The 72,089-nt window shown below is 36.4% G+C and overlaps 5 protein-coding genes across 5 annotated transcripts; 3 read left to right on the top strand and 2 right to left on the bottom strand.

Annotated features, from left to right (window-relative positions):
* Nucleotides 1-37,205: 37,205 nt before the first annotated feature.
* LOC142615893 (cytochrome c oxidase subunit 6b-2) lies at nt 37,206-40,252 on the bottom strand. Its single transcript, XM_075788815.1, has 4 exons — nt 40,114-40,252; nt 38,974-39,068; nt 38,805-38,886; nt 37,206-37,548 (listed from the first exon to the last, which is right to left on the bottom strand). The coding sequence occupies exons 1-4, from the start codon at nt 40,120-40,122 to the stop codon at nt 37,495-37,497; spliced, it is 240 nt and encodes a 79-aa protein (XP_075644930.1). The 5' UTR covers nt 40,123-40,252; the 3' UTR covers nt 37,206-37,494.
* Nucleotides 40,253-46,047: 5,795 nt separating this feature from the next.
* Nucleotides 46,048-47,069, top strand: LOC142635642 (tetraspanin-15). The gene is made up of 3 exons (XM_075809776.1): nt 46,048-46,533; nt 46,592-46,604; nt 46,681-47,069. Exons 1-3 carry the CDS (start codon nt 46,048-46,050, stop codon nt 47,067-47,069), a joined length of 888 nt encoding a protein of 295 aa, XP_075665891.1.
* A 3,127-nt stretch (nt 47,070-50,196) lies between these two features.
* On the bottom strand, nt 50,197-57,403 carry LOC142621756 (protein FLX-like 4). Its single transcript, XM_075795108.1, has 4 exons — nt 57,215-57,403; nt 51,745-52,373; nt 50,803-50,942; nt 50,197-50,711 (listed from the first exon to the last, which is right to left on the bottom strand). The coding sequence occupies exons 2-4, from the start codon at nt 52,296-52,298 to the stop codon at nt 50,455-50,457; spliced, it is 951 nt and encodes a 316-aa protein (XP_075651223.1). The 5' UTR covers nt 52,299-52,373; nt 57,215-57,403; the 3' UTR covers nt 50,197-50,454.
* Nucleotides 57,404-61,991: 4,588 nt separating this feature from the next.
* Nucleotides 61,992-62,754, top strand: LOC142622525 (uncharacterized). Its single transcript, XM_075796012.1, has one exon. The coding sequence runs from the start codon at nt 62,107-62,109 to the stop codon at nt 62,578-62,580; it is 474 nt and encodes a 157-aa protein (XP_075652127.1). The 5' UTR covers nt 61,992-62,106; the 3' UTR covers nt 62,581-62,754.
* A 4,406-nt stretch (nt 62,755-67,160) lies between these two features.
* Nucleotides 67,161-67,974, top strand: LOC142619759 (uncharacterized). The gene has a single exon (XM_075793030.1). The coding sequence runs from the start codon at nt 67,296-67,298 to the stop codon at nt 67,770-67,772; it is 477 nt and encodes a 158-aa protein (XP_075649145.1). The 5' UTR covers nt 67,161-67,295; the 3' UTR covers nt 67,773-67,974.
* Nucleotides 67,975-72,089: the final 4,115 nt, after the last annotated feature.

Below are 72,089 nucleotides of genomic sequence, written 5' to 3'. Positions count from 1 at the left end.
ATCCTCCCCGCTTCTTTTCCTGCACTATTTATCTAAAAAAATTAAAAACTTGAGTAAAAAATAAAGATTAATAATCATTCATTCAACTAGATTTTTTTTTATTGTCTTTTTTTTTTTTTTGGATCAGTTTCATTGCCACTTTATCATATCCCCATTTTAAGTTTGTTTTATGCATGATATTTTTAATGAATAAAAAATAACATTATGCAACTGGCATTAGACTCATATCGCATAAAGACACCATACTATATCAATATAATATTTAAAAGTTGAAATGTAGTATTTTTTGTTGTTACACTTCTGTTGTGCCACGTTAGAGTAGCATTTTGATCGATTCAGTCTGTTTAGTCTTGTTTGATTCAGTTTGGTCCATTTTAGTGCACTTACATAATAACGAAAAAAGACAAATTTGGGATGAGGGTACCTATTCTAAACCTGAATTTATTATATATATATATATATATATATATATATATATATATATATATATATATCAATTTCTTTCGAAATTCTATTAAATTTTAGAAATCTAATTGTGGGGAGTAAAAAGACCCTGATGGGAATATGGGCCGTTGGGCCATGCTAAGGAAGGCCGACCTGCTCTTGGGTTTAGGGCTTGTTAGTACTATGGGTCGGCCCATACTCCGAGGATCCGAGGATCCAGCCGAGGGTGATTTTATCTTCGGACAGACACCAGAGAACCCGGGACTTCATGATAAAGGTTAGGGAATGACACGGTCAAGACCGATGGTTAAAGGGGGGAAGCCCTTGAATGTCCCAGAAGCACCGATGTTAGAGAGATACCAAAGATAAAGGCTGTCACCTCCACATTAAAGACCCTGCACCTACCACCCTGGCCGCATTAATGGGGAAGTGACACCTGAACAGTGGAAGGGAAACTTCTGGTTACTATTCAAAGGCACTGAGAAAAGAAATATCTAGGTTAAGGGGGAGTTTGGGGCAACACGTGTACAAAGCATCAAAAAGAAGAGTATTTAAGGAGCAATCTAGAACAGAAATAGAGGATCATTTTTTGTAACCTAAAAGAAAGAAAACAAAGAGAAATAGAATATATAAGAACAGCCCTCGGCTTACGTCCGGAAAAGGGTTGATTTATAATATTCCTTGTTGTTTTCATATGTTTGCAATCTTTGGCTTGTCATTTAATCCTTGAACACTTCTAACCTGGGTTTCAAGCCCACACTCTACAAATCATATTGTTTAAGGCTCATTGGGCCTGAGCCCGTAACTATTCTTGGGGCTAGGTGCAATTGTGCACTTACAATTGGCGCCGTCTGTGGGAAATCTAGTCTAGAAGAGGCTGGGATACTATGGCAGGCTTAGGTGCTCACCATGCAGAGTCACAGGGATCACAGCCGGAAGATCATTTCGAACGTCTTGAACATCTAAGGGATCGTGAGGGGAGTGCCCATACAGAATACCCAGGTGCTAGCCATATTCATGAGGGGGTAGCACCACCCACGATGAAGGTTTTAAATCCATGCAGAAGGAAATCAACCGTTTAAAGAGAAAGCTACGCCGCGCCAAGCGTAGGCTTTCACCGTCCACATCTAATTCTTCCTCAGAGGAGGATAAGGGAGCTGGCTACAGCTCAAGGTCGCGCTCTCCCACCAGTGCAACATCCTCCGGTGAGGAGGACGACCAGCCAACTCGTAAACGTAAGAAGCCTCATTCTAGGGGCTTAGGCAACGATGCTATGAGTAGGGCGTTGCACCAGCTCTCCAAATCTCCATTTGCACGGAGGATTGAGAAAGGAAGGCTTCCCAGAAGGTTTACCCAGCCCACTTTCACCATCTATAATGGCCGGACTGATCCGGTGGAGCATGTGAGTCACTTTAACCAGAGGATGGCGGTGCACTTTCACAACGAGACCCTGATGTGCAAAGTTTTCCCCTCTAGCCTAGGACCTGTTGCTATGAGGTGGTTCAACGGCCTTAAGTCGGGGTCTATAAGTTCGTTTGGGGAGCTCACTAGGGCATTCGCTTCACGATTCATCACGTGTAGCAGAGTACCTCGGCCATTGGACTCGCTATTATCCATGACCATGAGGGAAGGGGAGACGTTGAAAGCATACTCCGATCGTTACTGGGAGATGTTTAATGAAATAGATAGCGACTTCGATGAGGTGGCGCTTAATACCTTTAAGGTAGGCCTCCCTACTGATCACGACCTGAGAAAGTCTTTGACTAAGAAGCCTGTTCGCAGCGTACGTCGCCTCATGGACCGTATTGACGAGTATAAGAGAGTGGAGGAAGACCAACAGCAAGGAAAGGGAAAGGAGAAGGTTATCCCGAAAGTGAGAAGGGATTTCAGGTCGGACTTATACCACAATAACGGCCGAGGAGAGATTACGTTGGACAGTCCGCCTCGGCACACTCGTGCCGTGAACACTTGTATTCCGGGAACCAAGATACATCGCCGGAGAAAGTTCGCAAGGAACCCTTCTTTAAATGGCCTCGATAAGATGGCGGGAGACCCTGCGAAGAGGAATCACAACCTCTTTTGCCGCACCACCGGGATGTGGGCCACACTACCGAGAACCGGCGGACCCACTGTGGAACCATCTCGGAGCAGCTCGTCGAGTGAGGGAAAGTTAAAGCGGACTGTGTCGGCCCAGCTGCAATGATCCAAGTTGGCTCGAACAACCAGAGGAACAATACATCTCGGCCGCATTGGGAACAATTAATGTCATCTTCGGCGCACGCGGGCAGACCGGTTCGGTCCCACTAGGGTGATGGCGGTTTCCCATCCACGTACCGAGGATGTGTGTCACAGGCCGAAGAGGTTGAAGGGCATTTTGCCCGTCTTAGATTTCTCCGAGGAGGATAAGGTAGGGACTATCTAGCCCCATGACGATGCTCTTGTGGTCACCCTCAGAATAGGGAACTATGATGTGAGAAGGGTGATGATAGATCGAGACGGCAATGTAGATATCATGTACCCCCGATCTATTTAAGGGGTTAAGATTGAAGTTGGAAGACCTTACTCCTTACGATTCGCCGCTTATAAGCTTTGAGGAGAGCCGTTGTGCCGAAGGGACAGATCCGTTTGCCCGTTCAATCCGGCTCAGAAACGGTTGAGGTGGACTTCATCGTGGTTGATGCGTACTCTCCATACACGGCCATCCTTGCCAGGCCTTGGCTGCATGCGCTTGGAGCCATCTCCTCTACCTTACATGTTAAAGTTAAATTCCCCTCGGGGGAATGTGTTGAGGAAATCCTCAGCAGCCAATCGGTAGCCAGCGGTGCATCTGGGCTGCAGACGCATCGGGGCAAGCGAGTCTTCGGCTTTGATCACCAAAGACTTATAGCAGTTAACGGCTCCTGGTTCATCTGGAATGGTGACAGGAGATGAGACACATTGCGAGGGGTTAGAGAAGTTTCCAGTAGCCGATGACCCAGAGAGGTTCTTCCAAGTCGGTGTACTTTTGCCACACCAAGAGAAGATGGAATTGTTAGAATTCTTGAAGGACAATGTTGATGTTTTTGCGTGGGATCCTTATGAAGCTCCAGGCGTGGATCCGGGCTTCATTTGTCATCACCTAAATGTCAACCCAGCTATTATTCCGAGAAGGCAGCCACCTCGGCGCTTTTCCAGAGAACATTCCGAGGCTGTGAAGGAAGAGGTGCTTAAACTCAAGAAGGCTGGGGCTATCAAAGAAGTTTTCTACCCCGAGTGGTTGGCCCATACAGTTGTCGTTAAAAAGAAAAATGGAACGTGGAGGGTATGTGTGGACTTTACTGATCTGAACAAGGCCTGTCCTAAAGATTCGTTCCCAATGCCACGTATTGATCAACTGGTGGATGCCACTGTCGGACATCCTCGGATGAGTTTCTTGGACGCCTTCCAGGGTTATCACCAGATTCCTTTGGCATTAGAGGATCAGGAGAAGACTGCCTTCATTACGCCGACGGGGAATTATCATTATAAGGTCATGTCATTCGGCTTGAAGAATGCTGGGGCTACCTATCAAAGGATGATGACCAGAATGTTCGAACAGCAAATGGGGAAAACCATTGAAATATATGTTGACGATATGGTGGTAAAAAGCAAAACAATACCCTCACACGTGAAAGATTTGGCCGACACTTTTCAGATATTGAGAAAGTACAAGTTGCGCCTCAACGCCTCAAAATGTTCTTTCGGCGTGGGGTCTGGAAAGTTCTTGGGATACATGATTACTCATAGAGGCATAGAGGTAAACCCGGTGCAGGTCAAGGCTATTCAGGACTTGCAGCCTCCTCGGAACCCAAAAGAAATTCAAAAGTTGACGGGAATGATTGCCGCTTTGAACAGGTTCATATCTCGGTCAGCTGACCGGTGTCGTCCTTTCTTCCAACTGTTGAATAAGTGGAAAGGGTTTCAATGGACCGAGGACTGCGAGTTAGCTTTTCAACAGCTCAAGCAATATCTATCTCGGCCACCCATTCTGTCTCGTCTAGAGGCACATGAGATTTTGTTTGCTTATCCGCAGTGGCCGTCCACGCGGTCAGCCTGGTCCTGATAAGAGATGATAGCGGGGTGCAAAGACCGGTATATTATGTTAGTAAGTCTTTGGGTGATGCCGAGGTGCGTTATCAACCCTTAGAGAAAGCGCTCCTGGCCGTGGTTCATGCCATGCGAAAGCTTCCCCATTATTTTCAGTCCCACACAGTGGTTGTTCTGACCCAATTGCCCCTCAAGGCAGTGCTGCGTAGCGCCGACTACTCAGGAAGGATAGCAAAGTAGGGGACCATCCTGGGGGCTTTTGATGTTAAGTATAAGCCTCGCACCTCGGTGAGGGGCCAGGTCCTCGCTGACTTGGTGGCTGAATTTGCCGAGCCATTACTGGAAGAAACTCTAAAAGAAGCACACATGGATGAAAAATCAGTTGGTGTGATTACAGCTGCCATGCCTCCGATTTGGAAAGTGTATGTGGATGGGGCGGCTAATCAGAGAGGATCTGGTGTTGGACTTGTTCTAACGTCCCCAGAGGGAATTGTCTTCGAAAAGTCTTTGAGATTGGCGTTCTCGGCTACTAACAATGAGGCCGAGTACGAAGCGGTCTTGGTAGGCATGAAAATGGTGCATAGAATGGGTGGAAAGGAAATCCATATCTTCTCGGATTCTCAACTGGTGGTCGGCCAGGTCACGGGAACCATGGAGGCTAGAGATCCAAGGATGCAGGAATATTTGGCCCAGATTAAGCGCCAACAAACTGAATTTGACTCCTTCACCTTAACTCATATCTCTCGGAGCGGAAACACCCACGCAGACTCCTTAGCCACGCTGGCAACGTCCTCGACTCAAGTTTTACCTAGGGTTATCCTCGTTGAGGATTTACTAGAACCCTCTCTTGTCATTACCAACGTGCCTCGTATCCATCTAATAAGGCCTGGACCTAGTTGGATCGACCCGGTCGTATCTTTTCTTAGGGATGATGTCCTTCCTGAGGACAAATCTGAGGCAGATAAGATACGTCGAAAGGCGCCACGTTTCTGGTTGTCCGAGGACCAAAAACTGTACAAACGATCTTTTTCAGGACCGTACTTGTTGTGTGTACACCCTGATTCAACGGAAGGGCTTCTAGAAGAATTGCATGAAGGGATTTGTGGCAGCCATACTGGGGGAAGATCCTTAGCCCACAGAGCCCTGACTCAGGGTTATTGGTGGCCTAATATGCAAAGAGAGGTCCAAGACTATGCCAGGAAGTGTGATCAGTGTCAGAGGTTTGCTCCTAATATTCACCAACCTGGAGGAGTTCTTAACCCTCTTTCCAGTCCTTGGCCCTTCGCACAGTGGGGACTAGACATAGTTGGGCCATTTTCGAGGGCAACAGGTAATAAAAGATGGCTTCTCGTGGGAACAGACTATTTCACTAAATGGGTTGAGGCTGAGCCCTTAGCAAATATAAGAGATGTTGACTCCAAGAAGTTTGTCTGGAAAAACATCGTTACTAGATTCGGTATACCACACACACTCATCTCGGACAATGGTGTTCAGTTCGACAGTAAGGCTTTTAGGAAGTATTGTGGTGACATGGGTATCATAAATAGATATTCCACCCCAGCTTATCCTCAAGGAAATGGGCAAGCCGAGGCCGTTAACAAAGTCATTGTCAGTGGGCTGAAGAAAAGGTTGGATGATGCGAAAGGCAGATGGGTAGAAGAGCTCCCTCATGTTCTGTGGACGTATCGGACCACACCGCGTAGATCCACTGGAGAAACGCCATTCTCTATGACTTATGGAGCCGAGGCGGTGATACCTCTGGAATCTGGTTTTCCCACCCTAAAGACGAGCTTGTTTAATCCCGAGAATAACACGGGACTCCTGGAGAAAGGCCTAGATTTGCTTGAGGAACGGCGTGAGGCAGCTATGGTCCAGATGGCTTATTATCAACAGAAGCTAAAACGGGGATATGATGCCCATGTGAGGCTAAGGCCACTTGCACCTGGTGATCTCGTACTAAGAAAAGTTGTGGGCACCTCTAAGAACCCAGCTTGGGGTAAATTAGGGCCCAACTGGGAAGGCCCCTGCCGCATTGTTTCAGTAGCAGGCATAGGGTCATATCGGCTAGCTGACCTAGATGAAAGAATTGTACCACGCCCATGGAATGTAAATAATCTTAGAAGATATTATTATTAATAAAATGTGCTTTTATCAGTGAACATTTCAAAGTTATGATTACCTCTGACGCATGCAGTTACTATCTTTAAGAATCAAACAGAAACTTGGTTAAGTGTAGTCCTCGGACCACAAACCTTGTGGAAATTGATGTCTTGTCATTTGTTAAACAGAACCTTAGTTATGCCGGGTCCTCGGACCTCCTACTTTGGGGAAATTAACATTTGAAGTTACTATCTTTAAGAATCAAACAGAAACTTGGTTAAGTGTAGTCCTCGGACCACAAACCTTGTGGAAATTGATGTCTTGTCATTTGTTAAACAGAACCTTAGTTATGCCGGGTCCTCGGACCTCCTACTTTGGGGAAATTAACATTTGAAGTTACTATCTTTAAGAATTAAACAGAAACTTGGTTAAGTGTAGTCCTCGGACCACAAACCTTGTGGAAATTGATGTCTTGTCATTTGTTAAACAGAACCTTAGTTATGCCGGGTCCTCGGACCTCCTACTTTGGGGAAATTAACATTTGAAGTTACTATCTTTAAGAATCAAACAGAAACTTGGTTAAGTGTAGTCCTCGGACCACAAACCTTGTGGAAATTGATGTCTTGTCATTTTTTAAACGAAGACCTTAGTTATGCCGGGTCCTCGGACCTCCTACTTTGGGAAAATTAACATTTGAAGTTACCATCTTTAAGAATCAAACAGAAACTTGGTTAAGTGTAGTCCTCGGACCACAAACCTTGTGGAAATTGATGTCTTGTCATTTGTTAAACAGAACCTCAGTTATGCCGGGTCCTCGGACCTCCTACTTTGGGAAAATTAACATTTGAAGTTACTATCTTTAAGAATCAAACAGAAACTTGGTTAAATGTAGTCCTCGGACCACAAACCTTGTGGAAATTGATGTCTTGTCATTTGTTAAACAGAACCTTAGTTATGCCGGATCCTCGGACCTCCTACTTTGGGGAAATTAACATTTGAAGTTACTGATCTTAAGAATCAAACAGAAACTTGGTTAAGTGCAGTCCTCGGACCACAAACCTTGTGGAAATTGATATCTTATCAATTGTTAAACAGAACCTCAGTTATGCCGGGTCCTCGGACCTCCTACTTTGGGAAAATTAACATTTGAAGTTACTATCTTTAAGAATCAAACAGAAACTTGGTTAAGTGTAGTCCTCGGACCACAAACTTTGTGGAAATTGATGTCTTGTCATTTGTTAAACAGAACCTTAGTTATGCCGGATCCTCGGACCTCCTACTTTGGGGAAATTAACATTTGAAGTTACTGATCTTAAGAATCAAACAGAAACTTGGTTAAGTGCAGTCCTCGGACCACAAACCTTGTGGAAATTGATATCTTATCAATTGTTAAACAGAACCTCAGTTATGCCGGGTCCTCGGACCTCCTACTTTGGGAAATTTAACGTTTGAAGTTATGACCCTCAATAACCAAACAAGAACTTGTCCAAGTACAGTTCTCGGATCACAAATCTTGTTGGTGTCCTTGCCCTTATCACACATATTAAGGAAATTATTACTTCTCCATTTGTTAAAATTAGATCTTCGGTTCTTTATTTTTAAAAGTGTCAAATCTGTTCAGATTATAAAGGTTTGATCTTTATGTGAGTTATTTGCACGGTGACACGCTTTAATATCTAAAGTTATATGATAATTTTTGAAGTCATGATGGTTTGCATGGTGGAGTGACATTCCCTGTAACTACTTGTTATTACGAACTTTCATGGCAAACATAAAGAAAATAAAATAAAGCAAAGGCAGTAATAATGAAGACCGAATAAAACGTTTTTCATTAAGCGTATACAAAGAAGAGAGATACAAAAATTCATAGACTGGGCCCTAAGCTAGGGAATGGGAGCTTGATGGGAGCTGCTGCCATCCTCAGTACTCTTCAAATCTATTTCAAAGGTTGGTAAGACTTGTTTCCCTTTGTTTGTTGAAGGCATGAGGGGCTCCAGGCTTGGGGTCTCCTCCTTCTCGGCATCATCACGCTTGTCTTCCTCTTTATGGGAACCTTCAGGTTCTGTAGGAGTAGGAACAAGCTCTTGAACCACCGGAGGAAGAGTAGGAGAGGCAGGGGCAGGAGGGTCTTCAATTTCTTGAATGTCTAGGGGAAGCCAAATATTTTCGGGCTTCCTCAATTCAGAAACTTGGGGAACCCCTGCCATATTCATGGCCTCCCCCCAGACTTGCTGACAGTATTCACGGCACAAGGCCGCGAAAGCTTCTGTCAGCTCCTCTTGGGTTTTGATGACCCCCTCCTGATAACTGGCCTTCTTCGCGGCCTCCATGGTGTGCTTGTGGGCGTGAGCTTCCTCTTTAGCCAGCGCAAGCTCTTTTTCAAGATCGGAACGTGCCTGTTGGATTTGGGCAAGCTCGTCCTCCTTTTGACGGAGGAGCTTACGCTGCGCCTCCACCTGACTCTCCATTGTCTTCAAGCTGGCTTTGTCGCCGTCTCTCTCTCTCTTCAGATCAGCCAGCTATGAAGTGAGCCTTCCTTTCTCTGCCAGGGCCTGGCCCAGAGACTTTTCTGCTTCTTGTCTCAACTCCTGCTCCATCCCAGCACGCTTTCGAGAGTCCTCAACGAACCTCTCGGCCGCAAAAACTTCTTGGATGGACTGAAAAAGGGTTACGAAGGTTAAAGGCAACAGAATGCTTATAAATAAGTATAGGAAACAAGAGTGTGCAATTGGAGCTTACCAGAGCTAAACCCCTTTTTAATGAGAGGAATAGCTGCGGATGGCCCATCTTCTCCAAAGACTCCATGTCCTTGGGCAACAGAAGAGACCGCTCCAGCACCTCGGCTAAGTGGTGGGCGTGGCCTTGTTGCGCTGCTCTGATGCTGGAGTGGCAGGGAATAGGGGCGCCGTCGAGCCTCAGGTCAGGAGACCAAACGATTGGCGCTCGTCGCACCTCAGCCACTTCTCTGATCTCCCCACTCTCAACCGAGCGGGCGCGCCCTTTGCCTTTATCTGGCTTCTGCTGCTGGGCCAGCGGGGGTTGCTGCTTTATTTTCTTCGCCTTCTCCCCACCAGCCACCTCGGCGTCCACCTTCCTCTTCTTCTTAGGATCGTCGGTAGGAGGCTTAGTGTCGGCTGGAGGAGGAGGAGGTGGTGGCAAGGCGGGATCGAGGCTTGGGATCCCCTCGCACCCTTCTTTGCCACCAGGGCACCTCTGTCGGACATGAGATCCTTAAGCGTGTCCATTTCTTCTTCGGTTGAACTATCGTCTGGACGCGCTATCACTAGACCTGCAATCCCTGAGGCCTCGGTTTCTTCTTCTTCCTCCTCGTCGGAGAGGATAACAAATGGGTTTTCGCGAGGTCGAGGAGAGCCCTCGAACTGGAATTGTTCTATCTCCTCGTCCAAAGTGTTGGAAGAGGACACTCGCTCCTCCGGGATGGCAATGCCCTGAGAATGTACGGCGAGGGGAACTGCCGCTATGGGCTGGTTGAACAACACGGTGTGAGGGGCGTCGGGGAGATCGCGGTCGTCCAAAAAGTTGCGCCGGGCTACGTTTATTTTTCTTCGCCTTCGGTCACCCGCGATTATAGCGTTTTCTATCTCCTGGAAGTCCGAGGAGATGGGATAATACCCTAGAATCAGATGAGCAGCTCTGAGTTGTAGGTCCTCGCTGACAAACACCTCGGAGCGCAGTACTCGGTTAAGATCCGCTACGTTGCAGTGGCTTAAGCGTGGGCGCACGTGTTGCTTATCTGCAAAAAAGACGTCAAAACAAACAAGCCTGATCAGATTCACACAGATATGTAATAAGTTTAAGTAATTATGAATACTCATTTTCTTGTGTGTTAGGGGAAGTTGTGTTGTGGGGAGATTAATCCTATGGCATCGCACCTGGGTCCCCCCACTCAACTGGGCAGTGGAGGCCGTCGTGCCAGTTCCCAGAGACGATCAGGTGGTCGTCCTTCATGCCTTTGTTGGATTTGGGCAGACAGGAGATTAACCTAACGACACTAGAACGGGACTTAATGTAGTAACCTACATTGGAGAGTTTGTGGGACTCGTACAGAAAAACGACATCATGCCAGGAGAGGTTTAGACCCATTTGCTCGTTTAGAGCATCAACGCTACCCAAAACTCTAAAAACGTTTGGGAGGCACTGATCGGGACACAACTGGTGGTTGCGAAGGTACTCCCTAGTTACAGGTTTCATTGGGAGGGTCATCCCACCCTCTATAAAGGCTATCATTGGGATGATAACCTCTCCCTCTTTCCTAGAATCGGCGACGGCTTCCGCCGGACAATATTCTAGACCTACGTCGCTGGGAATACGGTACTTGGCCCTAAAGCCTTCCATCCCAGCGGCGGTATCAACTAGACACTTGAATCTCCCCATTACAGAGGAACGAAAGATTAAACTCTAAGAGGGAGAATGCTTATAGTGACAGCCGAGGATAAGGACCGAGGAGAAAAGGTTAAGAATAGAAAGAACAAGAACTTACAAAGCTGAAGGTGTGCAAATTCCCACGGTTTTCTGCAGGTAAAGTATGATGGCTGATGTTTTGATGGGATTAGCCCTTGGGAAATTAAATGAAGGCGCAGGTTCCCGAAGCGTCACAATGTGCGGAAAAGCGGCCTCGAAATTATGTTTAGCCCGCCCAAATTTTCGTGGAGTAACGAGGACCGTTGGATACCCATCTCACTGTTGAACGTGGGGGACAAAGTGTAACTTACAGCAATAAATGGGCGCGTTTTTGAAAATTAAACCGCCAAGTGGCATCTTCTGGGACGCGAAACTGTTTCCACACGTGCAATCATTCACAGAGTATGTGGAGTAAGTTCTCGTCAGGTTAAAACCCTATTTTTCTCCTCGGACGTTGAAAATTAGTGTTTTGAAGGGCTATTGTGGGGAGTAAAAAGACCCTGATGGGAATATGGGCCGTTGGGCCATGCTAAGGAAGGCCGACCTACTCTTGGGTTTAGGGCTTGTTAGTATTTTGGGTCGGCCCATACTCCGAGGATCCGAGGATCCAGCCGAGGGTGATTTTATCTTCGGACGGACACCAGAGAACCCGGGACTTCATGATAAAGGTTAGGGAATGACACGGTCAAGACCGATGGTTAAAGGAGGGAAGCCCTTGAATGTCCCAGAAGTACCGATGTTAGAGAGATACCAAAGATAAAGGCTATCACCTCCACATTAAAGACCCTGCACCTACCACCCTGGCCGCATTAATGGGGAAGTGACACCTGAACAGTGGAAGGGAAACTTCTGGTTACTATTCAAAGGCACTGAGAAAAGAAATATCTAGGTTAAGGGGGAGTTTGGGGCAACACGTATACAAAGCATCAAAAAGAAGAGTATTTAAGGAGCAACCTAGAACAGAAATAGGGGATCCCTTTTTTGTAACCTAAAAGAAAGAAAACAAAGAGAAAGAGATTATATAAGAACAGCCCTCGGCTTACGTCCGAGCAGGTTGATTTATAATATTCCTTGTTGTTTTCATATGTTTGCAATCTTTGGCTTGTCATTTAATCCTTGAACACTTCTAACCTGGGTTTCAAGCCCACACTCTACAAATCATATTGTTTAAGGCTCATTGGTCCTGAGCCTGTAATTGTTCTTGGGGCCAGGTGCAATTGTGCACTTACACTAATCTCAAATTTGTTCCACATATATTTAATGAATCAAACTCATTTCAAACCCAACTATTTATTTTTTATTTTTCTTAAAAAGAGAGAACTTTACATTACTTATTGTTAATTTCTAAAACACTATTAAATCACATTCAAATTTTAAAGCCACTATATTTAGTCCTGAGGCCTCAAAAATATTGAGTAATATTAATCTATAAATATTTTTTGAGCTATGTGATTGTGTCTACTAATTAATATTATTATTAGTAATATTTAAACCATTTAATAAAATTAATAATCTGAAAAATATTCAATTTTTATCACAAGACTGAGAGAGGGATAAAGAAATAGTGGATAAATTTTATCAAAACAAAATTATTATAAGGAAATCTCTCTCTCTCTCTCTCTCTCTCTCTCTCTCTATACACACACACACACACATCTATCTATCTATCTATATATATACATACATATATATATTAATAGGTGAAGGTGAGAGAAACTCAAATTAAAATTTCAAATTAAAGTTCCAATTTTGCACTATGTGTCCTAAATTATTTATTTTTAAAGAGTTTTATTTCTTAATTTTAGAATAAAATATGAGACAACATCATAAATATTCATCCAAGTAAGTTATTAAGTACAAAAATCAAATAGTCTAGAATAAATGAATAGTAAAAAAAAAGTGCTTCATAATAAATAAAAAATGGACAATTTACATTTTATATCTAATAATATCCTTACAAATTTTTTTAAAGAGTTAACAAAAAATAAAAATGACTATCAATAGTATTTAAATTATATATATATACACACACATATAAGAATTATATTATACATCTTATTTTAAGTGTATCCATGCATATGCATGGAATTACAAGCTAGTATATATAAAGCGAAAACTAAAAGAAAATCCAATTAGATTTCTAAATTGGATTTCAAACGAACTTTAATTTTGTAACATGTGTCAATTTAATTTCTTAATTTTGGTGAATGTAGTTCCTATACATTTAAAATTCAAGAAGTTTGTTAGTTTTTATTTTAAATATAAGAATTTCATAGAAATTCTTAATTTTGGTGAAGGTATTTTCTACTCATTACAATAATCAAGGAGCTTGTTAATTTCATATTAAAAGAAACACCGTATTTAATGAAAATTATTTCTTAAATATTTTTACAAGGTTTTATTAATAGTTAACAAAATCTAAGAATAACCATCAATAGTATTTAACTTATGTAGGAATTACACTATGAATCATTTTTTTTTTTTTGGGGAAAAAGAAATATGTATTTAATTATAAATTTTTAAATGTAGTCATGCATATACATGGATTACAAGTGAATAACGTGTTATAGTCAACCCTTAAATAATTTTACTCACCCAATAAAATAAAATAAAAAAATGCAATACTTGTATGAATTTACTAAATATTAGTCAAAACTAAGATCTAGGTCTAGATTTTTCTAGATTAATAGTTTGTCCTAGATTCTCAATGAAAAATTAATGAAAAGACATTTTTTTTAAAGTCAAATGCAATAATTTTCTTGGTATAATACACTTGAACTTAAGAATGATAATATGAGCAATTTCGATTTTCTAGATTGTGAAAAATAATATAATTTTTTCTAAACCTCCAATACTAACGGATCAATTGAAAAGATGAGCAATTTCCAATTTGCCACTGATCTACCAACTTCCAAACCGACGATTGAAAATGAGTAGTTTTGACTTGTTAGGTACTTAATGTAAGTAAAATAACTTTTATTAATTGAGTTAATTGGAATCCATGCAATAACTGAGTAGTTTTTTTTTTTTTCTTTTTTAATTTGGTCCACTAAAGGCCGTTTTTTTGTTTTTAATTTTAGAATTCAATAGTTAGGAGAAGAGAAGGGGAGATTTGAATCCTAGATGTCTCTATTAGAAATACTAAGAAGTGACAACTAGTTTTATATAAAATTTAAGTTTTCTATCCAATGTTTAGTAAAGTTTTTTTTTTAATAATTTTTTTTTGGGGTAAAGTTCTTACCATGAGAATTCTATGAGAAAGTTCCTGATAGGATTTTCTTAAACTTGAATGTGAGGGCCTTTTGGACATAGGAACAATTTAAGTGTTTTTATTGAATAAAGTTCACAGTAAAAAAGTTTAAGAATTTGGAGTTACATGTGTCACGTCAATAAGTACTACTTGAGATAACTATAGAGTTAGGTTAATTATTCTCTTAAAATTTCATTCTATTTAGTGGATTTGTTTCCTTGAAGGTTGGTGGTAATCCATGGAAGAATTTTTCCCTTCTAAACTTTTTCTCTTTCATATATAAGTATAACCATATCACATATGTTCTATTTTCCATTGTCTATATTTGTGATATATATATAGTTGTGTGCATTTTACTAATCACCAACTGATTTTAATGCATAATTGGTTTATTAATCAAACTTATCATGAAAATTGGTTAATTTACCAAAATCTAGGTCTAGATTTACTTATTGTAACTATTAATTTTGAGTATGTTCTGGCCACAAATGATTAAGTTGCCTACGCAGGCCAGAAAACTTGCTGACAGAGATGGAAGTCTGCACGGTTAGAAGAATTGGTCTCAAAGTATGCTTAGTTTGATGAAGAAGGATCAAGTCATTTGGTTACTGTCCAAGTCAGCTAAATTTAATTGAATATATAGAGGATTGGAATGAGATTAGATATAATTAAGCATCATATGCTTTATTGGTGAAACTTGGTTTGGTTCCCCTCCCCATTGCCAAGCATGAATTTAATTGGTGGTTAGCAATGAAAAATAGATTGGCAATTCGAGCCAAGGTGCTTTGGGATAATGAGGACTCAGCTCGCTCTTTCTACATATGCCTTTTACAGAGTTGTAACCTATTGGTGTTGGCATTTGGGGTTGTAGGAAAGTCCAAATAGGCATCCATGTGGATAGCCTATAGCCTTAGGTTTTTGGTGTACACACTATATTACTGCACTAGTCACTAATTCTGTATGTTGAAGGCTTGAAGACACATTCGGAAAATTTAGAGAGGCACACACACTCTTATCATGTTGTCTCTTGTCTCAGGGTTTCCTAGGTCTTGGTCAGTGAACATCAGATAGGAGACCCGTTGTTGATGCTTCCAATGGAGATCTCGAAGAAGGCCATAGAAGTTGTGGGAAGAGCCATGCTAGATCCGTTTCTGCTGTATTGAGTTTTGGCTAGAGTTTGGTACCAAACCCAAGATATAAGTCCCAAAAGTCTTAGATTTCAAAGGGAGCTACAGTAGCACAAAGATAGAATCTAGTATTGTAAATAGGGAATCCATTTTCTGTAGTAAGCAAGAATCTCATTGAGTGATTGTAAGGGATTGGGAATGCTGGCTGGTTATAAGTTTGGTCATAATGGAATCATTTTGTATTACAGCAACTAAAAACTGAGTTTTTTATGGTTGTTTTGTTGTAATATTACCGTGTCCAGCTACAGATATGTAGCTGCGAGTTTGTGCTTGTAATGTGTTTCATTTAATTTTATCAATTTCACTAATTCATCCAATACAATACTAATAATCAGGTCTCTACAATCTATATCAATCAACATTTTGTCACAGAGATATTAATTTCATTAGCTTAGCATCCTTTAACAAACATACACACTTACTCATCTTTAATGATAAGGTAGCGTACTTAGCAGGTTGTAATAATTGGGAAGTAGCTCCTACGTACAATTTTTCCTTTGCTGTTGCCCTCCTTATTAATCATCAATACCTGTGTATCAAACAGAAATAGTAACTAATGAATAATTTTGTCTGCATATTTTGTGCTCCTTAATTTATTTATATACACGAAGGTGTTAATTTTGAGCACTAAACCTCAGCTTACACTTCATAAGCCATCCTGATTCTCCCAGCTTTGGGATCGGCAATAACAGAACAAACATATTTTGAAAGATTGATGGTTCTGCATCCTCGTGACGGACACTAATCAATGATTGTAGCTGCAACGCTGATGTTGAGCTTATATTACAAGGCTGTGGTGCTAGGTTTGTGGCACCAATGCATCTTACATTCACTATTTTACCACATGCTTCCCCATTATTCCATAGTGCATCACTTACTGCCCCTACATCATCACCTTGATATGTATTTCTATAACATGCGGAGGCTGCCAAAACGTATATATCGAACATATATTAAAATCTTCAAGGCTCATTTAAATTAGTACCCAGATTTAAGTCGTAACTTTGACGCATGCTAATTAAGGCTCTACCTTATATCCAAATTTGTTTTAATGTATATATATCATGCCCACCAGATGTTTAGGCTTTGCTGTTGGTAATTAATTATAACTTAAGATACAAAAATCACTAATATGAAGAAGAATTGTTGAAATAACAAAAAAAAATGAATATTTTCAATTAATAAAACCTATTGTACGTGCAAAGGGTAATGATTTCTCTGCTTCCAAATGTTTGTATATATGCACGAAAAAATATATTAAATATATACATTTATAAATAAATATATTGTATTGATCCCTTTGATCATACTGTATATAAATGATAAGGAGTTTATCAAAAGTTCATAAATGATAAGCGTGACTCCATAAATTTTTGCATCTTTTATATATATAAATAGAGAAGAAGCTTTGGACTTTAATTTTAATTCCTAATACTTTTTGAATGAAAAGGGCATATATTTCATTTATGTACCTACAATCTATAGATATACTCACGAACGTAAGGAGGTCCATACAATCTATAGATATATTTCATTTTTGCATCTCTCCGCTTTACCTCTCTCTCTCTCTCTCTCTCTCTCTCTCTCTATATATATATATATATATATATATATATATATATATATATATATATATATCAGGCACAAATTCGTAGCTATATATATAGCTCTAGAAGTTGTATTACAATAAGGCAACCTTAATAAATTTGATAAATTCTCTAAATTTGATAAATTCTCTATACCACTTTTTGTGTAGCACTAATCACAACTTATCATATATTCTTTATATTTCCTAATCTCAATATCTAATTGTAATAAGACATATGGAACTTGCATTATATATGACCTAACTTGTAAACAACCAGCCGGCCTAATCCTTACAATTCATTTAATGAGATTCTTTATAACTTCCAAAAAAGACAAAAAACAAAGAACAAAAAACAAAAAACAAAGACAAAACAAAGGGATTACCCATTTACAACATAAAATCCTATCTGAAATTGTGTTAATATTGATCCCCTTGAACTCCAATATATCCCAGCTTCCTATTTACTAGCTTGGATTACACTCACCTTTAAATTTAATGAACTAATTAACATTTTTTGAAGCTAAATGTTGTACATAGCATCATGGGTTCCCCAAGCTAGCGTACACAGAACTACTTTGAAACTTTTACCTTTCAGATTGTGCAAACACTATTCAACAATTTAATACTAGCAAAACTGTGGATTGTTTATGAGGTATCAGGCTACAACGGTATAACCTCCTTCACAATTCTCTTTGTAAAAGGACATTAGGAAAAACGCGTGATTCCTGATGTAGCAAAAGCTTATGCAAGGGTTTTCACTTTATGCCATGTTCTTTGTCTCTCGTGTGATTGTGGTTATTTGTTTTTAATTTATGATTTGAATGTAAAATAAACTACCCTGCACAAGAATGGCTAATCAATTAAAATTTGGTAGCTAAGCCGTTGGGGTCTAAACTGGTATATTTTTCAGAATGCTTCCATATAGCCCTTGATCTTTTCGGTTATGGGAGCTCTAGAGACTCTTCGTATAGAACCCACTCCTGCCAAGTAGTTAGTATCAAGCCTAGGTTGGGTTAAGTTGAATACTGATGGTTCCTCCCTTGCTAATCTGCGGCGAGTTGGTGGTGGTGGAGTTAAGTGAGATGATTCTGGTCAATGGTTTTGTAGTTTCCCATGGCATGTTGGTTGGCAACGAGTGTATGGTAGAGAGGCACCAAGGGGTAGCATTTTTCTAGTGTCCTCTATGGTGCTCTCAAATATAAATGCTTTTAGTGTTGAATCTTCTACAAATATCAAGTAGTTTTCTTTGTATCTTTGGTTGAATGTTTCAAGATTTTTCTTCTCTCACATATATATACAAAATTCTTTGCATTTTAATTTATCATTTTCACTTCTTGCACTTCTACTCCTTTATATATATCTCCACATAGTCCTTCATGTCATCCCATATCAAATATAATAGTCCAAAAATAATTTCATTTACCTACAATCTACACTTAATTCTAACATTATTGTCTCATCTAATCCTAACCTGTATGAGTTAGCTACAACCAAGAAAGGGGGGCTTGCATTTTATATTGAGTAACGATAATGGCAATTACGATTTTGATATTAATTAAGGTCAAATGTCGTAGATTTGTGGGTTTGTAAAGGATGTGATTGATTGTGAGTATTTGAGATGTGTATTTTATTTTAGAATTAAAGAGAAAGAGAAAGACACATTTTATATTAATTTTTATTTTATAATATTTCTCCAAAATTGTTTTTTTTTTCTTATTACTTGAATTGAATAATTATAACGGATATATGTGTGTAATCTATAATTGTTTCTTTTTATGATGAACTCATTACTAACAAAATTCTATAACAATTATGTTATAATATATTGACAACAATATTCTCCAAAACTATTTTATATAAAATATTATTATATTATCCGTGCATCACACGGGTAACTTACTAGTTAAGACTTATAATAAATATATTATTTCATCAACTTTTGGCAACATCCTTCATGAAATACTAAAGTATTTCAAGATACAACTATTGGTGATTTTAGTATCATCCATTCACTGCAGCTTGCCTGACTAGCTAGAACTTCTTAGTCGTCTTCTAACCTGTGTATCATGAACACAACACAAAGAACATCCAATAAATAATGTCATCTGCATATTTCCTTACATCTTAGGAACTATATTAAATATTAATTTTTGAGCATTTGAGCTTAGCTTACAGGGAAAACTTAATCTTGATCCTTCCAGCTTTGGTATCGGCAATCTCAATAAAGGCATCATCAGAAAGAGAGAAGGTTCCACATGTTGGTGATTGACAATGATCTACTACTTTAACGACAAGCAGAGAATCCTTAGAGTATTCACGTCCAAAAATTATATCATCTTATTTTACCATCTTAAAAAACTACTTTATCAATTATACAATACCATTTTACAATGCATTTAGCATCTCAACTTTTATTTTCTTATTCTACTCATTAAAATAATATATATTATCCACTCTAATATATAACCAAAAAAAAAATCTCATCTCTCTAATTTTCTCTCTCTTCCTTCCTCCCTCGTCTCTCTCTCTCTCTCTCTCTCCACCGTGAACAAACCCAAACCCCAACCATAGCAAGAACAACCACATGAAAATGACCACCTTGCCACCACCACGCCACCGGCCAATAACCACCACCACAACCAAACTCATCACCAACAGTAGAATTGAGCTACAGTAGAATTACACTGTAGCACAATTGCAAATTTTTTTACAATAGTGTAAATTTACAATTCCAGATGCTAAGCTCCTTTAAGCTTAAAATGTCAAATTTTCCTTACATTTGATATTTCACACGCCCAATGCGAATGCTCTACAAGGTTGCCGTACTAAAAAAGGTTCCCACATAAATTACCGTTGCACCAGCTATAAAAACACCATCATTTTTATATCCATTACATGCTGAGGCTGCCAAAAGATGTTGAGCATTAATTAATCTTCGAGTCTTCTACTTTTTTTTTAGAACTCAAATTTAACTACCAGCTTAGACGCATACTAAGGTTATTTTTCTTGTAGTTTTATAACCAACGTAACAACAGTGGGTGAGACCCATCATGTTGTCAAAGTTTATATTCCTACAAATATTTTTGTTTATATATGTAAATAAAAAATAGTGCAAATTACAATTTACCCATATGTGGTTTAACCGAAACTTAAGTTATCTACTTATGGTTTGAAATTTGACACATTACCCACCTAAAATTTGACTGAAAGGTTTCAAATTTCAAATTACAGATAAGCAACTTAAATTTCGGTTAAACTACATGTGAGTAAGTTATAATTTACCCAAAAAAAAAAAAAAAGATAACAACTTTGAGCACACAAAAAAAATTGATAGAGAAAAAAAAGAATTATTCATGTCTGCCATCTCTATTTTCTTACAACTCCAAAATTTGTACATTAATACTATTTTTAATATAATTTTTTTTTTTTTAAAGATTGAAACCAAGTGCCTTTCTTTGAGTAGGATCTAAACACAGCTTGAAGAATAAAAAAATATATTGAATATTGAATTCTAAGTTCTAATAGTTGAGGTACATAGTTTTCAATCTCTTTATTTTTACCACAGCCTCATGGCTGTGGATAAATAAATGTCACAAATATATATATATATATATATATATATATATATATATATATATATATATAGAGAGAGAGAGAGAGAGAGAGAGAGAGAGAGAGAGAGAGAGAGAGAGAGAGTAAATTTAAGATATTGGTTGTAGTGATATAGATCTAGGCCTTGCGGTGTTGAATCTATTGTTGGATTAGAAATGGTAAAACGAATTTGTGGTTGTTGAAGGGATTTTGGTCTTGGGTTGTTGGGTGTGGGTACAATCTTCGGTGGCTTGGATGTTGTTTGTGGTTGTTAATGGTGAAATTTGTGGTGGTTTTTTTTTTTTTTTTTTTTCTAGAGAGTTTCAACCTATGGCGTCCGTTCTTAATAATAGCTCTTTATTATTGAACCAAAATACCAATCGATTTTTACTATAAGTGGTAATTAAATCCTAAATCTCTTTTTCAAAAATAAATAAAGAATAATAGAAAAGAAAATTGAGTCTTAATAACCGTATGATTATTATTTGGTTTTAGATTATTTTGTTGTTGGGTATCATGTTTGGTAGCTAAAAAAATTTCCAGAATACAAAAGAAAATTGTAAAAAAAAAAATTGACGATTTAAAAAAAAAAAATCTTTATTTTTTTATTTCATTTAATCTTTTCAGATTTTTTTTTAAATGGAAATGCTTATGTGGCTTTTAAAATATGGATCCGGTTGATATATAGTTGTCCTTAGGACATTTGTTAATAGACCATTTAAAAAAAATTATTTCACTTTTATAGGAAATATTAAAAAAAAATGTCAAAAAATTAGTTTTTTTTTCCGGGTAGCTATTTTTTCTTTTCATATAAAAAGTTTCTAAAAATATCTTATAAACCAATACTTTTAGGTCATCTATTAAGTTTTTCCTATAAATATTCAATTATTTGATTTTATATTATTATATTAATCACGTGTGCCCCAACAATGCAAATTATTTTCCATGTAAATATTTTCAGTTAATGAATAAATGATAGGGACCAAATTAAAAATAACATGAACCAAATTGACTGCTACCAAAATGACTGTAATCTCAAAATGTAAGTGTGGGGGGCAAAAAGATCCTGATGAGAATGTGAGCCTTTTGGGCCGTGTTAAGGAAGGCCGACCTGCTACTGGGTTTAGAATTTGTTGGTACTATGGGTCGGCCCATACGCCGAGGGTCCGAGGGTCCAGCCGAGGGTGAACTTATCCTCGGACGGACACCGAAGAACTCGGGGTTTCGCAATAAAGATTAGGGAATGGCACAGTTAAAACCAATGGTTAAAAGGGGTAAACCCTAGAATGCCCCAGAAGCACTGGTGTTGAAGAGATGTCAAAGATAAAGGCTGCTACCTCCACATTAAAGACCCTGCACCTACCACCCTGGCCGCATTGATGGGGAAGTGACACCTGAACAGTGGAAGAGAAACTTCTGGTTACTTTTCAAAGGCACTGGGAAAAGAAATATCTAGGTTAAAGGGGAGGTAAAGCAACACGTGTAAAAGGTATTCAAGAGAGTAGTATTTAAGGAGGAATCTAAGACAGAAAGAGGGGATCGCCCTCTTTGTAACCTAAAAGAAAGAGAAAAAAAGAGAGAGAGAGAAATTATATAAGAACAGTTCTCGGCTTACGTCCGAGCAGATTGATTTATAGCATTCTTTGTTGTTTTTAAGTGTTTATAATCTTTAGCTTGCTATTTAATCCTCAAACACTTCTAACACGGGTTTCAAGCCCACACTCTACAAATCACATTGTTTAAGGCTCGTTGGGCTTTGAGCCGTAACTTGTTCTTGGGGCCGGGTGCAATTGTGCACTTACAATTGGCGCCGTCACGTGGGAAATCTAGTCTAGAAGAGGTAGGGATATTATGGCGAGGCTTAGGCTCTCACCATGCAGAGTCACAAGGATCACAACCGGAAGATCATTTCCAACGTCTTGAACATCGTAGGGATCGTGAGGAGTGTCCATACGAGTATCCAAGTGCTGGCCATACTCATGGAGGGGTAGCACTACCCATGATGAGGGTTCTAAATCCATGCGAGAGGGAAATCAATCGTTTGAAGAGGAAGTTACGCCGCGCTAAACGTAAGGCTTCCCCGTCCTTGTCTAGTTCTTCCTCGGAGGAGGATAGAGGAGTGGCCACGGCTCGAGGTCGCGCACTCCCACCGGTGCAACATCCTCCGAGTGAGGAGGGCAGCCAACCAACTCGCGAGACGTAAGAAGCCTCGTTCTAGGGGCTTAGGTAACGATACCATGAGTAGGGGCGTTGCACCAACTCTCTAAATCTCCGTTTTCGCGGAGGATTGAGAGGGGAAGCTCCCCGGGGAGGTTCACCGTACCCCACCTTCACCATTTATAATGGCCGAGGCGATCCGGTGGAGCACGTGAGTCACTTCAACCCGAGAGGATGGCGGTGCACTCTCACAATGAGACTCGATGTGTAAAGTTTTCCCCTCCGGCTTGGGACTTGTGGCTATGAGATGGTTTAACGGTCTCAAATGCGGGTCGTAGGCTCGTTTGGGAGGCGGACTAGGGCATTTGCTTCGCGGTTCATTACGTGTAGCAGAGTCCCTCGGCCATTGGATTATTTGCTATCCATGGCCATGAAGGAAGAGGAGACAACGAAAGCATACTCCGGCCGTCTTGGGAGATGTTTAACGAAATAGATGGTGACTTTGATGAGGTGGCGCTTAATACCTTTAAAGTAGGTCTCCCTACCGGCCACGACCTAAGAAAGTCTTTGACGAAAAAGCCCGTCCGCAAAGTGTACGCCGCCTTATGGATCGTATTGATGAGTACAAGAGGGTAGAAGAAGACCGGCAGCAGGGAAGGGAAAGGAAAAGGTTATCCCGCGGGGGAGAGAAGGGATTTCGGGCCGGATAGATACCACAACAACAAGCCGAGGAGGGATTACTTCGGGCAATCCGCTCGGCGGCACCTCGTAAACACTTTGTGTTCCGAGAGGCTGGTGCATCGGTTACTAGAGAAAGTTCTTAAAGAGCCTTTCTTCGGGTGGCCGAGCAAGATGGCGGGGGACCACTGCGAGAAGAAACCAAAATCTCTTTTGCCAATACCATCGGGATGTAGGCCACGCTCTACCGAGAGCGTCGGACCTCTTGTGGAACCATCTAGAGCAGCTCGTCGGTGAGGGAAAGTTGAAGCGGCACTTGTGTCGGCCAGGCTGGGCGAGGCCGATCAAGTTGGTTCAAACAACCGGAAGGAACAATATATCTCGGCCAGCCTTGGGAACAATTAATGTTATCTTATTTGCCCGCGGGGCTCGGCTCAGGTCCCACTAGGGTGATGGCGGTTTCCCATCAACAGACCGACGACATGGGTCACAGGCCGAAGAGGTTGAAGGGCACTTTGCCCGTCCTAGATTTCTCGGAGGAGGATAAGGTAGGGACCATCCAGCCCCATGACGATGCTCTTGTGGTTACCCTTAGAATTGGGAACTATGACGTGAGAAGGGTGATGATAGATCAAGGCAGCGGTGCAGATATCATGTACCCTGATCTGTTTAAGGGATTAAGATTGAAGTTGGAAGACCTTACTCCTTATGACTCGCCACTTATAAGCTTCGAAGGGAGAGCCGTTGTGCCGAAGGGACGGTCCGTTTGCCCGTTCGGTCGGCTCGAAACGGTGGAGGTGGACTTCATCGTCGTTGATGCGTACTCTCCATACACGGCCATCCTTGCCAGGCCTTGGTTGCATGCGCTTGGAGCCGTCTCCTCTACCTTACATGTTAAAGTTAAATTCCCCTCGGGGGAATGTGTTGAGGAAATCCTCGGCGGCCGGTCGGTAGCCGGGCGGTGCATATCGAACGCGGTGCGCATCGTAACGGAAGCGAGTCTTCGGCTTTGATCAACAAGGGCTTATAGCCGGTTAACGGCTCCTGAATCATCTGGAGTGGTGACAGGAGATGAGACACAGTGCGAGGGATTAGAGAAGTTTCCAGTGGCCGATGACCCGGAGAGATTCTTCCAAGTCGGTGTACTTTTACCACACCAAGAGAAAATGGAGTTGTTAGGATTCTTGAAGGATAATGTTGATGTTTTTGCGTGGGATCCTTATGAAGCTCCAGGCCTGGATCCGGGCTTCATTTGTCATCACCTAAATGTCAACCCGGCTATCATTCCGAGAAGGCAGCCACCTCGGCGATCCTCCAGGGAACATTCCGAGGCTGTGAAGGAAGATGTGCTCAAACTCAAAAGTGCTTGGGATATCCTAGAGGTTTTCTACACTGAGTGGTTTTCCCATACAGTTTTCGTTTTAAAGAATAATGGAACGTGTATGGTATGTTTTGACTTTACTGATCTGAACAAGGCCTGTCCCAAAGATTCGTTCCCAATGCCACGTATTGATCAACTGGTGGATGCCACTTTCGGTCATCCTCGGATGAGTTTCTTAGACGCCTTTCAGGGTTATCACCAGATTCCCTTGGCACTGGAGGATCAGGAGAAGACCGCATTCATTACGCCGACGGGGAATTACCATTATAAGGTCATGCCGTTCGGTCTGAAGAATGCTGGGGCTACTTATCAAAGGATGATGACCAGAATGTTCGAACAGCAGATGGGAAAAACCATTGAGGTATACGTTGACGATATGGTGGTGAAAAGCAAAACAATCCCCTCACATGTGAAAGATTTGGCCGACACTTTTCAGATACTAAGAAGGTACAAGTTGCGCCTCAACGCCTCGAAATGTTCTTTCGGCGTGGGATCTGGGAAGTTCTTGGGATACATGATTACACATAGAGGCATAGAGGTAAACCCGGTGCAGGTTAAGGCTATTCAGGACTTGCAGCCTCCTCGGAACCCGAAAGAAATTCAAAAGTTGACGGGAATGATTGCCGCTTTGAACAGGTTCATATCTCGGTCAGCTGACCGGTGTCGTCCTTTCTTCCAACTGCTGAACAAGTGGAAAGGGTTTCAATGGACCGAGGACTGCGAGTTAGCCTTTCAACAGCTTAAGCAATATCTATCTCGGCCACCCATCCTTTCTCGTCCGGAGGCACATGAGATTTTGTTTGCTTATCTGGCAGTGGCCGTCCACGCGGTCAGCCTTGTCCTGATAAGAGATGATAGCGGGGTGCAAAGACCGGTATATTATGTTAGTAAGTCTTTGGGTGATGCCGAGGTACGTTATCAACCTTTAGAGAAAGCGCTCCTGGCTGTGGTCCATGCCACGCGAAAGCTTCCCCATTATTTTCAGTCCCACACAGTGGTTGTTCTGACCCAATTGCCCCTCAAGGCAGTTCTGCGTAGCGCCGACTACTCAGGAAGGATAGCAAAGTGGGGGACCATCCTGGGGGCTTTTGATGTAAAGTATAAGCCTCGCACCTCGGTGAAGGGCCAGATCCTCGCTGACTTGGTGGCGGAATTTGCCGAGCCATTACTGGAAGAAACTCTGAAAGAAGCACATATGGATGAAAAATCAGTTGGTGTGATTACAACTGCCGTGCCTCTGATTTGGAAAATGTATGTGGATGGGGCGGCTAATCAGAGAGGATCTGGTGTTGGACTTGTTCTTATGTCCCCAGAGGGAATTGTCTTCGAAAAATCTTTGAGATTGGCGTTCTCGGCTACTAACAATGAGGCCGAATACGAAGCGGTCTTGGTAGGCATGAAAATGGTGCATAGGATGGGCGGAAGGGAAATCCACATCTTCTCGGATTCTCAACTGGTGGTCGGACAGGTCACGGGGACCATGGAGGCTAGAGATCCAAGGATGCAGGAATATTTGGCCCAGGTTAAGCGTCAGCAAACTCAATTTGGCTCCTTCGCCTTAACTCATATCTCTCGGAGCGGAAACACCCATGCAGACTCCTTAGCCACGCTGGCAACGTCCTCGGCTCAAGGTTTACCTAGGGTTATCCTCGTTGAAGATTTGCTAGAGCCCTCTCTAGTCATTACCAACGCGCCTCGTATCTATCTAATAAGGCCCGGACCTAGTTGGATCGACCTGGTCGTATCTTTTCTTAGGGATGATGTCCTTCCTGAGGACAAATCCGAAGCAGATAAGATACGCCGAAAGGCGCCACGATTCTGGCTGTCCGAGGATCAAAAATTGTACAAACCATCCTTTTCAGGACCGTACTTGTTGTGTGTACACCCTGATTTAACGGAGGGGCTTCTAGAAGAATTGCATGAAGGGATTTGTGGCAGCCACACCGGGGAAGGTCCTTGGCTCACGAGAGATCTCGACTCGTGGTTATTGGTGGCCCAATATGCAAAGGGAGGCCCAAAACTATGCCAGAAATGTGATCGGTGTCGAGATTTGCTCCTAATATTCACCAACCTGGAGGGGTTCTTAACCCTCTCTCCAGCCCTTGGCCTTTTGCACAATGGGGCTTGGACATTGTAGGGCCGTTTCCGAGAGCTGCTGGCAATAAAAGATGGCTTCTTGTGGGAACAGACTATTTCACTAAATGGGTTGAGGCTGAGCCCTTGGCAAATATAAGAGATATTGACTCCAAGAAGTTTGTCTGGAAAAACATCGTTACCAGATTCGGTATACCACACACGCTCATCTCGGACAATGGTGTTCAGTTTGACAGTAAGGCTTTTAGGAAGTATTGTGGTGACATGGGTATTATAAATAGGTATTCCACCCCAGCTTATCCTCGAGGAAACGGGCAGGCCGAGGCCGTTAACAAAGTCATTGTCAGTGGGCTAAAGAAAAGGTTGGATGATGCGAAAGGGAGATGGGTAGAAGAGCTCCCTCACGTTCTGTGGACGTATCGGACCACACCGCGCAGGTCCACTGGAGAAACTCCATTTTCTATGACTTACGGAGCCGAGGCGGTGATACCTCTGGAATCTGGTTTTCCCACCTTAAAGACCAGTTCCTTTAGTCCTGAGAATAACAATGGACTCCTAGAAAAGGGCCTAGATTTGCTTGAGGAACGGCGCGAGGCAACGATGGTCCAGATGGCTTATTATCAACAGAAGCTAAAACGAGGATATGATGCCCATGTGAAGCTAAGACCACTTGCACCTGGTGATCTTGTGTTAAGGAAGGTTGTAGGCACTTCTAAGAACCCAGCTTGGGGCAAGCTGGGACCTAACTGGGAAGGCCCCTATCGCATTGTTTCAGTAGCAGGCATAGGGTCATATAGGCTAGCTGATCTAGACGAACAAATAGTACCACGTCCATGGAATGTAAATAATCTTAGAAGGTATTATTATTAATGAAATGAGCTTTTGTCAGTTTGTATTTCAAAATTATGAGTAGCTCTAACATTTGAAGTTATCACTTTTAAGAATCAAACAGAAACTTGGTTAAGTGCAGTCCTCGGACCACAAACCTTGTGGAAATTGATGTCTTGTCATTTGTTAAACAGAACCTTAGTTATGCCGGGTCTTCGGACCTCCTACTTTGGGAAAATTAACATTTGAAGTTATCACTTTTAAGAATCAAACTGAAACTTGGTTAAGTGCAGTCCTCGGACCACAAACCCTGTGGAAATTGATGTCTTGTCATTTGTTAAACAGAACCTTAGTTATGCCGGGTCTTCGGACCTCCTACTTTGGGAAAATTAACATTTGAAGTTATCACTTTTAAGAATCAAACAGAAACTTGGTTAAGTGCAGTCCTCGGACCACAAACCTTGTGGAAATTGATGTCTTGTCATTTGTTAAACAGAACCTTAGTTATGCCGGGTCTTCGGACCTCCTACTTTGGGAAAATTAACATTTGAAGTTATCACTTTTAAGAATCAAACAGAAACTTGGTTAAGTGCAGTCCTCGGACCACAAACCTTGTGGAAATTGATGTCTTGTCATTTGTTAAACAGAACCTTAGTTATGCCGGGTCTTCGGACCTCCTACTTTGGGAAAATTAACATTTGAAGTTATCACTTTTAAGAATCAAACTGAAACTTGGTTAAGTGCAGTCCTCGGACCACAAACCCTGTGGAAATTGATGTCTTGTCATTTGTTAAACAGAACCTTAGTTATGCCGGGTCTTCGGACCTCCTACTTTGGGAAAATTAACATTTGAAGTTATCACTTTTAAGAATCAAATAGAAACTTGGTTAAGTGCAGTCCTCGGACCATAAACCTTGTGGAAATTGATGTCTTGTCATTTGTTAAATAGAACCTTAGTTATGCCGGGTCTTCGGACCTCCTACTTTGGGAAAATTAACATTTGAAGTTATAATTTTTAAGAATCAAACGTAAAATTGGTGAAGTCTTATCGTCGGACCACAATTTTGATCAAGGTTATCTCCTTATTATGTCTGGATGTTGATGCGTTACTGTTTATTAAACTCGGACCTTAAGTTCCATATCTTTAAGTGTTAAGCAATTTTGTGTAAGGAATGGTCCTCGGATCTTACATCCTACTAGAAACAGTGTTGTGCATTATAAGGGTTTAATCATTATATGAAGTCCTCTTTTCTTTTTAATCAAGGCATTGTTTAAATATATTAACCATGTCACTTTTTATTAAATCTTTAATGATGTACATAAGATTATGTGAAAGTTATGATTGTGCAATCCTTGGAGTTAGATTTGTTTACTCTGAGAAATTTTGGTTATGTGCTAATGGCAATATTTATAACAAATACAAAGAAAAAGTAAAGTAAAGTAAAGTATAACAGATACAACCCAAGTGAAAAGTAAATGAAATTGTTCTTCATTAATCAGTTAAATATGCATTACATAGATAATTCAAAAATGGAAAAAGAGAAGCCCTAAGCTAAGTCCTAAGCTTTTGGAGGAGGCTCATGCTGAGAGGTACTAGTGCCCTCGGTCTTTCTCAACTCCAGCTCAAAGGGAGTCAAGATCTGCTTTCCCTTATCTGCTGTCTTCGTTGGCGGGACGTTGGGTTCAACTGTTTGGCTTAAGTCCTTCTCTGCATCCCCTCCTCCTTCCTTCTCTTTGTTGGAACCGAAGGTTCTCGTAGGATCAGGAATTTGCCGTGGGACCACCGGAGGTAGGGCAGAAGAATTGTCTCGTGGGTAGGAGTAGCAGCAGGAGCCTCTTCAATCTCCTCGTATTTCTAGGGGAAGCCAAACGTTCTCGGACTTCCTCAAATCCGAAGATTGGGGAACTCCCGCTGCGTTTAAAGCTTCCCCCCATACTTTTTGACGCATTCGCGGCATAAAGCCGCGAACTCCTCCGTCACCGCTCCTCGGTGGTTGCTACCCCTTCATCAAAACTTGCTCGCTTGCGCCTTGAAGAGAGAGTTGGAAGGAGCCGGCTTCTTCCTTCATCGCCGCCGCTGCTTCTTCAAATCCGAGCACTCCCTTCGAGCTTGGGAGAGCTCTTCATCTCTTGCATGAAGGAGCTTGCGCCGTCCTTCTATCCGGGTCTTCATAGTCTTCAAGTTTGACTCGACCCCATTTTTCTCTCCTCGTATCCGACACCTCCGAGGTCCGGCTTCTCGTTCTCGGCAAGGGCCGTACCCAAGGACTTCTCGCCTCCAACCTAATTTCGAGCTCGCCCGGCTACTTTCCGAGTGTCTTCAATAAACTTTTCAACTACAAAGACCTCCCGAATAGCCCGTAACAAAGTATGATGGAGTTAGGAATAATAAAAACAAACTTACCTATAAATATTATTAAAAGTGGAATCTTCCTAAAAAAGGAGAAAAACTTACCAGCGCTAAGTCTCTTTTTAGTGAGAGGAATAGTTGTGGCTGGCCCATCTTTTCCAAGGTCTCCATGTCCTTGGGCAGCAGAAGAGGGCGTTCCAAGACCTCGGCCAGGTGGTGGGCGTGGCCTTGTTGAACCGCCCTTATACTGGACTGGCAGGAGATGGGTGCGCCGTCCAGCTTTAGATCAGGGGACCAGGTGGTCGGTGCTTGGCGCACTTCAGCCTCGTCCCTGAATTCCCCGATTTCAACCGAACGGGCTCTACCCTTGCCCTTGTCCGGCCTTCGCCGCCGGGGCCGATGGGAGTTGTTGGCATGGTTTCTTGGGGTCTTTATTAATCGTCCCCTCATTATCCCCCTTCCTCTTCTTCTTGGGATCCTCGGCTGGCAGTTTTGGCTCAGCTGGAGGAGGAGGAGGTAAAGCTGGGGGAACTTGGGACGTCCCCGTTTTCTTTTTATCTGCAACCTTGGCAGCCCTATTGGTGAGGAGACCCTCCATTCTTCCCATGTCTTCTTCAAATTCGTCCTCGGGAAGGGCAACTACAAACCCTGCAATTCTAGAGGCCTCGGTGGCTTCTTCCTCCTCGTCGGAAAGTACCACAAACTGGTTCCCGCGAGGTCTCTCGGTGTCTTCGAGATGGAATTGATCTATCTCATCGTCAAGAGTGTGTGAAGAAGACACCTGCTCTTCTGGAATGACAGTTGTTTGTGAATGCACAGCAAGGGGGATTGCTGCTATAGGCCGGTTGTACAAAACGGTGTTGGGAACGTCCGGGAGTTCGCGGTCGTCCAGAAAGTGGGGCTGAGCTACGTTTATCCTCCTTCGCCTTCGGTCGCCCGCAATTATGGCGCTCTCTATCTCCTGGAAGTCCGAGGAAAGGGGATTGTACCCTAGAATGAGGTAAGCAGCCCGGAGTTGTAAGTCTTCACTAACGAACACTTCGGAGCGAAGTACTCGGTTTAGATCGGCAATGTTACAGTGACTCAGACGAGGACGCACGTGCTGCTTATCTGCAAAAAAGACGTCAAAACAAACAAATCTGGTCAGATTCACACAAATATTTAACAAATTTAAGTAAATATGAATACGCATTTCTGTGTGTGTTAGGAGAAGTTGTGTTGTGGGGAGATTAATCCTACGGCGTCGCACCTGGATCCCCCCACTCAACTAGGCAGTGGAGGCCGTCGTGCCAGTTCCCAGACACGATCAAGTAGTCGTCCTTCATGCCTTTGTTTGATTTGGGCAGACAGGAGATTAGCCTAACGGTGCTGGACCGAGATTTAATATAATAACCTACCTTAGAAAGTTTATGGGACTCATATAGGAACACGACATCGTGCCATGTGAGGTTTAAACCCATCTGCTCGTTGAGAGCATCTACACTACCTAGAACTCTAAAAACGTTCGGGAGGCATTGATCGGGACACAACCGGTGGTTGCGAAGGTATTCCCTCATTACGGGTTTCATTGGAAGGGTCATCCCACCCTCTATAAAGGCTATCATAGGGATGATAACCTCTTCCTCTTTCCTAGAACCGGCCACGGCTTCTGCCGGGCAATATTTTAGTCCTACATCGCTGGGAATACGGTATTTAGCCCTAAAACCCTCCATCCCAGCGACGGAATCAACTAGACACTTAAACCTACCCATTAGAAGAGAACGAAAGGCTAAACTTTAAAGAAAAAAAAATGTTTACGAAAACAGCCGAGGACTGTATCCGAGGAGAAAATGTTAAGAACAGAGAGAGCAAGAACTTACAAAGTTGGAGGTACGGGTTTCCACGGTTTTCTGCTGGTAAAGAATGATTGTAGGTGTTTTGATGGGATTGATCCCTGATGAATTAAATGAAGGCGCAGGTTCCCAAAGCGTCACGACGTGCGAAGAGGCGGCCTCGAAATTATATTTGTCCCGCCTAAAATTTCGCGGAGTAATGAGGGTCGTTGGATGCCCATCTCACCGTTGAACGTGAGGGACAAGGTGTAACTGGCAGTATTAAATACGCGCGTTGTTCAAAATAAAACCGCCAAATGGCATCTTCTAGGACGCGAAACGATTTCCACACGTACCATTACTAACAAAGTGAGTGGAGTAGGTTCTCGTTGGATCAAAACCCTATTTTTCTCCTCGGACGTTGAAAATTAGAGTTTTGAGGGGCTATTGTGGGGGGCAAAAAGATCCTGATGAGAATGTGGGCCTTTTGGGCCGTGTTAAGGAAGGCCGACCTGCTACTGGGTTTAGAATTTGTTGGTACTATGGGTCGGCCCATACGCCGAGGGTCCGAGGGTCCAGCCGAGGGTGAACTTATCCTCGGACGGACACCGAAGAACTCGGGGTTTCGCAATAAAGATTAGGGAATGGCACAGTTAAAACCAATGGTTAAAAGGGATAAACCCTAGAATGCCCCAGAAGCACTGGTGTTGAAGAGATGTCAAAGATAAAGGCTGCTACCTCCACATTAAAGACCCTGCACCTACCACCCTGGCCGCATTGATGGGGAAGTGACACCTGAACAGTGGAAGAGAAACTTCTGGTTACTATTCAAAGGCACTGGGAAAAGAAATATCTAGGTTAAAGGGGAGGTAAAGCAACACGTGTAAAAGGTATTCAAGAGAGTAGTATTTAAGGAGGAATCTAAGACAGAAAGAGGGGATCGCCCTCTTTGTAACCTAAAAGAAAGAGAAAAAAAGAGAGAGAGAGAAATTATATAAGAACAGTTCTCGGCTTACGTCCGAGCAGATTGATTTATAGCATTCTTTGTTGTTTTTAAGTGTTTATAATCTTTAGCTTGCTATTTAATCCTCAAACACTTCTAACCTGGGTTTCAAGCCCACACTCTACAAATCACATTGTTTAAGGCTCGTTGGGCCTGAGCCCGTAACTGTTCTTGGGGCCAGGTGCAATTGTGCACTTACAGTAAGTACCAAAATAGTATTTTCATATTTCTTTCTTTTTCTCTCTCTCTCTCTCTTTTTTTTTTTTTTTTTTCTTTTGACCATGAACAAAATTAAGGTCGTTAATAAACTCACCGTTGTTCTAAAATTCTTTGAACTTAATATCAGAAACGAATGCTCTTGAATTTGCAAAAATAAGTGATAAGAATCTTATTGGAACTATTTCATATTGTAATAATCAAAATACAATAGTAGCTATATTGATATTTATATACACACACTCACGAACGTAAGGTCGCCTATAGAAAGTGGCTGTCCCCTCATAGATAAATGAATCTGCAGCAAAGAGGAAAGCATGGCAATTATTGCCACTAGAGACTGTAGAACCACTCCCATTGTTACTTCTTTTTAAGCACAGCACTACTCTGTGCTACAAAGCTAAAGATTTATCCATTTTACAAGGGGGCATAATAGCAATCCAATGGCCCCCAATGCTTCTGTAGTCTACCTCATTGATCAGTGAAGCATTATCAATTTATCATTTCATAGGTTTCAAAGGAAAGATAGGGGTGGTAAAATTTGACACGGTTCACGAATCTGATACAACACAACACGAAGTTAGTAAGTTATAGATTGAGGCTTAACGAGTTCATGTCATATTCGGTTGACACAATTGACCCATTTAATAAACATGTCGGGTTAGTGTCTAACCCATGAAACCCATTTGGTCCGTCTGAATAGTTTAATTAAATGACATTTTGTTAATATACTCTTTAACTCCTAGATATATAAGCTTATTAATTGTTGTGGTTTATTTTTTTAACAAATTGTGATTGATTATTTGTAATATTGAGATATGTTTTAATTTTAAATGATTATTTGTAATGCAGTTACTCGTTAGTTCTGAATTTTATATTTTAAAAAAAAAATTTGTTTGGTTTTTCATAATTTAGATCAAGTTGGTTAATACTACTAAAATTCATATTTTTTCACTTTGATAAAATTTGATAAATGGGTCGACACGACTAACCTGTTTAATACTAATTTCTTAATTTGAAATCGGTATTATTCTAGTGAAAAAACAAATTGTGTAATTAAAAACTCTAACTTTTAAATTTTAGTAAAGTATTGTGGGTTTCCTTCAAAATGATCCTATCATCTCTTTGGTGAGATTTATGCCTTTTCACAATATTTTTTGTGTACTCGTACGTATACGATTTCACTTTGGGGGAATTAAGACAACAGAATGTTAGCGAGATTAAGTGTAAATGGAGAGGAGAGCATTTGAATTAATGACATCCATAATATTATTTTTAATTAATGAGTCATGGTTATTCAATTGAATTGCCCCATGAGGTTTTGATAAGGATAAAGATGAGATTATGACTATGAATAAATGAAAAGGTAAACAAAGCAATTGGATTAAAATATTGCATGGAAGAACATCTTAAAGGTACTCTTAAACCTTGAAATGGACACAGCTAGCACCTAATCCACATCACTTATTTAAACCAATCAAACCATAATCCCGTAACTTTGAATAACTTGCAACTAGCCTACCTGGAACAACGCAGTTTGAACGTAGAAGGATAAAACCCAGTACATCATGCTCAAAGACCAGGCAACAAAGACGGAGCTGAGATTTCTCTTAAGGATGATCAAAGTATGAACAAAAAAATCATTGTATAATAATGAGAATTAACAAAGATCAGGGCCAACTCAAGGCCTAGGCCTAAGGCCCCACATGTTTCAAAAAATTATGAAGGGCCATAAGTTCCCCAATTGTATAAGCAAAAGGCTCCCAAAATTGTAAAATGATAATTGTTTTATTTTTTTCAAGGGTGAAAACAATGTCATATGATTTTAGATTAGTAATATTTTGTGTAATGTAATAGTTCCCCCTTCGTATTCTGTACTAATTTTTTATTTTAAAGCACTCTTAAATAGAAGATTGGTAAGTATTAAAATGTCATGTAAATAGAGAAGTTAACGTACTGACAAAATAACAAGTATATGGGTTTAGCAAAAAAACAAAAACAAGTATATGGAAACATCTATTTTGGAATCTTATTATATATATATGAATTTGTTGTCTTAACCTTTTGTATTCACATTGGAAGGGAATAGGTCTAACAAACCTAGATTAGGACATTTGCCCACCCAAGGAGTCTTTGAGCCTATGAAAGGCCCATCTTTTTTGGCACACCAAGATCGGATTGGTGCCTGGTGAGGCATCCTAACTTGAAGTGACTGTCAACCCCGAGCTCTAAGGACAACTCTTGGTCCTTGCAATGGAGGATTGGCTACTAATCCTTCCTAGTTCATTCACCCCAAAGGCCTAAAATGGTTAACTTGTTGTGGGATGACATATCTGCACTACAATAAATACTTAATATTACGTTATAATCACCCAAAAAAATACATACAAAAAGACAAAGAAGAAAGAAAAAAAAAATTTTCAAAACTTAAAACGTTCTCCATTCTCTTTGTTATTTCAACACCAAGACATACAAATATAATTAACCCATATTTTCTTTCTTAAATATGAATTTATTAAATTAAATAAAAATAATTAAAAAATATTATATTTTTCAATTCTAAAGTTTAAGCATTTTGTAGTCAAGAAAACAAAAACATTGAGGTATTGGTAGTTTCTGAACAAGTTGGTTGCCATGTCTTCAAGTAGTTAACACTTAAACACCTTTAATATGGTAGCACCACTTGATGTTGGGTATTTATAAACTACAAAAGTCTTTCTATTTTTATTTTATTTTTGTTTTAGAAGAGGGTATAAGTGTAAGTCAATTGATTATTTCTATTTTATGGTTTTTTTGGACTCATTTAATTTTGAATGATGCTATGTATACAACAAAATTTGCCACATAATATTTACAAATTAGTGCATCACCAATTACAAAAATTAGTTATGATATTCATTTATTATGTTTTGAAATCCACCAAATCTATTCATCACCACATCAGGTTATAAGTTATGAAGTAAAATTTGAGTTTGGCTTGCATCCAGCACTTTTTTAACTGGACTTTCCTTTTGTTTTAATAAAAAAATGTTACATTATCCACTAACTAAATAAAAAAGTAAAGATTAAAACTCACTATCACTTGATATTATATATTTAAAATAAAATGAGATCTCTAGTTAAAAAAGTATTAGAAGTAGACCAAATCCGTAAAATTTTTAGTGTCCTTAGCATTTTTCCTATAATTTATTAGGGAGAATTAAATGTAATATCTAAAAAGTAACTTTAAATTTTTAGTTTGTATATTATAAAATAATTAATTATATATACTATTACAGAGAATTCATAGGATCTGGGTCAAGCAACCTATGAATTAGTCAAAGTTCTTAGAATCGTGTCAATAGTTGCAACCATTATTCCTCATCAATCATGACAACAAGGATCTTCGAAAATGGTCTTCCATAACAAGTCATGATGATCATTTATAGATAGAGCCATAGATATGGAGAAAAAAACACATGTAGACACATTTGAATAGCCAGAAAATAATATGCTCTCTTTATTTCCTCAAAAGGAGAACTGTATGGGTACGCCCTTTAGTTTGGCACTCTCTCATGTAAAATCTAGACAAGTCTTATATAACTAAATCAGCTAAGACTCTGTTTTTTTTTTTACAGAGATGACAAACAAGCATGTAATTTCATTATGAGGGTTTTTTTTTTTTTTCTTTCTTTTTTCCCCACAATTTGATATATGCCTATGTTCTCTCTTTTCACAGCTTGGTGCCAGTTAACTCCATGCATCTCAGGTTGTTTTACTTGGTCTTTATTTATACATACGCCTTCCCTTTAAGAGTTCACAAATCAATCTAACCTGATCTCAATGGCTTTGCTTTGGCATGGTTAGGCCCACACAGATTCTGGCCTATTCCTTTGTTGAACAATTAGTCATCTTGCAAATGCAGGGTTCAACTTCAAAGGACAAGGATTCTCATCCTAGTTTAATTCTGTCTGGTTTCGAACTATCATCGAATAAAATAGGGCCATTACATTAATTAGATATGCATGTTTAATAACCAACCAGCTTGGCTCAATTCTAGGTTAAAGAAAAACAAATTAACCCAATTAGGGTTATGTTTTTAATATGTGAAAACAGAACAGTATCCGCTCAAGCCAAATTCAGACATTACTAAATGGCGCCAGTCATTTCAAGTTCTGGAGCAAAATAATCCAAGTAATAATAAAAGATTAATGTTCAACAAACTAGAAGGAAATTCAATTGGTGCCTTATTCTTCCACTAGGATCAGATGAAAGACATTGTAAATAACTTGAAGGAAATGAAATGAGCAATCAAGTTACAGAAGGACCGTCCAAGGCACTGTTGTGACATCAAAGAGGCCCAGGGAAAGTCCCAGTCGCCCTCTGTTCATTCCACCTCTCAACCTGCAGCAATTTCGGTAAAATGGTTTAGATTTCCATTCCATATGTAACCGATTACCAATTCAAGGATTGCAGAAAATATACAGGGTAAGAGATATTATGGTATAAAAGATGATAGAATAGAAAAGACCAACCAAAGGACATTATGGCTCTTTAAAGATAGACAACTTTTGTCCAAGCTACTGAATTTTAAATTATAAAAAGCTTTCAATGGTAATTTTGGTGTAGAACACAATACTGAGGATCTAGGGAACAAAAGACTATGAATGATTCTTAGACCTAAAATAAAACTTAACTGGATCCAAACTTCCCACCATTTTCTACATCCTTCCATAATCCTCACAACTCTGTCCCACTAAATTATTGAGTACAAAAATTTTCAACTTCAAGGGCATGATGTTTGATCACATATGCCAATGACTTGTCACCCGTGTAATATCTCAACAATTTCAAATTTACATTGCTCTTGAACAATTGACCAGTATGTCCTAAAAGGCATGAAGTTATAAGCAATCTTCACCATCATTGTTTCAAAGAAAAACCCCTTGCAGTGCATTATAAATTTGTGCAAAGTGCAAATGTCAGGATGCATGGACATTGAGTACATAAGTACTGAAAAAAGAGCAAATAGAGGACTATAAGCAACTTAGATGGACTATAATACTAGAAAAGGTTGACTGACTTGATCTATACAGATCAAAAGAAAATATTTTATTATACCTAAGGAAGACTGGTTCTTCTACAAACACACAAATTCACAACTTGCTTAGATGCCTTGCCACTTTCACACGGGCCTATAGTGGCCAGACACCTCAGAAGATTGTGAAAAAGGTTGTGCATTTGTGTGTCTGTAAACTTATTAAAGGAAGAAAGGCGAGGCACAGAAGGCATAAAAGTAACCTGACAGTTGACATGGAAAAGAGGTTTTGGATTGTCGATTGGAAGGGGGTGTAAAGTACAGACTAGCAATAGTTTAACTTTGTTTCATCATGCTATTCAAACATCCCAGATTCTTACAATTCAATAAGTTAAATGTAACACCAACTGCTAACTGAATATGGGCTCCTTATTGGACAATCTAAGATGAACCAGAGCAGAAAAGTTCAAAAAGAGTGTGATTATGTAATTTATGCTTTATAACACGCATCATGACTTTATAAAATCTCATCTCTTTATTAAAAATGTTACCATAAATTCTGGTATTTAATAAGTGCACAATTAAGAAATGCTTTTGCCAGTTGCAAAGCTAGACTACTTACCCAGTCACCAGGGCAAATGGAACGATAATACTTGGCAAATTTAGCACATGCACCAGACTCTTCACCTTTTGCTGCCAAGCACCTGCAGTTGAAATTGGTTTTTCATAAATAAAAAGAACTCTGCTAGTAAGTGTTTCGTTGAACCCAATTGAAAGTTAGTAAAATGTACCTGTGAAACTCAATGTAGCGTGTGAAACAATGTCTGGTTTGATTTGTTGTAGGGAATCGAAAATCAGCAGGGGCTGTTTTCAGTTCAACTTCAATCTGAGAGTAAATAGCAGAAACATTGAATAAGTAAAAAATATGAAACAATTGAGAACAAAAAAATAATTGATTAACTTATCACAAGCTAACTATAGACACAAAAATTTGATAAAACTCAGTATTTAGACCAATACATGAGTATTGAAAACATATCTAAACTTAAGCACTTCTGATCCATATGACATTCTAGTGGGTATCACTTTGTCTTCTATTTAGATATGCATTTTGAGAAACATGAATAAATGCACCAGCACCATATAACAATACTTTTAATTGCTAACCCAGCATTATATATTTCAAAAACAATTGTAACATCTCTAAAAGGCCATGGAGATGCATACAGTTGTTAGAGTCAATTCACAGAAATCTTGACTTCACAGCATTCAGAAAAAGTTGGTAAATCATTAACAGACCACCTTGCAATTGGACATACAAACTCTAGCAGATTGAAAAGCACACACATTTCTTAATTGCAATTCATCTACAATTCCAGTTTGACAATTTTAAGAAAATTGGTTGAATCCTAGAATCTATGACCATAAACAATAGTAAGACCATGTTGTGCATTTCAATCTTATTTCTTTTCTATGAAATCTATGTCAATAAACAACCACTACAAGCCCCAACAACTTAAATCAAATCAAACCCATATTACTACAGTTCCAACCAAATTCACTCTAATCTCAGAATTCTATTCCTTTGTTTTTTGAATCAATAATCTCAGAAACCTTAAACTTCTAAAAGGAAAAAAAAAAAACTCACGCATCCAATGATTCAATATTATTATTATTTTTTTTAACAAACACTAGAAAGTATTAAATAATACCCAGAAAAAAAATTAAAAGAAAAGAACAACCAAACAAGCGTAGATTCATAAAATTATGGAAGTGAAATGAAAGTTCCAATCAGCAATCACTATGAACCAACAAAGTTTCAGACTTTGAAATGACCCAAAAAAAAAAAACAAAACAAAACAAATAACTTTAAGCTATTTTCTTGAGGTTTCTCGGCAACCAAACAGAACAGAGAGAGAGAGAGAGAGTACCTCTGCCATGAGTGGTCCGATCAAAGGAGAGGAATTGAGCGAGAAATGATAGTGGGCTCTGATTGAAAATTTTTTGGAATATAAGGAAAAGGTTCATTCTCAAACAAAGAAATAATAATAATAAATAAGGAAAGGCTCGGGCTTTCACTACGGTTCGTACGGTGACTAATGATACTGTCATACCATGCCACTGAGAAAATGAAGGGCCCACCAAGATTTTTTTTTTTTTTTTTTTAAATGCTAAAAATACAAATGATTTCGCACCAACTTTTTACAAATCGTGATTTATTATTGGAAAGTGAAAAATGGGGTTAGTGGTGGATTAAAAACTAATAAAAATTTTGTTCTAAAAAAAAAACCTACTAAAAAATTTGTTAAAATGTTGTTTATTATTGGTAAGTAAAAAAGTGATATTAACGGTAGTCTGGTAGGCCTAAATGATGAGAATCAATAAGAATTTAACATGTTGTAAAATTATTTTTTGACTGTAATATTATAATTGACAAGTGAAAAATATTGTAAAATAGTTTGTAACTATATATATATATATATATATATATATATATATATATATATATATTGTAATACATGCACAAAAAATTTGATAACATTTTTTACATGGCAAGTTTTACTAGTTCACATTTAAATTCACTACTAACATTACTTTTTTACCGACGGCTTATAATAGGCCACATTAGCATTTGTCAAATTTATTTTTTGTGTTTTTTTTTTAATGAAAAAGGTTAGCATGATTTTTTTTTTTTAATGGAAAGCATGATATTTTATATCTTTCATGCTAACAAAATTTCAAGAAAATAAAAAAGATCATTAGTTATGTCATTAATCAAATATCCGTTTAGGAATAACTTATTTAGCTGAAATTGAAAATTTTATGATGCAAGTTGTGGGGGGCTAAAAGGACCTAAGTAAGTATTTGGGCCTCGGGCTTTGTTGATGGGCGCTAGTTTGTTTTAGACTAAAAGCCTCTTAGAACTGTAACTCGGCCCATGAGACGAGAGTCCGAGGATTCATCCGAAGTCGAATATCTCCTCGGACAGACCCACGATGACCCTGGGATTCGCCAAAAAGATCAAGGCAGAGTTACGAAAAAACCGTTGGTTAAAAGGGGGATTTAAGCACCCTCCAGACGCAACGGTGTGAGGAAAATATCTTATAGAAAGACTGCTACCTCCACATTAAAGACCCTGCACCTACCACCCTGGCCGCATTAATGGGGGAGTGACCCCTGAGTAGTAGAAGTCAGTCTTCTTGCTATAATTTAAAGACTTCCAGAGGGTGGTGGAGGGGACAGGTGGCTAATAGAGTGATTTGTGTGACACGTGGACAAAGAGGGAAGAAGAAGAAGTATTTAAGGAGGAAAGAAGGCAAAGAAAGAAGGGAGAGAGAAATATTAAGAACTGTGGCCTTTGAGAAAAGAAAAAGACAAATATTATATAATTTATCATCGGCTCATGTCCGAGGAGGTTTACTTTTTCCCGTTTGTCTTTTATTTGCAAACACTGTAATAGTTCAGCCTGTTCACCAAGTTTCGAATATCATTAAACTAGATTGCGAACCCACGCTCTACAAATTTCATTGTTTAAGGCTAATTGGGCCGGAGCCCACGTGTCTTTTTGGGGTCCAGGCGCAATTGTGCACTTACACAAGTATTATAGATAAAGGTAAAACTTAGCTGAATAATGTAGTAAGATTTATGAATAATACCAAAAAGTGCAGTAAAACTCATGAATAGTAGTAAAAATTAGTTGAAATGGGAGATAAGCTGAAATATTCAGCTCATCCTAAAGGTACACCAAATGTTTAAATTTCAAGTTTTTATAGTTTAAAATTATGCATGAAAAAATAAGTTTATAAATTGAATAGTAAATTACATCTAATTAACGTGAAATATGACATGTATGTTAAGAATATAAAGAACTTGTAAATTAGTGGGAAAAATAGACTTTTTTCTTAGAGGCCAATGAGTAAAAAGTAATATATAAAATTTTTTTTCTTTCATAGAAATTGCAGGGAGAAGGAGGGGTTTTTTTAAAATTAAAAAAAAAAAAAAACTAGGAGGGCCATGGTCCTCCTTTAACCCTCCCTACTTGTACTTGTAATTCAACAATTTAGATTTAAAAAATATATAATCATATTAATTTTTTCAATAGAAGTTGTAGGGACCTAAAAAACTAACCGCCTAGGCCCACTTAGAATAATCTCTGGATCAGTCTAAAAGTGGCCCAAAACAATAAATTTATAAGAGAATGAAACAAACAAAAAAATGGGGGCTTCGCCCTAAGAGGAAAATAAGTAAGAAAATGCCGATTTTATTAATGGGATGAACCACTTTTTCAATACAAGCTTGCCCAAGAAGACCACATTTACATTAAAAATGTTACTATTCACTCCTTTTTTCTCAGTGTTCTTCTTATTTCTTCTCTATATCTTCGTACTTGTGTCTCCTCTCAGAAAACCCTCCTCTTTCTTATATACTCCTCCCCTCTTTACATCCTGATCTCTCATCTTTACCTAACAAACCTCTCCTCATGACACTTATCCCTTCTTTATCTGAAGAAGGTGGTAGAAGTTGTTTGTTTAGCTGTGACTTACACTATTTAGGTCACTTCCTCATCAATGCAGCTAATAAAACTATTGCCCACCATTTAATGCGGAGGCAACAGGCTACTCCAAACTGGAAACTTCCCCTACTATCACTAATTTTCTCTCATCAAACCCTTCTTCCACCTAGAATGTCTCAGAGTCCTTCGTCTCATCCCTTTCTCTCCTCGGGCGAATTTCCTTCTCGGGCCCATGATATCCCCTCTCCAGTATTGAAACTCTTCAACTTCGTCCTCAGTCCTCAGATACCCATAGAAGTTATAAACTTAGGTTGCAACCAAGTTTATAGTCAAACTTTATTCTTTTATTATTCAATCAGCCATAACAAGAGAAAACAGGTTTGAAGGAACGATTTCCTTCCAAACTAACAAAGGTGAAGAAAGTTTTGCTCTCCTAACTAAGGCATGCACTGCTGCATTATCTTGCCAGTAAACTTGAGAGAGAGAGAGAAAAAACTCTAGAGAGTTTACATAAGAGAGAACATCTTTGATCTAAGTGACCATGGGCAGATCATAGATTATGACCACAGTTGAGGAAATTTATAGTTATTTCAGAATCTCCTTCAAAGATAGACTAGCAAATACCAATCTCTTGAATAAACTGAGCAGCATGTCTAGCTGCTAAAAGTTCTGAGATAATAACCACAGAAAATGGTTTTGAAATTTTTTCTAAAACAGAGGCCATCACTTCACCTTGAGAATTTCAAACCATCAGCCTCATCAAAATCTTCAAAAATTACTCCATCAAAATTTGTTTTGAAAGCTATAGTATCTGGTGTAGACTTTGTCTTTTTTGTTTTCTTGTTAGCATTTAAATAAATATTTATTAATATTATTTTTTTTTATATTTAAATTATTATTAATATAATGAATTTTTTAAAAGACAAATTTTAGCTACAAAATTAATTGTACTCAATATCTTTTTTATTGAAGGTGAATTTTGACAAATCTACCATTGAATTACATTTTCTTATGATATCTTCCATGCTTGTAAAATTTCTAGAAAATTAAAAATCAATAGTTATATCATTAATAAATTGTTTACATTGCAAGTTTTTGTAGTTTAAAATTATGCATAAAATATAATCTTATAAATGGTGAATAATATCTGATTAGCACAAAATTTGACATGTGTATCTAGAGCATAAAGAATATATAATTCAACTATTAGATTTTCGAAATATGCAATAATATTAATGATATTAAGATTGTAGCCATAAGCAACAACCAATTTTGTAACTAGATTTTGTTATTTTTTTAAAATAAATATGATACTATTGTTTGTCTGCTCTAAAATGATTATTGTTTACTACCAAGCAATACCAATTTTAAGTATAAGTGGGATTTGAACTCAGACCTTTTATTCAATTACAAATTATTTTATTAATTAAGTCAATTAGGAATCATTATTATCCACACAAAAAATTTAAACCATTTATTTTTTTTAATTAATGATTAGAATTATAAAAATTTTACGAAAGAATTCTCCTAAAAATTGTAGAGATCATGATCCGAGTAACAAAAGCAATAGTTATTCAATGACACATGGATAATGTACGAGGATGCATATGGGGACCATAATTTGGGATTATATTGTAATCTTCATTTTACTAAAAAGGAAATCTTTAACCTATACGGTTAAATTGTGTAGACCTGCATAGCCATAGGTGAGATAATTTGGAGAGAGTCACCAAACTAGTCTATGGTTTAACTTGTAAGTTCATGACAGATTTCGTTTAGGACAGATTTTGTTTAGGATAAAGTTTGGTTATGATCTTAGGTGTAGATAATTAATAGCACTCAAATTTTAACAAATATATTCATCATTGGATTATATTTTCTTTTTATATTCTCCATGTTTACAAAATTTTCAGAAGATTAAAGATCAATAGTTATGTTACCAATCGAATATTTAAATTTTAAGTTTTTATTATCTAAAATTATGCATAAAAAAATTTATTGATCGAATAGTAAATCACATCTAATTATCACGAAATTTGACTAACATGTTAAAACCATAAAGAACATAGAATCCAACGATTAAATTATCAAAATATGTAAGCATGTAAATTTTTTTAGTGGAGTTGTAGCCAAACTTTTCCTTTTATTTAATAATCTTGAGGACAAATTTTAGCTACAAAATTGGTTTTAGCTTAAGGTTACAAACTCACTCAATAAAATAAATATTACAGCATATTTTGAAAATCTAACCGCGCGTTGAATTGCATGTTCTTTACGCCCTTAATACACATATTAAATTTTGTGTCAATCGAATATCAATCACTATATGATCTATAAACTTATATTTGTACATAATTTTAAATTACAAAAACTTGCAATTTAAAAAATTTATTGATGACATAGCTATTGATCTTTAATTTTCTTGAAATTTTGTAAGCATGAAAGATATAAGAAGAAAATGTAATCCAATGGTAGATTTGTCAAAATTCACCTCCAATAAAATGATATTGAGTAAGTTTGTAATCTAAGGTTACAACTAATTTTGTAACTAAATTTTGTCCTAATCTTAATGAACTTTTTTTTTAATTAGTCAAAGTTTTTTTTTTTTAACAAGGAGCTGAAATTTGTGTGAAGAATTTTCAATCATGAATCAAGTATCTTTCATCTTGCATATAACCAGACTTTAAAATTGTTCTATATATAATATAATCATAGTTTGTTGAGAATCCATCAGTTTTATATTTCTTAGGATTTATAAATAGTTTTTAGTGATTAGTTTCTTTTTTATATTAGCTAAAATAATTTTATATATGAAAGAAAAATTTTACCAAAAGTGGTCATTATTATTTCTTTCTTTTTTATATTCAATTAATCTATGTGTTTAGTTTCAATGAATCATGCAATATTCAAATCTGAATTTCTTATTGATATCTATCAACAAAATTTTATAAGTTGTTCTATCCCATTGCCATGGTTAGTTTAGGGACATAATACCAAACGTTGATTGTTACAAGAATTTTGGCTCAAAAAAATTTGACTGGTCATATTTTTCTTCTTCTTTTTATTTATTTTTATTTTCCTCTGCAGTTGGTTAGGAATTTGACTATGTTGTTACAAAGATCACATAATCTTCCCCAAATCTCTCTCTTTCACTAACAGAATTTACACGTTTTTGTTTTTGACTTATTAAACAATAAACACAATAGAAAGAAAAAAAAGAAAAAAAAAAAAAGTAAAAAAGTTACAAGATTTGAACACTTAAATATGTTAGAAGATACTACAAGTCTATAACCCTGTAGAAGAGGTAGCAATGACAGTAACAGAAGAGAAGAATTAACCAAAAGGAGGTTCAATGACAGACAAAGCAACCAAAGCAAAACTTTTGAAAAGGTTATTAACCTTACTCACTTTCATTCTTTCTCTTCCAATATTTGCCTCAGTTATATGGCTATTACTTATGGGAGACTATGATTGTGAAGTAGTCCTAAGGTTGCCAAAACTGCAACTTGGTATTGGTATTGGGTTGATCGTTACCTTCTTAGTTAGCAATATTGCTGTGTTCTTGCAATCTCGATTTCCTATGCTAGGACTCCTTGTAGTTATGGTGCCACTGATTGTTATGTTCACTGTGGGACTTGCCCTCATTGGAGCCTATAATATGGAAAGTCGTAATTTACCAGGCTCACCAATGTGGCTGAAATTGAAGGTGCATGACAATGATAATTGGAACTACATCAAAAAATGCATTTATGATACAGGAGCATGCAATGATTTGGTGTCGAGATCATTAACGTTGAAATCATATGACTTCAACTCGAAAAGATTATCACCATTGGAGGTAATGTTATTTACTTTGTAGTTTGTATATATAAAAATTACAAATTTTACTATATGAGTTTAACAAATTAAGTAGGCTCTAATTAGCTGATAAAGTCTCTTATTGTAGCAGATTTAGCATTTTCTTATTTATGACGAGTATAATTAGCTATATCCAACATTTACATGCTTCTTATTATGCATATAACTTCTACTTCAACTATGGGTTTTATGAAATTTTGTATGTTGCCATTTTTGAAGGCTGGCTGTTGCAAACCACCAACCACATGTCAAATGCAATATGTGAATGCCACTTTTTGGGAAAAACAAAATGTAGCGGAAGATAGTTCTTATCCATATGACAGCGACTGTGATACATGGACAAATGATCAGGGCACTCTATGTTACAATTGCAACTCTTGCAAAGATGGATTTTTGAGTACATTACAGGGCAAATGGTGGACACTTGGGTTCTTTCTGGTTGTGATGGCTTTAGTACTCATTGTTTCTCATCTGTTGCTATTCCTTGCTTCGATGTTGGAGCATTATGCAATATAGGAGTTCAAATGTTGCATTGTCTTTTGCTATTTATCTTTCTTTTTGTTTCAAGCTTGTATGGATCATCTTTTAATAAACTTTGTTTTTGTCATCTTTAGCAAAATTAAGTCTTGGTTATAAGAAAGTTCAGAACTAATGACTGTTGAATCAAATCTCTTATTATAAGTTGTTATTGCATACGCTTCATACTTTATTTTTATATTTTTCTTAACACAAGCTTCTCTTTATCTTTAAGAATATTATTGGAGTGGAATAAGTAGAAGATATTATAGGTATGATAGAATAGAAAGACAAATAGTATTTGCATTTGGAACGTAAAGTTTTGCTGTTTCACTTGCCATTTGACATGAGTGTTATCTGATTCATTATATATTTGCACCTCTTTTTAAAGGATAACCTACGCTATTATTCCAATAGCTAGGATTGCTATTTAGTTTATGCTAAATTTCAGAGTATTATAAATTCAACATTCCCCACTAAACAGTAAACTCATTAACTTTTTTGCTATAATTTTATTTTAATTACATGTAAAACTTGTAAACAACTTAAGTGCTCTTTTGCAACATTTAAATTTAGGTGTTAGGATTGGGCAAAATCAGGAATACCCTTTCACAATAGCAAAGGATCATTCTATTGGCTTGCCAACTCTTCTATAACTTCTTCCTCCTGTGTTATATGCCTTGAAGCAAAAACCATTGGAATCTTGGATCTATGAAATTTTTGAAGAAAATTTTAATTGAGTACCTTCTATAATCTAAAATCAAAAGATACAAGTTACAAAGAAAGAAGTTAAGCTAGCAAGAAAGATAAAAACAATTACTTAGTTACTATCTGCTTTAAATCTAAGTTTTTTTTAGTGATAAAATTTTGGGCAACACAATTTTCATATTTAGAAAATATAACCTAATAATTAATTGTATAGAATCGATAACTCAAAGGTTACAACTAATTAATGCAAAAACTACACCCGTGGATCCCTGCATGTTATGAGACGGTCGTTGCATGCAACCAAAACACAAGATAAACCAGGTTTTTGAACGAAGCACTTTATCTATATTTTATTTTATAATATGTGCATGCGATGGGGCTAAAATCGGCTTAGTTCTTTCTTGTTAGACAAAGAGAGCACAATCGGCATTGCCTAATAATAACATAAATTACATTATTGATCGAAATCTATTATATAAAACAAAGTTAGTATTTCAAATCTCCCATTTTATTTTTTTGTAAACTAAAAACTTATTAATAAAAAATTTAAAAAAAAAAATCTCTTGCATTGAGAGAATACAAAGAACAGGTCGATGCAACACATTTTGTACCTTAACACTAATAAAAAGTTATTAGTTTTTTCCAATATCTCAATAGTGCTTGAACATTCTTTGCAAAGCCATTAATTTAATATTTGTTTGTTTAACAACTTTAGCCTCAATTAAATTGGTTTTTTTGTACTACCACTATGACAATGTCAAAATCATGAACTACTAATCATATATTTGGCATGTTTTATGTCTTTCATGCAAAATATGGCCACATTTTTTTGAGAAATTTTCATATGCGTAGAGCATTTTAAATATTAAATAAAAAGTTTTAAAAACTTATAAATTCTAAATGATATCATTTCTATTGAATACCTCAATTCAATTTAAAATATATTCTTTATTCAAACTCACTCAAATTCAATTTAAAACATATTCTTTTCAAATCTCACTCAAATTCACAATACCAAAAAATATAGCTTAGAGCACTCAACAGATTTTGGAGTCAGATGCAAATGTAAAATGTATTACTTACTTAATATTTTATAAGTAATACATGAATTAGAAAGAAAGAAAAATCCAACCTTTTATATAACTTGAGAAATTAATTGGACCATTTTTCATATATTTACAAAATTTATTTTAAAACTTCTAATTCTAAATATATTGAAACAATATTTAAATAAATATAATATTTTAAATGATCATTGTTTCTTTAAAAATATTGAAATAATATTAAAATAAATATCATATTTTAGATGGGATAGTTTAGCTACAAAATTGGTTGTAGTCTAAGGCTATAACCTTACTTAATATCAATTTTTATAGGTGAATTTTGAGAATTCCACCATTGGATTACATCTTCTTTTTATATTCTCAATGCTTGCAAAATTTCTAGAAAAATAAAGATCAATAGTTATGCCATCAATAAATTGTTTAAATTGCTAATTTTTGTAATTTAAAATTATGCAATAAGCTTATAGATCATATAGTATAAAATATATGATTGACACAAAATTTGACATGTGTATAAAGAATGTAAAAAACATACAATTTAATAGTTAGATTTTCAAAATATGTAGTAATGTTTATTTTATTGAGTAAGGTTGTAATCTTAGGTTACAATCAATTTTATAGCTAAATTTTGTCCTTTTAGATGATCATTGTTTTTTCTTTTTTGGCAATGTTTGACGTCAATAATTGAATAATGAATTTGTTTCAAAAATTATTAATTCTTATTTATTTTGATAGAGAGAAATAATAATAGTAAAAATTTTGGAAAATTTTAAATTTTTACATTCTTAAATTACTAAAAACGTAATAAAACATTTTATTTATTAAATTTCTTGGCCTTAATAAAAAATTTTACATCCTAAGCCAAATAGACAAGACATTTTATTAGCTAATAGAACATGGTTGTTTTTTTTTTTCTCCCAAGTGAGAAACTTTACCTTTTTATTATTATTCTTGTGCAATACTATAAGGTAAGATTTATAATATGTTCTATTTTAAGGGGTCTTCTTTCATTTGGGAACCTTCTGCCATTGCCTAAGTGGCCTAATGGTTGAACATCATTTAAGTGCTTCACAAGCCAACGGAGGTCTTCGGCAGCATTAATTAAAGTGCTCTTATTTTTGTTTTTATTTTTATAATTCGATTGTTACAATAAAAGAGACAAAATTTAAATCATAGCTCTCAAATAAGAGATTAGTTTTTTTTTTTTTTTTTGGAGAAACAAATAAGAGATTAGTTAATGTCATTGAATTACAAAGTTCTTGTCCAACTTGATCCTTAAAAATTCTACATTGCTAAACTGGATCCAACATTCCATTCTTCCAGTCCTGTCAAAAAAATTACTTCAAGACCTAAGAGCAACAAACTTAGGCTGTCAACCCATAAGGTTATATACAAATGGGAAAAAAACATAATTACTACCATGAGAATAAAGAATTCAGCAATAAAGTTTTATAATCTTATATGGAAAAGTAACTGCTTATATGGAGATTAATCTAATCAACAGTTTTAAATATAGCAATACATTAACGGCTCTTCCTCTTCATATTGCAAAACGAACAATTGTGAAGAGGGGCAGAAAAGCTTATCAACAGCTTCTATTTCCAGCTTCATATTCACCTTTGAGTGAGCGAGGGATCATATGCTCCTCCCCAAAGAGCGCCACCGCCAGCACTAGGAACAGCTACAACACTGGAAGGTACACCATTGCCACTGCTATATGGAATCATTCCCCCTCCTGCAGGCCCAACAGCCATCTGAACAAGAGGCCTTCCATAGCTGTCAATATAGGCACCGGCACCACCACCTTGTATAGGAGGGGGTGGGTATGAAAGATCGGGATGCATGTAACTACCACCGTATGGGCTTGGTGCTATTTGACACAGTATCAGCTCAAGCATTAGAAATGAAAAATCTATAAAACATCTAAACAAAATATGATGTATGCAGGCAAGGAAAGTTACCAAGTGCTCTCTTCTCGGCATTTAAGACCTCAGCACGTAGCTTTTCCACTTCTCTTGCCATCCCAAATAGATTCTTCTCCATAGCTTGCATTTGCTCCACTTGCTCAATGTTTTTCCCTTTTTCATACTCAAAAGTAGAACTGCTCAACCAAACAAACAGATTTAGAGAATTAAATGGCAAGCTAAAACATATATGTCCATGCAAATTAAAAAAGAAGGCAGAGATTGTCACATTCATGTGCATTTGATTAGCTTTTTTGTGGAATTTATTTAGTTTATTTGCTTCTGTACAGCTTCTTAAGGCCTTACTTTTCTTAGGTACAAAATTATACATTTGCCCAAGTCAAGCAAATAAGTAAATCAACAAATAAGCCAATCCAAACCAACGTGGGTATGTGATGCAGCTTTGTCACTTGTGTTGATCATTCCATCTAAGCATACTGCAATACTATAGTCTCAAAGCACAGAAAAGATTACTTGAATAGAGAAACTTAAGAAATTTTGGTATCATCAAACTTTCAGTTATTGCCAATTAAAGCATGCTGTATTGTGGCAAAATTTGGAATATCTTAGACATGGAAAAAATGGAAATTTTATTAATGAGAAAATTCACTGGAATGTCTAAATGCCTCTCATTAAGCACTAAAATAGATCGGTGAAGTGAATAATTGAGCTGGTTCGAGAAGGTCCTTTCCAATGACTGGATCTATCAATAGATTCTGACGATCCAATTAAAACAAAATCCTAAATGGATGGCAATTTGGTCCAAAAGCCTGCCATACCATGGCAATTGACAAATTGCAACTTCATATTTGTCATTCCCTGTTTCATCAAACTAGCAACAATTTATAGAAGAGTGCAGTAACTTCTTCCACGCGCTTTACATGGACTTCTAAGAAATCTAAAGGGGAAACATCCAGGAAACAAATTTTTATGCCTTACCGTAATCTCTGGTGTTCTTGCCTCAAACTGTCAAGCTCAGCATGCAAATCTGGTATATTCTTAACATCTGTACGGGCTTTCTGCAATTCCTGAGTGGCCTTCTGAATCTGGACAGCCAGCTCTTGTCTGGCAGCAACCAAACTCTGTGCCTCCTTATGGGCCTGTTGCAGTTCCTTCTTCACTCCCTCACCAGCTCTGATATCTGCTTCCTTCTTTGAGATCTTATCCAGCAAAATCCTGATCTGTAAATCACTTTCAGTCTGGATGCTTGCTATGTGTGCTCTGAGTCTTTGTACTTCCTGCTGAGCACCAACAAGCTCCCGCCTCAATGTCAATTGACTGGCTGCCAACCTACGGTTTTCTCCTGTAAGCTGTTCTATTTCTGCTGCCTGAACAGCAATTTTATTCTCCAACAGATCAGGAGGAGGCAGTGGCTCCAATGATCGTTGGCCTGCTGCAGAACCCAGTCCAGGAAATGGACCATGCCGCATCATCCCTGGAGCCTGGACAGGACGTCGCTCAAAAGAATGTGGAATTTGTCCTCTTGAAGCCATCTATCAGACAATCCCTTCAGACCAGGACAAACATCAATGGAGATTTACACAATCAAAGTTCCGCAGTGCAGCTACCTGCATTGATTTGAGAAAAGTGATCACAACCATAAAGAAAAGTCTACAATGGTTATATAAAAGATATTTCCTTTATTTCTTTTTCTTTTTTTAAGTGAGTTCGGTCCCAATGAGAGAATGAGGGGAGATTCAAACTAGTGATCTGCTTCATAAGCCTTGGTCCCCAGCAGATTGTGGTACCTCCTATCAGTAACCAAACATTCTGTAATACATAAAAAAATAAAAATAAAAATAAAACAATCCTATCGTTAAAAAGCTGTGGTTAAATTAAAAATGTTTTTGAATTCGTTCTATAAAAATTCCATACACGTTTTAAAAAATAAAATAAAATAAAAAAAGTTTTGGTCCCAATGAGAGGGGGGAGGGAGATTCAATTTAGCAACCTCTGCTTCATGAGGCGAGATCCCCGCCCAGATATGCTACCCCTCAGGTTAAAATCCTGTGCAAAAGTTAGGGAGCTACACTGGATGTTTATACTGAAACAATGCATTAGAGGAATATTGAAAAGTCAAGATTTAGGCTTTGATTGGAACTTTGGAAGAAATAACTAAACAGCCCAGATCACTAACTTATGGAATTGCTCAGACAAATCAGCAACCTATGAAATATCATCCAGTTCACAATGCAAGAACCGCCTCTACAGACAGACAATATAAACTCTGGAAAGAGTTATAAAAATGCCACTATTAGCAGCCTCATACTTGCATCATCAGCAAACCATTAGCAAGCTGCAGATGTAAGCTTCTAATATAATTGGCCAACTAGCATTTAAAAACAATTTTTTTTCTTTGTACCAACATATGCATTTGACTTAAGAAACCTAAAATTCAACTTTGAGAAACTAGCTTCATTTCATTAGATAAAGACATGTTCAATTCAGATTGCTAATACAAAAGAGGAATAGTTTCATTATTAACTTTCCTAAAAAATCATTAGGAAAGCTAAAAAATAGAATGTTTGGGAAATTTTTGGCCAAACACAACATTTACAATCACCAATTATTACAAATTAAAAATCAAAAATGAAAAATTTACAATCACCAAAATTTAAAAAAAAAAAAAATATATATATATATATATATATATATATATATAGACAGAGAGAGAGAGAGGTTCAAGTTACACCTGATATAACTTGATTAGAGTTACACCTATTTTAGACCTTTGATTCTCATTAAATCTAACGGCCAGCAAAAGACTACCTCTCACATCATTAATATGTAATTATTATTTACCATGTCTAACTCATTTAAATTAAATTCCCCACATTCATCGCCTTACTTTTAATAATCATCTTCCTATCCATCAAGCAAATCACCTCAGCAAAGATTGAGGATTGGCAAGCAGTATTGATATTAGATGCAGCTGGTAGTTTCAAGAGGTTCATTGAACAAGTAAATTCAGCAAAATACCTTGGCAATGATATTAAAATTATGTACATTCAAGCAATATAATCTGATTCTATCGACCAATAGTTCAATACTCTAATATACTAATGTGAATTCCAGCAATATATTCACCACCAATGGACCAATATTACACCAAAGAAGGAGAAGAAAAAAGGACTATTCATGAGATGTTTACAAACATCTTCTATTAATTTCAAGGTCTATCGACCTAATTGAACAGAATTAGAAGTGGGCAGGGAGAATAAGATTTTTTTATTTTTTTTAATAAGTGGAAGATGATTATTATGGAGAGAGAGGTGGTGAACGTGGGGGAATTTAATTAAAACAAGTTGACCTATCAAATAATAATTACATATTAATGATGTGAAAGGTAGTCTTTTGCTGACCGTTAGATTTAATGAGAATCAACGGTGTAAAATGGGTGTAACTTAGTCAAGTTACACCAGGTGTAACTTGAATCCATCTCATATATATATATATATATATATATATATATATATATATATATATATATATATATATAAACTTATGTAGGGGAACATGATGTTCAGATTAAAGTCTTATTACCAATCAAAAAAATAAAAACTAATGTAAGGGAAAGTATACTCCAATTATTTACAATGACTTCATATTTTCTCGATTTTTTATATTCCAAATCAATGACTTGCCAAATGCTACAGACCATCATTCTAAACATTACGTTTCAACGTCTAATTCAATGTAGTCAATACTAAATCACTATTCTCAAACCAAAGGAAACGGACAACAGCTTAGAAGAGAGTAATATAATAAAATTAAAAAAGGACTTCCTTGACTTGAGAGGCTGATGACTGGAGAGTTGTCAGACAGACAATGACCTTGCCAGAATCATTCCCACCATTAAATAAATTGCAACAATTCATTTGACTTTATTGCAAGTATAGTAAGAGCTCACGGAAAAAATAGTACAAATTTTGATACCCGTAATATTTGCAGTAAACCCCTATAATCTACTGGTCCTAATTTATTCGAAGTTGAGACACCTTATATGCTTGTACCACCACCATTGCTAACAGAAACAAGAACTTATTCCCCCCCCCCCCACTCCAAATCCCAAACAACAACAATAAACAATAAAAATAAAATTTGAAGCCTCCCCTTACCTAAAATCCTTTAACGTCTATATGAAGACAATTTTGAATATTAAATGCAGAAAAGATACATTGAATCGTTAGATAATAGACAAGTTCACCAATGAGCATAACATAATCCCAACCAAAGCCCTCTATCTACATAAAGAACACCCATGAGATTAACTTGGTTTAACCAAAAGCAGAATGGCCTGTCTCCATCTACATAATCTCCTACTCATAATAATTGTTTGCAAACAACAAAAAAATATAATTCTAGTTGGCAGTGGATTGCCCTGCACTCACTCTTATTGTAAGGCTGTTGAGATAATTATATTTATATATAATTAAAGAGTCACCAAAAAAATAGGTTGACATTGATAAGTGCATATAGTTTGCCTAAAATTTACAATCTCTAATTTAAAAGATTAATATATCTACATGTGATGGAAGAGAACTAATACCAAAAGGAAGTATCTGCTTATACAAAGATCTCAAAAATAAAGAGTTAAGCTCAACTATCAGCGTCTCAACACCACTACAGAGTACACACACAATTTTTTTTCTCTCCCCAAATTGTCACAAACATGTATTTTAACTGGACAGCTATGGGGATTCTACTAAAGGTGTCAATAATTGGAGCATAGAATCCTCAGAATGATAATTGGTATAGTAATTCCTATATAGAAGAAATTTCACCAGTTGGCAGTACAAATTAAATTTCATGAAGCATGTCCATATTGTCCAAAAATTCCATATGTTAGCAGAGTGTAGGGCATAGGCACAATAAAATCTTGCACATTTATCATAGAAAGAGAAAAGCAAGAATAGAATCAACTTGCTTATGAAAAATTATGACAGCCTCACATAGGTCATGTCATACCACCAATTCTACTTGAATGTAAGCCTCTAGCTATTACTGAGCACTGAAACTTTTTTTTTCCAATGAAAATTAAAAACTGAATTTAAATCCATTCATTCAATTTGAACAAAATCACATCATTCTTACCAACATACAGACCTGCTAGTTTTCGTGAAAAATACTATGCACCTTCATTTTTGTGTAACAAAAAAGTTAATGTCTAAAATTCAAAAGATACATAAACGCCAAAAATTTCAAGGACAGTGAACTTGTGGCCTTCATCCAATCATAAATAAATAAATAAATAAATAAATATATATATATATATATAAGAGAGAGAGAGAGACACACACACACCCACCCACCAAACAGGAAGTCAATGGTAATGTCAAAATGAACATATAAACTTCCTCGATGCAAAGAATTTGAGGATGTTAGTTCCATTAGAAGTTAGATATATATACACGGGTATATCAACCATTGATGAACAATAATTTAGTAATTTTTTCCCTATGGGAATTTAAATTAGGACAAATTTTGGCTACAAGCTTATAACTCCCACTAAAAAAATTAACATGCCTAAATATTTTGAAAATCTAACTGTTAAATTATATGTTCTTAACATGCATGTCAAATTCCATGCCAATTGGATGTTATTTACCATTCAATCTAGACACTTATTTTTATGCATAATTTTATACTACAAAAACTTGAAATTTAAACATTTGATTGATGGCATAACTATTCATCTTTGATTTTCAAGAAATTTTACAAGCATAAAGAATATAAGAAGAAAATATAATCAACTAATTAGAGTTAGTCCCTTGCATTATTTCCTGGCATTCTTGTTCATTCACTTATTGACAATATAACTTCACTCATTATCATTAAATTTTTTCGAATTTATACACTAACATCCAAAAATAATTGGGGAAAAGGCATATGGCTGCCTACCAATTATCTCTCCTAGACCCTGCAAAAGTCCATGCTTTGTGCACTGGGTAAGCTCATACAAAAGACCAGTGCTTGATGGGCTTAATAACTTCCCACATAGTATCTTATCTTATTCATGTATGAGTCAAACTCAAAAGTACACACTTTTAAGAAATGTGGCATGCACATTCTATATTTCTATTGATACCAATGCACTTAAATTTGGGTAATGATCCTAAAAGTGACATCTTTTCATATTTGAGTTTTGCTCACTTATCTACACCAATCACTCTATATAAAAACAGTGGTACTTTTCACATATAGAGAATAAAATTAACTTGCCCAAGTAATAAATTTTTTTTTTTTTTTTGAAGTGATAGCATAAATTGTATATGGCTAGGATCATCAAGAACAAACATTATAACCAAAACAAAACCCAGACCAACAAAAGAATCAAAAGTACAAGAAAAGTGAAGCTACAAGATAAAAATCTAAGATCACAGCGAGAGAGAGAGAGAGAGGTACTTACAAGGTGAGTGAAGGATTCTTTAGTAATTCATAGTGATGGGTATCGGAGCTTTTGGCGTAGAATGGTGGCCGCTGCTCCCACCGGAGAAAAAGTTTGGGTATGGGTTCTGTTTTCGAGGCCGAGTTTGTAACAAAAAAGTGTTATTATCTCAGGGGAGAGACTTCACTATTGACTTATAACAAATAAAATGACTTCTTTTTCTTTTTTTTCTTTTTTTCTGTCTAGTACCGAATTGTCAAATACAAGACATGACAATACAATTTTTTAAAATTAATAAATAAATAAAAGCAAGTAAGTAGTGGTCTTAATGTTTGGAATAATTTTGATTTTCTTTCCCAAAATTTTGATTCACACCCTTAAAATTATGTTTTTTGATAAACCACCCTTAAAATTATGTTGGAGTATGAAACGAGCCCTTTTGTTATTATTGCCACTAACATGGCCATTAAGTGCCACGTGTGCTAGTTGATTGAATTAAATAATGCAATGTTAAAATTTTATGTCATCTTAATTAAATAAAAATAAATAAATACTCAATAATTATGAAAATATTATATATAAAAAATTGTGTCTCAAATGATTGAGATTCCTACTCATATACAATATCGAATCTTTTATTTTCTTCTCACCCGCATAGCATTGCCACTTGGTCCTATTCACTCAATTTGGGTCCACCACAACTCAAAAGCAACCCAAAACTCAAAAGCATTAGGTCGGTGTGAAAAGTATTAGTTTATTTTAGTATAAAAATCTATTTTTTCTATTTATTTTTCAAAATACTTGATATCAGACCATCTATTTTACACTATATTATATTAAAATATTAATTTTTCTTAATTTTTTAAATTGTTTTTTTTTTACATACAATAACTATTATCTACTCTCTTTCTTCAATTTTGGGATACATAAAAAAAGAATAAAAAAATATATGCAAAATGAATAGTGTTTATAAGGGTTTGGACACCTGAGACCAGGAACGGCTCGCGTCACCAAAGCCCAACACAGAGATGGGCCCATGTGGCCAAGGCCAGTTACAGTGGGGTTGGCCCATATAGCTAATGTCAGACATGGATGAGATGAGATTAGCTCACTGATAAAATGGGCAAGAGTTCTCGGTGAATAGAGTTACGCTTAAGCCAAATTAGACCCAATACCGACAAGCAAGCCAAAGGAAAGGCCATGAAAGGACAGTCAAATTGAGGTCAGTACTGAGCACTGTCAACGACTTTGGAAAATTCGTTACCGAACACTAATTGACGTCTGAAACAAGTTTTAAGAGAATCCTCTAAAATCGTGAAGATCCCTAGGGATTCAGGCGAATATGGGAATATGTGTGAAATAGGTAAGTAATGATAACAATCCCACTAAGGAAAGACTATAAAAGGAGGAGAAGGTAAACATTATGGGGGTTGGTTGGAAAAAAATAAGAGGGAAGAAAGAGATATCAAGGGAAAAACAAACGAGAGGGATAAACTTGCAAGTAAGGTGTTGTTGAGACAAAAACCCAGTGAAGCTCGGGGCCAAACCAGTAGGATCAAGATATAGCCCACATACAAATAAATTGGGGCCCAAATACTACTGCTAGAAGGGTATTTGGCCACCACAATGTTAGTGTAAATTTATAAAGTTACTATAGCAATTATACAAATGTACATATTTTTGTCTTGATTGATGTTGGTGATTTTGGAGGTCAAATATGTAAAATTGATACATTTTTCTATTTTGCATTGATGGATGCAAATGTCTAAGTAATGACCTACATATTGATAATGGCAATGTTATGGGTCAAGAGCCCAAAGACCTTCATACTGTTTGGGTTGGGTACATGACCCTTAAATATTTTCACTTGACAACACGTACACCTAGCCCACAGACATATCACCCAAACGACTTCACCCAAATCATTTCTTGACTTCATGGGTTGGCCTAAATTCCCTATTTACTTTTTATCATGAATTGCACTCATGGCCTACTATTTTTTCTTACTTCACAGAATAGACTCAAAGTCCAAATCTTATCACTTTACATGAAGTGCTCAAAATACTAATCTTGCCACTTCCTAAATTGGGCTTGTGGCCCATAATATTGCCAATATCACACGGTGGGCTCATGACTTGTGTTTCTCCCACCTTGTGAATTGGGCTTGGAGCCCACGTTATTTCTCCTAAGGAAACCTAAGGCTCAAAGGCCCACTTCATCCTTTTCATGGCTCCATGATGGACTCCCCATAAAAGCCCTAATTTTACATGAAATGGGCAAAAACAAAACAAAACAAAAAGTATTATCCAATGGCTAAATTTGTGAAGGCCATACATGTATCTTGAAGGCCCAAAGCATGGAATCCATTTAATAAATGGTAGTCCATTGGAGACAACAGAAAAACAAAGGAAAACAAACTTGTTGGGTAAATGGGACACCAACAAGAGAAACCAAATTTGTTCTTTTAATGAACTAGAAACATTAAGTGTGTATTTACAAGGGAGAGATAGCAGAACCATTGTTGGTTGGTGAATGATATTGGCATGTGAAGGTAAGTCCTGCAAATCACCAAAGCTACTAATTAAATACACTTATTCCCTCCAAACCACAGGTCCCAAGTTTTCCACATGAAAACTCATGAGCTTAGATCATGAGGTGAAGTCTTGTGATGATATTTATCTTCTTAATCATCATGTATGGGTAGGGAATTTGTAAATTCCTGGTCTTCCTTTGATTTTTTAAGCCTTGGCCATGTTTTTCTTAAGTTTTGGAGAAAACCCCCCAAAGCTAGAGATCGAGTCTCTTCTTCCAAAGAAAGAGTTTTGTGTTTAACAAATAAAAACAAACTTGGGTCTAGCAATGCCAACCCTTTAGCCGCTAACAGATTGCCACGCATAAAAAAGTCCCCAACGATGTTGTTTCAAAATCTATGTGCGCCTCATATGACTAATTACGATTTAACCAAACATGCTAATAGATTATTTGATTTGTCACTAAGCCAATGTTTGCTTAATTGTTCAATTCGAAAATCCAATGATTAGAATAACTCTTGACCACCAGCAGGTGTGGTATAAGTGGTAGGTGACTGCTGAGACTTCACCATATCTCAAGTTCAAGTTCTCGCGAGGATTGTAATTACAATTTTTGGTAAGTCCCAGAAACCAATAGAGTTTAGGGTGTGTGTGAGTTCGGGAACTCTGAGCTCTGGTTCGAGCTGGTGGTATCCATGAGTTTACCCAAATGTACGATGGGTCGTAAGACAATAACTGCCACATACGACTCTCCTTTTTCTTCTCTCTCTCTCTCTCTCAAAAAAAAAAAGAAAAAAAAGAAAAAGAAAGCTTATTCATGGTTTAGACAATTACATGCGTTTGGATGAGCTTATTTTCATTAGTTTATATTATTTATCATGTAAAAGTACCGTTGTACTTTTAAAGAGATATTTAATTTTTTTATTCAATTAGCAAACTCTAAAACTTGCATGAGCAATAAATTTTTTAGAGCAGGAATAAAATTGATGTAATTAACATAGTTAAAATTTCTAATGCAGTCAACCGCAAGGCATAAGAATAGTTGCAAACTTGCAATAGGAGAGGCTGTGTTGAGCCATGCATATTGCTTTAAGATAATTCTGCTTGGGTTACTGACCTGCCACTAGCGGATGTATTACGTGCATGGAGCACTGTTTAAGCACTATTTGTTACACACGTTTATGCATACACACATACATTTTATAATTGAAAACATGGGTTTCAACTGATCATGATTTCAAGTGGCAGCGGATTTATCATGTGCTTAGATCGAGCACTGTTTTTTACACACGCATAATAGGTTTTAGCCTACATGCATATGTATCCTATGCTTTAATCTAATAAAAGTTCCAAGTTTCCATTGTAAAGAAAAAGAAAAACAAAAGGATATAATTAAGTTGCAAGAGCAGCGACACTCATTGTTTCACTTCGAGGAGTTTAGACAGTTCAATCGAGAGTTCTTTAGAGTAGATAAATGTGGGTAAAACATAAATACAGTTAATTTTTTAGATGTTGTTTATTAGGTTTCTCAATTAAATTTAAATGCATAGTTGTATTAAATTGAAATGTTCTTAAGGAAGATAAAATTGTTTGTGTTTGATTCTTAAAATAATAATTATAAAAATATTTTTAAATTAATCGAAATATCAATAATCTATACAAAAAAATTAAAATAAAAAACTTAAGGAATTATACATAAAATTTGACCGGCAAATAAAGTAATAGTACTTTCATTAACTATGCGATTGCTCAATCACAAAAGCTGGTGTTTTCAGTTTTCACTTCCTGGATGTCCCACCATACAGAGTTATGTGTTGAGAATCTGATCGATGAGCTTGTTCAAATTCCATTCCAGCATTAGTGTTTTGTCCATTTAGCTTTAGGCATCTGGTTACCATTTGTTGAAGTCTCTTAAAATCTAGTATTGTCATGCATGCTGGCAACTTAAGAAGCTAGATAACTAAGGACCTTTAGATGAAGAGGAAAAACGTGTACGTGCAACAAAAATCAGCCACTAGTCTCCACTTTGTTGAGTGCGGATCAAATTGGTTGGCGATTTCTTAACACTTGTCCAAAGCATTTTAAATTCTAAGGACTCAGCTATATCTCATCCACAAAGTTTGGTGCAGCAAAATCTCAGAATGCCACATAATCCCTCCCACTACAATAATGAAAACGAAGGCACTCCTCAACTTCACTGACATATAGCAATGTAAAGTACAGGTTTGTTTTGACAACCTCAGTATCAACAACTATAAATAGCTGAATCTCCCAAGCAGCATCTATCAACGAGTTCAAGCTCATAGCCTTTTGAGAAACTGATATTGTGTTCACATTTAAAGCTCCCTTCTGGTAGTTGTTCCTTACATTAACATTCAAATAATGGCTGCATTCAAGTCTCTAGCACTGGCTGCTTTGCTTGTTGCTATATCTGTCATTGTGTGTGAGAGTGGCCGAGTAGCCAGGAAGGACCTGGGTGTGGATCTTGGTGGCGTTGGAGTTGGAGCAGGAGTAGGACTGGGCTTAGGAGGTGGAAGTGGCTCAGGTTCTGGAGCTGGGTCTGGTTCTGGCTCTGGCTCTGGAGCTAGTTCTAGTTCTAGTTCAGGTTCTTCTTCTGCTTCGTCAGGTTCAGGTTCAGGCTCTGAAGCAGGTTCATATGCTGGGTCCTATGCAGGGTCTCAAGCTGGTTCAGGATCAGGTGGAAACCAAGGAAGAGGAGCAGGTTCCGGGTCAGGCCAAGGCCGTGGTTCGGGCTCCGGTTCTGGCAGAGGAAGCGGCTCAGGCTCAGGCTCTGGTGAAGGCTATGGTGAAGGCTATGGCTATGGTGAGGGTCGTGGCCAAGGCGGTGGCAATTGAGACAACGCATAATTACATATGGTTGAGCTAAACCAGAAAATGGTTTTCAGTTTGTATCTAAATAAATGGATGGTGAATTTCAGTACTATATATATATATATATATATATATATATGAATAATCTATGTCTTGAAACTTTTCTAAATCCAATATTCTTACTATGTTTATGTGTGTGGAGGGGGGGGGGGGGGGGAATATAAATAATAAAATTTCTTTCTATCAATAAATGACCTCTCTTTCTCTAATAATAATAATAATAATAAGAGACCTCTATTCAAATCTCGCCCATATTAAAAATCAATTTGTGAATTGATTTGAAAATAACAAATAATTATTATGAAAAATATGTCATAAATTCAAATCTTATCATATATATTAAGACAACATTATCTAAAGCTACAATAAAATAGTGAATGACAAGTAATTCTTAGGTACTCTTAAAGTATAAAAAATAGTATTTATTTTTCTTACATTCATGATGAGATTCACTCGTTAAATTCTTAATGAGGTCTACTATGAATGTAAGAGAAAGGAGCACAATTTCTTTGTACTTTGGAAGTACTTAAGACCTGTCGATGACCATCAACCACAGTCCACAATCAAAGCCACAACAACTAGAACTTCCAAAATGGTTTGACAGTATTTAGGAGTTCTCATGTAATTTAAATACAAAGGCATAGTTACTAATTATTTTGTTATGTAAAATCTTTAGCATATGTTGAATATAAATACAAACTTGATAAATTAATCAACCAAACCAAACCAAAACGCACACTCTTATAATTTATTCTTTAATATATATATATATATATATATATATATATATATATAAAAGTTTAAAGTTTGAGTTCCAAATTTATTATTTATCTTTAAGAATTGAAAATGGATCTACATGAACCCTGAAAAGTAAAATGGTTATCAAAACCAATATTACCTCTGGCCCCTTAAACAAGAAGCAAAAAGAACTCTTGAATGAAAAATAAAAATGAATGTAACTTAGGGCTGTAAACAAATCAAATCATTCATAAACAACTTGGGTTTCGTTCAATAAAAAGCTTGTTCATTTTCATTTGTTTATAAATAAGTCAAGCTTGAACTTTAGTTTTAGGCTTGTTTGATAAACAAGCCGAGCCAAAAAAAAAAAAAATTGTTTATGAACAAGCTTGTGAACAATATGGCTCGATAAAATATACCGAGCTTAGGCTCGTTTATAGCTTAATATATGTTTATTAAATAAACTCATTATTATGACATTACATATATGTTTTAGAATGTTAATTTATAACTTGTTTATTCATATTTGTTTTGGAATGTTTATTTATTTAGATTTGTGAAGATTATAGTTGCATCGATGATAAATGTGAATGTAAAAATTGTATTTTGAACAATTACTAAAGTTATAGGCAATAAATGATGAATAAATAGATTTAATAATGTAAAGTTGTAATTTGAGCCATTTCTAGTTCATAAGTGTCGCGGACGTTGTCTATCGCTACTTGCTAGCTCGTCTATGGCCAACTGGTGACCACCATTCTAAAAGGCCTTAAGTGGTGCTATTAACTACAGCAAGGACTCCCGGATCTCACTTGTACCAAAATTATGTTTGCTATGATCCTCTAAAAATCAATGTTTGGATTTTTTTTAAATCATTTTTTAAATTTATTTTCAGAATAAAATAATTTCTTAACTTTTTTTTAGAAGAAGAAATATAATTATTTAACTTGAAAGCATTAATTGGTTTTTTAATTAAAATAATACTGGACATATCATAGAATGATGTTAAGTTTGAGTAGTTTCGAAAATAGAAAATTGGGCATAAAAATTCGTCTCAGTTTTTGTGTTTGTTGTTTTATCTGAGTTTAGGTATTTTGTTAATTTTTTAACTTGACAACACCAATTGGTTTTCTAGTTTTTTTTTTTTTTTTTAATGAAAGAATTGGATTTCTAGTTAGCAGAATATTAAACATATATTAAAATAATAAATATCACTTTTTATTTTGGACAAGTTAAATATAATTAATATTTCATATTTGAAAATTTCAAAAGGAAAGCAGAAAAGAAAAAAAGTCCAAATAATACTGCTAGTTATTGCTCTTTATTATGGTCCTTGCACCCTTGTAAGGTGAAAATTGTATAATTATTGACTATTGTTGCACGCATATATATATATATATATATATATATATATATATATATATATATTTTTTTTTTTTTTTTTTGGTTACCACCAAATACAATCATGTCCAGGTAAAGCCTTGTAAAATATATTGTCGCCATGTTTGCCAGTCCCTGTACTTCTTGAAACACTAGCTGAGGAGCAACTTGGACATAAATATGTTTAATAATCTTTTTTAATGTCGCAATATCATCCATGAGGTGCATTCTCCAAGCTAGTCAAGCAATGTGTCTAAATTAGCTTCACTCCTTAGTTTGATTCTAGAAAAAGGATTACCTCCCTAAAGCCTTGCTTCCATGCCTCATATAATGCTTCTCTGGTTATGGATAGTAGGTTGCTCTCCTCATTGCAGGAATGCCATGAATAACAACATTTTCGAACGGATTGGCCTAAACGATTTTTGATCACAAAGACACCTCCATTCCAATTACCTTAACGCGAACGCTTTTTTTGTATCTACTATAATTATTGCTTGCCAATTCTAATATGGGCATGTAGTTTGGTTTCCAATAATTGTGGTAGTTGTTGAACCAATTTGGATACAATCCTCTAAATCTGTTTTCCATTCTTTCAGGAGGTATTTGGTGCTTGAAATAGCTTATTGAACATTAGTAGTTTCATGTGTGTGTGTGTATATATATATATATATATATAAATAATAATGAGAGAGAGAGAATTATTCATATGCATATTGCAGTCAAAAGTACATTTTAGTGGAAAAGCTTGATATCAATGCAGTAGGCAAGTTATAATCATGCCATATAAGATCACGTGGAAGATGTTTGAAGAATAAAAGTATGAAGTGAGATTGTGGTATATACAGTTTGTTTCATATACTTGGGATGCACATGCTTGCACAAGAGTTGAATCTGTTAATGTAAATGAATGGAATAAAAAACTAATTTTCAAGGATAATTCATCTATTTTCATCTTTGAAAGCTTAGAAGGAAAAAGGGAATGATTATGAGGGATTGAGGAACTTCCCATTCTATTTCATTTCCTTGATTGTATTCCTTTATCTTAAAATTAGGAGGATACACATTCCTTTAATGATAGTAAAATTATATTTTTCCCCCTTTTGTTCCTTCTTTTATAAACTTCCAAATATAATTATATTATTTTCATTTTATCTCATCCCATTCAATTTTTTTATGATCTACGCATTCAAAATTTTAAAATAGAAAGAAAAGTATTCGTTCAAAATTTTAAAATAGAAAGACTACACATTACAATAATATTTAATGTGGTATGGACAACAACAAAAATCTACTTTAAATATTATAAATTAAAATTTCTCTCAATCAAATCTCATAAACCAAACTTACAAACTCCAACCCAAAAAAAAAAAAAATCTCAATACTTGCAAATACAAACATAATTAAGCAAAAGAATCAAAGAAGCAGCAAATATATAATTGTAAGAATGATATAGCATGGGATATAGATCACTACATTATTACACTCCACTGCACTGATTACAATATACCATGTGCCTTATTTATTTTATTTTTTATTTTTATACTTTAGTTACTTAATAAGGGGGAAAACAGATATATGGCAGGTTACGGCTAATGGAGTATAGAGTGAACTATATCCAAGTTAGAACAAACAACAATAATGTCGCTGATTTTCTTGCTAAATGGGCATTTAAATGTAATTTTCTTGGAGGTTTTAACTTTTAAGAACAACTTAATTAGGGTAACACTATAGAATTCCTAAAATCATGTGGCAAACTTTTTAACTGATTAAACCTAAGTCGTCATTAATGCTTTGAAGACTAGTTGGAGAAAAAATGGACCATGCAAATTCCATTTTCATAGGTACAGCTTTCTGAAAGAAAGAAAAAAAAATATTGGAAACAAAATCAAAGAGATGCTTTCTAGAGAAGGTAGCTAGAGTTGATGTTAAAATCCTTTTCTTGGTGTATGTCTTGAATTTTCTAGTATCTTCTAGCTATAGGGTTTTCCTAATATTGTAGTCTTGAATCTCTAACACGTTTTATGTTTTGATATAGTTTATAGTAGCCACGCCCAGACTCCACTACGGTTTGTGGGGATAAAAACATATCCATATGGGTCGGCACCTCTCCTAATAATTGAGTGTCCACACAGGCGCACCAATACAAATTAAACATGCACGATAGTAATCATAAGATTCATAACAAGGTTTCCAACCTCAGATCCTCGAAAGAAATTTCCACTTGAAAACTCTCAGTCTTTTTCATCCACTAACTTAATTAGTTCAACCCACATTCCAAAAAAAAGTCCCACATCACAATCCCAAATTATAAGGCAAAGACACATGTACTTCCACTTCTTCTTGCCTCGTCCACATGATTTCCCACTTCACATGGTCCACCTGCAGCCTCACTATCTCCGACTACAACTATAAATAGCTGCGTTTCTCAGCGTCACTCTCCCACACAATCACATAAGCACTAGAAGCAATAATTAGTATACACACACACGCTCTTTATTGCTTTGTGTTCCTAAACCTCGTTGGTATTCTTGGTTCTTTGGGCAAGCTAGCTGGGTTCTATAATGGGTAGTTTGAAGTGTTTTGGTCTTGTTGCTTTGCTTATTTCAACCTTTGTTATGGTGTCAGAAAGCCGAGTGGCAAGAAAGGACCTAGGGTTGGACCTTGGTGGCATTGGAGTTGGTATTGGCACTGGAATAGGGATTGGTGTAGGAGGTGGAAGCGGTGCAGGCTCTGGTGCTGGTTCAGGCTCAGGTTCTGGTTCTGGGTCTGGGTCTAGTTCAGGGTCAGGTTCAGCTTCTGCCTCAGGATCAGGTTCTGGGTCAGGCTCATCTGGTGCAGGGTCAGAAGCAGGTTCATATGCTGGGTCTAGAGCCGGGTCAGGATCAGGAGGCAACCAAGGAGGTGGATCAGGCTCTGGTGGGGGTTACGGTGAGGGTCGTGGTGAGGGTTCTGGTAGAGGAAGTGGCTCTGGTCAAGGTTCTGGTTATGGTGAAGGCCGTGGCTATGGCTCTGGATCTGGAAGTGGGCATGGAAAATGAAGTCACGCAGTTTTCTTTAAGACTGAAAAGAAAGAAGAATATATAAATTATAAAGCTTTTCACCTTTATGAATATTAATAAATAAGTATGATATAAATAAGTATGGTGAATGCTCTAAGAGTGCTTATGTGGAGTCCTATGTAATCAACTTGTCTCTTGTAGTCCTTAAAAATTACTATGAATTATGAGCGGAATTGTAGTGTGTCTTTGTGTTAAAATTTTTTCCTTTTTTACTTTTATGTTTGTTTCTCCAAAAAAAAAAAACAAAAAACTTGTCTCTTATAGTCTTATGTAGACGGTAGAGTCCTATGTCAATTTAAGAATGTTAGTTCTAAATCTAAATTCCCTTGGATTAATGCTGTTTTTACGTCCTTCAGTTCAATAAATTTATCTTAGTTGTCTCTCTGGCATGGAGTTTCAGTACACTTTGTATCATTACATGTCGAAAGAAACGCTACTGTAATTTAAAGTTGTAAACAAGTTGAGTTGATTATTAAAAATGAGTGATTATTCGTCTAATTTTATTTTAAATATGAACCAAACTCAAATTTATCATCAAAATAGATTGTGTTCAAGTTGATTTGTTTCCTTTTTTTATTCACGAATTTTTTGTTTAATTTATTCTTCTCCTAAAATAAATATCACAACTGAAAAAATTTATCCCTTTATACAATTCTATTCCAATACTAGTAACTAAATTAGCATTAAAATTACATACAGCTTGGTATATTGATAGCCGAAACTATACTAATGTTAAGGTCACGAGTTCATTTTAATTTTATTTTATATTTTTTAGGAACCGGTAAGAAGAGTTCATTTTATTGTGAGCTTCTTTTCGTATGTGAGTTGAAATTATAAGTGCACAGTGCTTCATTATTGTTTAAAAAGTCTATGTAAACATCTAAAAAAAATTATTAAAATCTGAATAGAAATCCTCTCTCTTATATTTAGTGTCTCACTTTATTTTCCAATTGTGATATATGTTATGTGTCTGACTTTTCTTTTTTTAAATTTTAGTTATTTTATAAGAAAAGAAAATTGAATGCATGACAAATTGTGTTAACACAATTTGTCACGCATTCAATTTTCTATCAATAACATTATTGATAGAGTATAAAATAAAATACTCAAAATGTGATGAATGATTTTTAATTTTAACTATAAATAGACGGTTTTCATTTCATTTGAAATGGAGAGGATGGTTACTTGACCAACATGTTTATTCTCAATTTTTGTTTCACAAAAGAGAACTAGATTAATCTTATGCTTAGTCTATGCCTGTGTAATGTACAAATAAAAAAAAACCATATGTAAAATTAGAAAATATTTTAATAACATAATTGAAATTAAATAATAAAACAGATATTAGATATAAAAATAATAATTCAAGTAATGTCACGAAAATCACCTTGTAATAATTATAATATATTATTAATATTATTTAAATAAAAAATATTCATTTACATTTCTTGAAAATGTTAATATTTATTTTTAATGGTAGTAGTATTTTATATTTTGTTAATATTACATAAAGCAAATTATGTGAGTAATTTAGATGTATTCATAGGGCAATTTGATTCATGAAGCTCACAGTACTCATACATGGATACACTCATTCAATTCTTTTACAATCAGTCATATTCCGCAAGGTAGTTTTTCCCATTTTTTTAGAATCACCCTACCATTTTGTTATGAACAAAGTTTCTCTTTAAATTAGTTAGTAGAAAAACTTTTCAAACTTTTCATATATATACCGTTGAATTTTCATGTTTTTTATATTCTTAACATATATATCAAATTTTGTTCAAATTGGATGTTATTTACTATTCGATCAATAAAATTACAATTTGAGATTCATAAAAATTTGAAATTTTAATATTTATTTGATGACATAGCAATTAATCTTTGATCTTCTTAAAATTTTGCAAGCATGGAGGATATAAAAAGAACATGCAATTTAATGGTTAGATTTCAAAAATCACACTTAATATAAAGATATATGAAAAGTTTGAAAATTTTATTTCTAAACTAGTTTGAAAAGAAATTTTGTTCTATATATATATATATATATATATATATATATATATATATATATATATAAAAACTTAATTAGTTCCAATTTTCCATTTTTGTTGGTGATTGATAGTTATACAGCTCCCGCAACCTTTCTTTGCGCATGCAGACCATAAGCCTGACTTCCCAGCAGATGGTGACAACTACAAGTTACGAAAAGCTATAGCTCGCCTACAATATATGAGTCACTTCATTAATCATAACCCATGCACTGTGGTACTTTTTTCGACTAATCGAGCATGGTCGTGGACGTCCCATTTTTACTTTGAGTGCAATACAAGACTCCATCATCCATAGTGGGCTGGAGTGGCACTGCCTTCACCACAATTTTTTTCAGTGCCAACATCCCAAACTACCCCGTTTGACTTTAGATGATTTATCATAATTTGAACAGTCCACAACAAAAATGTCAAAGATTTTAATCCTTCACCTCTAATTATCAGAAATAATAAACCATTACTTATTTTCTTATGAGTAGTTTGAGCGAATGGTTTTAACTTTTTATATTTGGAGCACGCTATAAATGAGTAATTCTTAGTTACTCTTAGAGCACTAAAAGAATGATATTCATTCCTCTCACATTCATAATAGAGTCCACTTATTAAATTTATGGTGGGATCTATTGTGAATGTAAAAGGAGGGAATATTATTTCTCTATACTCCGAAAATATCTAAGAATTTTCCCACTATAAATAACTTAATGTACCTTATATCCTGTATCTTGGATTCTCCTTTTAAAATTTAGCAAAGTTATGTGATTATGTAACTAAATCAATAAACCACGTTATTAAAACATCTTCTATTTTCCTCTTTTGAAAGCTGATTTCCTTTACCATGAAAACCGGAAACCTAGATGAAAATTGATTTTTTAAGCATAAAGAATCATATTTTTAGTTAATTCCGTGAACCCCTAAAACTGGGGTTGGACTGCACGAACTGGTGTCAAGAACCGTGCGATCCAACCCCTTAGCAATAATTTTTTTTTTATTTATGAAAACAACTTAACACAATTTTATTTCACTTAATTAAATTATCCATATCTTACAAGGATAAAAAAAATTATAATAAAAATCCTTCAAAGATATTCAACTTTACTTCAAAAATTAATAATAAATTTTAATGTTTTCATGGTTATTATTCTATTTTATTAACTTTCTTATTTAATTATTAAATATATGCTTGAAAATAATTAAATTTCCCTTACATATATAGATATATTAGTCAATTTTTTGCTAGTTTTATAAATTTAATATCTATATTTTGGCTTAAATTAATTATGACATCATCACGGTTCAATCCCGGTTCAACCTCGGTTTGACTTCAAAAACCTTGAACTTCTCCCTTTTACGGTTCAATGAATGGTCCGAGTTTCAAAACTTTGCTTGAGAGTTCAAATTAAGCACTCGTGAATATCTTATTGAATTAGACAAACCACAACATATACCAGAAATCCAAATGTATGTCCTTTATGAATAATAGCGTAAAAATACAACCTTAACTTCAATTCATTTTTTTAACTTAAATTTATCTTTCAAGTTAACTAAATTTTATCCTTAAATTACGCAAATATATGTCAATTTCAACCTCCCTATATGTCAATGTGATCCTCATGATCGAGATTGTTTTGTTTTAAAACAATTTTCAATACTAAGAGAAGTTACCAACTTTTCTTTTAAATAAAATATTAAATTTGTTATTTTTAAAGAATTTTTCTTCTCTCTCTATTTTTATCTCTTCTCACAGCTCTTTTCTCTCACTCCTCTTCCCTCTCTCTCATCTTGGGTGTGGATTGGTCTTAAGTCTTAACTCTTAAATGCCTTCATGCCCTGAAACATGGGTTAACAAGTTAATTTCTAGCATGATTGGGCTCAGATTTTGGGTAGCCAGTGGTTTGCTGTGTACTCAATGAGGATGATTGGGCTAGGCTCTATTTTGGGCTGGGTTGGCAATACCTCGACCTGGTTGGCTCTACGTACAACCATGTTTTTTTTGGTATTTTATGTATAATTTTTATCAAAATCTTGTCTACAAAATTCTGAAATAAGTCAATAACTGTCTTCAAAAAAAAAAAATCTGAAATTAGTCCAATCTAGCCAAGCCTATAGTGCCAAAGAACTGTCTATCTAAAAGATGCCAACAAGCAATTAGAGTTTCATTGATAAGCAACAAAATAAAATTATTTCAACACTAGTTAGTTCATCAAGATTCAAAGGATTTATTTGAACCGAAGAACTCAAAAGCAAC

The sequence above is a fragment of the Castanea sativa genome, chromosome 1 (assembly GCF_040712315.1).
Source record: "Castanea sativa cultivar Marrone di Chiusa Pesio chromosome 1, ASM4071231v1".
Lineage (NCBI taxonomy): Eukaryota > Viridiplantae > Streptophyta > Magnoliopsida > Fagales > Fagaceae > Castanea > Castanea sativa.
The sequence above is the reverse complement of the archived record's forward strand: the minus strand, read 5'-3'. Positions and strand labels throughout refer to the sequence as shown.

Coding starts and splice junctions, on each gene's coding strand:
- LOC142615893 (XM_075788815.1), bottom strand. Junction 38,887..38,973: donor CGCTACATTGAGTTTCACAG/GTACATTTTACT, acceptor TTTCAACTGCAG/GTGCTTGGCAGCAAAAGGTG. Junction 37,549..38,804: donor CCATTTGCCCTGGTGACTGG/GTAAGTAGTCTA, acceptor AAATTGCTGCAG/GTTGAGAGGTGGAATGAACA.
- LOC142635642 (XM_075809776.1), top strand. CDS start 46,048: ATGACAGACAAAGCAACCAAAGCAAAACTTTTGAAAAGGTTATTAACC.
- LOC142621756 (XM_075795108.1), bottom strand. CDS start 52,298: ATGGCTTCAAGAGGACAAATTCCACATTCTTTTGAGCGACGTCCTGTC. Junction 50,943..51,744: donor CAAGAACACCAGAGATTACG/GTAAGGCATAAA, acceptor TTGGTTGAGCAG/TTCTACTTTTGAGTATGAAA. Junction 50,712..50,802: donor TGCCGAGAAGAGAGCACTTG/GTAACTTTCCTT, acceptor TGTGTCAAATAG/CACCAAGCCCATACGGTGGT.
- LOC142622525 (XM_075796012.1), top strand. CDS start 62,107: ATGGCTGCATTCAAGTCTCTAGCACTGGCTGCTTTGCTTGTTGCTATA.
- LOC142619759 (XM_075793030.1), top strand. CDS start 67,296: ATGGGTAGTTTGAAGTGTTTTGGTCTTGTTGCTTTGCTTATTTCAACC.